At 55.1% G+C, this 53,050-nt stretch overlaps 2 protein-coding genes and 1 long non-coding RNA gene across 6 annotated transcripts; 2 read left to right on the plus strand and 1 right to left on the minus strand.

Moving 5' to 3' along the window:
* Positions 1-5,081: 5,081 nt before the first annotated feature.
* Positions 5,082-15,354, minus strand: LOC129634818 (uncharacterized). The gene is made up of 2 exons (XR_008705921.1): positions 14,692-15,354; positions 5,082-6,412 (listed from the first exon to the last, which is right to left on the minus strand). It is a non-coding gene; the product is annotated as an uncharacterized LOC129634818 (long non-coding RNA).
* On the plus strand, positions 15,304-32,999 carry COPG1 (COPI coat complex subunit gamma 1). 2 transcript variants are annotated; one of them, XM_055557135.1, is made up of 24 exons: positions 15,304-15,550; positions 16,457-16,509; positions 17,077-17,157; positions 17,397-17,468; positions 17,594-17,673; positions 18,572-18,647; positions 18,749-18,841; positions 19,201-19,287; positions 20,121-20,278; positions 20,369-20,502; positions 20,804-20,871; positions 21,088-21,276; positions 21,862-21,957; positions 22,912-23,155; positions 23,783-23,858; positions 24,912-25,015; positions 25,377-25,502; positions 25,801-25,869; positions 27,518-27,660; positions 27,945-28,116; positions 28,695-28,792; positions 30,207-30,345; positions 30,803-30,901; positions 32,521-32,999. In XM_055557135.1, the coding sequence occupies exons 1-24, from the start codon at positions 15,514-15,516 to the stop codon at positions 32,649-32,651; spliced, it is 2,625 nt and encodes an 874-aa protein (XP_055413110.1). In that variant the 5' UTR covers positions 15,304-15,513; the 3' UTR covers positions 32,652-32,999. The 2 variants fall into 2 exon arrangements, with proteins under 2 accessions (XP_055413110.1, XP_055413111.1); XM_055557136.1 differs by lacking the exon at positions 32,521-32,999 and adding an exon at positions 31,280-31,592.
* An 897-nt stretch (positions 33,000-33,896) lies between these two features.
* HMCES (5-hydroxymethylcytosine binding, ES cell specific) lies at positions 33,897-49,024 on the plus strand. 3 transcript variants are annotated; one of them, XM_055557872.1, is made up of 7 exons: positions 33,897-33,920; positions 34,194-34,399; positions 39,703-39,846; positions 40,515-40,640; positions 42,312-42,493; positions 46,402-46,594; positions 47,782-49,024. In XM_055557872.1, the coding sequence occupies exons 2-7, from the start codon at positions 34,217-34,219 to the stop codon at positions 48,016-48,018; spliced, it is 1,065 nt and encodes a 354-aa protein (XP_055413847.1). In that variant the 5' UTR covers positions 33,897-33,920; positions 34,194-34,216; the 3' UTR covers positions 48,019-49,024. The 3 variants fall into 3 exon arrangements, with proteins under 3 accessions (XP_055413847.1, XP_055413846.1, XP_055413844.1); XM_055557871.1 differs by having other exon boundaries at positions 33,899-33,931; XM_055557869.1 differs by having other exon boundaries at positions 33,902-33,975.
* Positions 49,025-53,050: the final 4,026 nt, after the last annotated feature.

Raw genomic sequence — 53,050 nt, forward strand, 5'->3', positions numbered from 1 at the left:
CCACAGCACTGTCACACCTAAAAAACCAACCATCCTGAGACAGTCCTTGCACATGAGGCTTGGGTGAAAGAGAGCCCACCTTTCTCTGCACTTCTTATCTGGGAGCACAGGCTAGCTGGCCAGGGTGCAAGGCCAAGTGTGGGAGGAGGTAATGGGAGGGCTTTCTGATCCCCGAGGCCAGGCAAAGGCGTGGAGCTCCTGGGCTTCAGCACCGGGTTTAAAACCATTTATGGGAGCACCCTGGTTCCCGGATTCTGAGCACCAGTGTGGAACTGCCTGTGCGTGAGCAAGTCCCAGGCTAACGCGCCCCTCAGCAGCGTGGAAATGGCATGAAAAACCGAATTGAGCAGGTCTTTGCGAGACAAAACAAACTGTAGCCACGAGTCAAGCATGAGGGGGAAACAAAAGATTCATTGCAAACAATTTCTGCTGTGAAGGAACCCAGGCCTTCCCAGGGGGCAATGTGGGTGGGGACAGCTGGACTGAGACAGGAAGTGGGGCTCAGGCAGGGAATTCCTGGCTGGATCAAGTGTGCTGCAGGAGCGCCTTGCAGTCCCCACCTCTGCTGGCTGTGGGCGCTTCCTGGCCAGGAAGGCTTCTGCATAATCTCTCTGCCATCCCTGCAGTCCTGCCTCCTTTCCTCCACCCCCTAGCTCCATCTCCCCTGACAGACTGTTTTTATCTGCCCTTCATTGCCGTCATCCCTATGAAGCAGAGGCAGTATCTGCTTGCAGGGCAGCTCTCGGGCAGGACCACACAGGGTGGGGTGGGTGACCCTGGCTGGCGCACTGTCAGGCACCTTGAAACAGGCCCTGAGTAAACGGAGTCTGAGTCATTTCCTGGGGAGCCCCCGCCCTGGGAGGTGCCAGTGGGAGCGGGGGCAGGCGGGAGCGGGGAGAACCCGGGTTTTTTCCCCCTGCTCCCTCTGCTGGGGGGGGTGGCGGTGCGAGCCGACAGCTCTCCCTGCGTGCCCCAGGGCCCACCAGGCAGCCCCAGGCCTGGGTCAGTCTGGAGAGGCCTGTGGTTGCCGCTGCTGGTTCCTGGGCTCCCTGCCTCCTGTGTCACTTCCCAGCTCTTCAATCACCTGTGAGACAATCTCCTTGTATTAAATTCTGTCTGTTCTAAATACCTACAGTGGTTTCAGCTTTCCTGGCTGGACCCTGACTGGTACACGTGTTAAAGGTTCAGATCAAGTGGGCAGTAAAGGGAGAGCTCAGCACGCTTGGGAGGTCCAAACCCTGCACATCCCACAGCAAGGACTGGCCCTTGCCTGGCTCCTGGGAGGCAACATGCAGGCCCTTGCGATGTCCACATGGGAAGAGTGCCTTTGTGTGCCTGGGGCCCAGGGCCACCCCAGACAGCTGGTGCCAACCATGTGATGTATGGTAAATGCCTGTTTTTACTTGCCTGGGGCCATGGTTGGGGGATGGTAATGAAGACCGTGGTGGCTCAGTGGCAAAGAATCCGCCTGCAATGCAGGAGATGCAGAAGACCTGGGTTCAATCCCTGGTTCGAGAAGATCCCCTGGAGGAGGCACTCCAGTATTCTTGCCGGGAGAATTCCATGGACAAAGGAGCCTGACAGGCCACAGTCCATAGGTCGCAAAGAGTTGTACACGACCGAAGTGATTTAGCACGCATGCACGCAATCGAGACCGTATATCTGTGGTGAGCCATGGGGGTGCTCTCTGCTTAGGAGACTGCCCTTCCACACAAACCCTGAACACTGGGGACTGGATGAGAGTCCCGGTTGGCCACACCTGTGCACGCTGTCACACGGTCGCCGGGAGAACTAAGCGCTGTCTGCGGGTCTCCTGTGATCAGGACAGCCGGACGGGCACACCTGGGAGCTCCTGCGCTCTGCTCTGTATACGCTTTCCTTTCCTGATTTTAATCTCTATTCTTCTACTAGAACGAACTGTAACCATGAGCTGAACAGCTTTCCTGAATTATGAGTCCTTCTACCAAGTCACGGAGGCTGGGGTTAGTCCTGGAGACCTCCAACACACCAATTAAACAGGAAACGTTTCTTCCACAGGCAAAATGTACAGGGTCCCAGAGCTTAAGTAATATATCTGAACTGGATGCAGGTTCCACTTGACTCCAAAGGCCTGCCCCCATCACCACGCACCATGGACTGCCTCTTATAAGGATGGAGCAGGGTGAGAGGTGTGGACACAGGAAGACTGCTTGACGAGCCGGAGTAGGGCCTGCTGGGGCCCCTCCTGGCTCCCTGCGTCAACAGGCATCTACTGATCTCTGATCTCTGACTAGGCAACCACATGCATGCCAGAGAGGGACTGGAGAAGGTTGCTGTGGGTGAGACCACTCTCCTGCAGAGAGAGGGAGACCAGGAGCAAGGGACAGGGCTGATTTACCAACCACACGGCAAGGAGCTGGCAGCATCTTCACTGGGCATCTCGCCCAAATCGGGGGTGTCCTGGCTTCCACATGGCAGTGGTGAAAAGTGAAAGTGAAAGTCACTCAGTTGTGTCTGACTCTTTGCGACCCCATGGACTATACAGTCCATAGAATTCTCCAGGCCAGAATACTGGAGTGGGTAGCCTTTCTCTCTCCAGGGAATCTTCCCAACCCAGGGACTGAACCTCCCACATTGTAGGCAGATTCTTTACCAGCTGAGCTTCAGGGAAGCCCAAGAATTCTGGAGCGGGTAGCCTATCCCTTCTCCAGCGGATCTTCCCAACCCAGGCATCAAACCGGGGTCTCCCGCATTGCAGGCGGATTCTTTACCAACTGAGCTAATTAGAGGCAGAAACACAGCATCCACTGGTCCCTTTCTTCTCCTTCCTTCACCTGCCACGCCCGTGTGTGTGCCCAGTTGCTCAGCCACGTCCGGCTCTGTGTGACACCATGGTCTGCAGCCCGCCAGGCTCCTCTGTCCATGGGATTCTCCAGGCAGCAATACTGGAGTGGGCTGCCATTTCCTCCTCCAGGGGATCTTCCCTCCCCAGCGGTTGAACCCGAGTCTCTTGTGCCTCCTGCGCCGGCAGGTGGATTCTTTACCCTAGTCTGCTTCCGAAATCTATGTGCGAAGGCCCTCTGTCCTCTGTCCACCCGGCCCGCCCAAGCCCTCCCCAGCGCCACCTTTGCCCCTGCACCGCTCGTGCTCGCCCGCCGGTCGCCTCTGCTCCCTCCAGTTTCATGTAAGACGTGCTCCTCTGAGAAGCCTTCCCCGCCCGCCGAGGGAGAGGCGGCCACCACCCTCGTTGGCCCTTCCAAGGCATCCTCCTCTGTTCTCATTTATAGGTTTCCCCACTTTCTCCGACAGTCACAGCTAAGACTTATTGGGCATTTGCTGTGTGCTAAGACGCTGCTCAAAGCGTGTGACTTCATATTAGCTCACTTGGTGATCATGTACACAATTCTGACTTTACAGCTAAGAAAACAAGTTTAAAACCACTGTCTTGACAAGCCTGGGGCATGAGGAGGGCAGGGAGCCTGTCTGGGTTACTGAGCCAGAAGCCAGGCACACAGTCCGGCCCATAACAGGAGCTCTGTGTGTATTTGCTGGAGAGAACACGAAGCCTGCAGAGGGCCTGGATGTGGAGAAGGGGAAGGAAGGAATCAAGGCTGGATCTCAGGCTCTAGGTGATGCAACTGGGTGGTACCATGGACAGAGGTAGGGCTCCCAGGGAGGCGCCAGTGGTAAAGAACCCGCCAGGCAGTGCAGGTGACATAGGACACGCAGGTAGGATCCCTGGGTCGGGAAGATCCCCTGGGGAAGGGCATGGCAAGGCAACCCACTCCAGTATTCTTGCCTGGAGAATCCCATGGACAGAGGAGCCTGGTGGGCTACAAGTCCACAGGGTCACAGAGTCCAACAGGACTGAAGCGACTTAGCATGAACACACGAATGATGAACAGAGGAGCGGAGGTCAGCCGGGTCGGCCGCTGTGCAGATCCTCTGAATGTGGGCTGGACCTGATCACTTGATCCTCCCTAGTAGGATGTGACAAAGGCGAGGTCACATCACACCTGCAGTCGGGTTACGAACATCCTGACTTCCACCTCACGAGCCGTCTTGTTATACTGCCCTCCTGGTGCGCACACTCTGAAGAAGTGTGCCGACGCATGGAGAGGCCCGTGTGGCAAGGGCCTGAGAGCAGCCTCTGGCCAAAGCCTACAAATGAAGGACACCCTCGAGCCAACGGCCGACAACGGACTGAATCCTGGCAATAAAGACCTTTCCTCAGCCTTCAGATGAGACTCCTGCCCCTGTGCAGCCTTGTCAGAGACCCTGAGGCAGAGGACCCGGCTGAACTAGGTCCAGATTCCTAGCCACAGAAACCGTGAAATAAGAAAGGGATTTAAAAAAAAAATTATTGCGGTAAAAAGTACGCAGCATAAATGGACCATTCTAGCTATTTGAAGTGTCCTGCCCAGCACTGGTAACTACTGGCATAATGCTATATGACAGTTGCCTGGGACATCTTCTTTTTGCAACTGGAATCCTATGAACGCTGAACAGTAACTCCCCCCTGCCTCTCCCCAGACCCTGAAACCACCGTCCCACTTTGTGTCTCAGTGACTGGGATGGACATGGAATCAGACAGTAGCCATCCTTTGCCACTGCTTCATTTCAGCGAGTGTCAGATCCTCTGGCTCATCCAAGTGGCAGGGTGTATCAGAATTTCCTCTGTTTTAAGGCTGAGTAATATTGCCTGACGCTGGGAGAGACTGAGGGCAGGAGAAGGGGGTGACAGAGGATGAGATGGCTGGATGGCATCACCCACGCAATGGACAAGAATTTGACTGATCTCCAAACATCTCTTTGAGACCCTGCTTTCCATTTTTCTGGGTGTACACTAGAGATGGAATTGCTGGATCATATGGTGATTCTATGTTGAATTTTGGGGGAAACCTGTCTGTCTTTCTTCTCGTATTTCCACCAAAGGAGCACAAGGGTTCCAGTTTCTCCACATCTTCACCAATGCTAGCTGTTCTGTTCTTTCGATACTGGTCATCCTAAGGGCATGAGCTGGTATCTCATTAAATTGTGTTACTTTAGGCAGCTAAGTGTGGGGGTGACTTTTGTGTGGTGGTAAGTAATACACCATCTCATTTTGTGATTTCCAAGAACAGACTGGTTATTGGTTTCTAATGGTGTTGAAAGACTGAGCCAGAGGAGAACTGAAACACAAGGGTCCTAGGGTCATCAGAGAGTCAGAGCTGGGGGCCTTGGGCAGAACAAGACCCCGTGGAAGGGGAGCAGCAGCCAGGCTGGCGGCAAAGAGGTGGAGACTGGAACAAGGGCACGTCTGTGGGGAGTCACCCGTGCACTTTCTGTAGGCTGTCTATAATCTTCCCTGGAGCAGAGAGACACGTAGGGAAGGGTGGTCCAGGGAGGGCTCACTCTCTTTGCGTGGTTCACGTGGGAAAGCATTGGTCATGTGGAAATCACAGCGGCTCAGCAGCAGGCCTGGGCCGGTCGGCTGTGTCTCCGGCAGTCCAGCCCACGCCCCTCCTCCTCGCCCACCAGCCTTTGGTCACGTCTTTTCCGAGTAAAGCACAATGTCTAGCAGGTCCCTGACGACGGTTAGGAAGACACAGCAGCCCCAGTGGCTGAACTTCCTGGGCTTTCCAAGTTCCAGGCCCTTCACAAGCCCCAGCAGGGTCACCCTCCAAAGAGGTGCCTGCACTGAATCCCTGTGCATGAATGTGACTCGTGTACACTCCATGATACCACGCATGAGCGTTTCGGCAGTTCACGCAAAGGCAGACTTGTTCCGGGGCCTTTCTGACTGCAGAATCTACGAAGTCAGGCACAGCCAGAGGTCAGCGGGCCCCGTGAGGTGGGCACGGGCCTCGGAGAGCGCACGACAGACGCTCGCTGTCAGTTTACTGAACTGTCACTCCTCTATCGCTGTCCTCCAGTCTGCGGGCAGGTGGAGCTGTTCCCAGCCCTTTCTGCTCCGTCGCGAGCTTCCGGTGAGTCGCGTAACGACCAGCCCTGCTGCCCCTCCAGGAGGTGAGCCTGCAGAGGGCTGCCTCTCCTCCTGCCTTGCAGTGACAGGAACACTGTCTCTCGGGAAGCCCGAAGCCGTGTTGTAGGCCTCTCAGGCTCGCCGCCGCGCGTCCAGAGACGAGCAGGGTGGGTGTTAATTCTGTTTTCCTGGGCACCAAGCAGGTCCAGGAGAAGCTGAACTCCTGGGTGCTTTCATCACACAAAACGAATACCAAGCTTTTGCACATGGACATTCATTTGACTTCAGATGCTATATTTTTTCCTTTTCAGTCAACCAAGCGATCGATGTGGAGGAGAGTCTCACTGCAGAGAATCAACGCGGAGTTGCTGAGAGCAGGGCTGGATCTGGGCTCCGTCATTCACTCGTTTCACTGCTGTCCACCGAGCCCCTGCTGTGCGCAGGAACATGTCAGGCTTGCCTTGGCAGCTGAAGGTAGAGAGATACAGTCAGCAAGTGTGATGGTTAACTTTATATGTCAACTTGACTGGCCATGGGGCACCTGGATATCTGCTCACTCAATATCCTTGGTGTGTCTGTGATGGTGCTTTGGACGAGATTACATTTAAAACACTAGACTGGGTAAAGAAGATTGCTCCCCTCAATGCGGGTGGGCCTCGCCCAATCAGTTGAAGGCTTGTGTTTAAAAAAAAATTCACTGAATAAGAGGGAGCTACACCTGCCTGACAGCCTTTCCAACTAAGATATCGGCTTTTTTTCTGCCTTTGTCCTCAAACTGAAATGTCAGCTCTTCCTGAGTCTTGAGGCTGCCAGTGTTCAGACAGAAACCACACCATCAGCTCCCCTGCTCCTCAGACCTTTGGACTTGGGCTGGAACTAAGTCACCAGCTCCCCTGGGGCTCCAGACTGCTGAGCACCTCGCAGGTCTTGGGACCCGCCCACTCCCATAACCACAGGAGCCAATTCCTTACAATCAACCTCAGCATCCCTATCTGTCTACACACACACCAACACACTCTATTATTTTCACCTTTTTGGTAACTTTTACTACAAATGGTCAACCCAGACAGGGATAAAGTGCCATGAAGAAAGCGGAACAAGACCATGGAAAAGAGAGGAGGTGGGACTTCAGCTACAGAGGTTCGGAATGCCTCTCTGAGGAGGTGGCCTTTCAGCTGACTGCACAGGAGAGCACAGCCCCTTACGCACTGTGGGAGTGAGCTGGGCCGAGGCCTTGCCCGCAGGGCAGGGCCACAGAGAGTGGGGGAAACAGGAAGAATCCCAGGGAGGCAGGCGCGGGGCGTGTTAGGGCCTCACAGACTGCAGGGAGGAGTCCGTGTTTTACTCCCAGGTGAGGGGCAGCCTCTGGAAGCTCTTAAGAAGATGTTAACCCTCTGCCTCCTTTGTGTCCCGAGTCTGCCGTGTGATCTTCAGAATGAATGTGCCTCTCTGAGCGTCAGTTTCCTGGTGGTGTTGTGAGGATCAAATGAGATAACACAAGAGAACGACTTAGCACTGTGCCTGGCGTTAAGCAGCAGCTCAGGAAGTGTCGGTTTCTCTGGCTTGCTATTCGCCGTGGGTTCCGACTGTAAATGTTGATGCTGGAACAAGCTGGGGAAGTAAAAGTGACGTGAACTTTCTGGGAACGGGGGCAAAATGTATACCAGAGACACTCATCATGTGCCGTGTACACGTGGAGAGACTGGAGCCGGTTAAATCCTGAGCAGTAAAGCCAGAGCTGTGGGTCAGACAGACTTGGGCTCAAACTCTGGCTCTTTCACCTCCCCCAGGCGAGTTTTGGCAAATCATCAAATCCTGCAAGGCTTGGTGAACTCGGGAAATGGGGACTGTGAGAATTAAAGTAGACAGCTTGTGCAGATCATAACTACCTGGCCCCCCGTCAGAGCCATCGGGGGGCACGCACAAGTGCCAAGGGTAACTTTAAAAAAGTAGAAAGTTATATACATGTGCATATAGCGATGGTTATGCTAAGGACTGTTTAAGCTGATCTACAGATTTACTTCAACTCTAATTAAAATCTCACAGGTTTGTCTATGAAACAAGCTTTATTTGGAGGATTTCTATGGAGAAATAAAGGCAAAAAAAAAAAAAAAAAAAAGGCAAGCCATGTTTCAAAAATAAGATGGAAGGACTCACCCTCCGAGATACTAATGTGAACACTTACCCTAAGACTGTGATGATTAAGAAAGTGAGAAACCGACAGAGGGACAGACAGACTGACAATGATACAGCGTAGGAGCTCAGAAACAGACCCGTGGGCCGCACAGGCGATAGACGGGGTCTGACGTGCGGTAGAAGTGGCATTGCAGGTCAGTGTGGGAGGAAAGGATCATTCAATGAACTGTGCTGGTCAACCGATTATCCAAGTGGAAGAAAAATGAAATCAACTCCTTACCTCACACCATAAAAAACTGATGATGAAGTCAGAATGTACATGTGAACGGCAAATTTTAAATCTTTGGAAGAAAACATAAAACTGTGTTGTTCAATGTAGCGTAACAACAAAACCCCAAACAACCCAATCAAAATATGGGCAGAAGGTCTAAATAGACATTTCTCCAAAGAAAATACCGGGATGGCCAACAGGCACCTGAAAAGATGCTCAAAATCACTAATCATTCAGTTCAGTTCAGTCGCTCAGTCATGTCCAACTCTCTGTGACCCCATGAATCGCAGCACGCCAGGCCTCCCTGTCCATCACCAACTCCCGGAATTCACCGAAACTCACGAGCATCAAGTCGGTGATGCCATCCAGCCATCTCATCCTCTGTCGTCCCCTTCTCCTCCTGCCCCCAATCCCTCCCAGCATCAGGGTCTTTTCCAATGAGTCAACTCTTCGCATGAGGTGGCCAAAGTACTGGAGTTTCAGCTTTAGCATCAGTCCTTCCAAAGAAATCCCAGGATCGATCTCCTTTAGGATGGACTGGTTGGACCTCCTTGCAGTCCAAGGGACTCTCAAGAGTCTTCTCCAACACTACAGTTCAAAAGCATAAATTCTTCTGCACTCAGCTTTCTTCACAGTCCAACTCTCACATCCATACATGACCACTGGAAAAACCACAGTCTTGACTAGACAGACCTCTGTTGGCAAAGTAATATCTCTGCTTTTTAATATGCTGTCTAAGTTGGTCATAACTTTCCTTCCAAGGAGTAAGCATCTTTTAATTTCATGGCTGCAATTACCATCTGCAGTGATTATGGAGCCCCCAAAAAGTAAGTCTGACACTGTTTCCATTAGAGAAATGCAAATTAAAACTACAGTGAGGTATCACTTTACACCAGTCAGAATGTCAATCATCAAAAAGTTTACAAATAATGAATGCTGGAGAGGGTGTGGAGCAAAAGGAATCCCCCTATGCAGTTGGGGGGGATGTAGATTGATACAGCCATTATAGAGAACAGTATGCAGGTTCCTGAGAAAAAAGGAAACTAAAAATAGAACTACTATATGATCCAGCAACCCCACTCCTGAGTATATATCAGGAAAAGATGAAAACTCTTCTTCAAAAAGATACATACACCAATGTTCACAGCAGCACTGTTTACAGCAGCCAAGACACGGGAGCAACCTAAGTGTCCATCAACAGGTGAGTGGGTAGAAAAGGTGTGGCCCATATATGCAATGGAATATCACTCAGTCATTAAAAGAACAAAAGCATGCCATTTGCAGCAACATGACTGACCTAGAGATTATCATTCTAAGGGAACTAAGTCAAATAAAGACAAATATCATATGGAATCGTTGATATAGAATAGAAATTAAAATTACACAAATGAATTTATTTATAAAACAGAAACAGACTCACAGACTTTAAAAACAGACTGCTGCTGCTGCTGTGCTGCTAAGTCGCTTCAGTCGTGTCCGACTAATGGTTACCAAAGGGGAAAGGTGGGGGAGAGGGGTAAATAGGGAGTTTGGGACTGACATATACACACACACTATATACAATAATCAAGAAGAACCTACTGCCAAGCACAGGGAACTCTACTGAATATTCTGTAACAACCTAAATTGGAAAAGAATTCATAACAGAATAGATACATGTCCGTGGATAACTGAATCACTGTGCTGATACCTGAAATTAACATTGGTCATCAACTACACGCCATTCAAATTAAAAAATAAAAAGACACACTATACACTTTCCACAAAAGAAAACATCGCTCATTTAAAAATATTAAATTCTTAAGCTTACCTTGATCAAAATTCACCATAAAGAAAATGAAAACACAAGTCACAAACTGGGAGAAGAGAACTGCAATAAACACCATCGACAAAGAGCAGCACCCACACCATACAGAGAACTCTTACATTCTGGTTACCATAAGAAATGAATGGGCACTTCAGAGAAGATCGTGGCTGCTCAACAAGCAAGAAAAAAGTTTGGACCTTCAGGGAAAAGCAGATTAGATCTCAGTGAGATTCCATCTATACCCGCTGGGTTGGCAGAAAGTGGATTTAATAACACTGAGCTGGAGAAGGTGTGGCCCACGGTGGGAAGTGTCAGTCGGTACAGGGACTCTGGGCAGCAACTGGAGCTATGTCGTAAGCTTGACTGTCCCTACACGGCTATTCCGCTCCTGGATGTGTCTGTCCGAGAGGCATTCCTGTAAACACATGCATCAGAAGACAGGCACACGATATTCACAGTAGCATTTATTTTTGGTGATTAAAAAAAAAAAGCTGGAAACAATGTAAATGCCCAGCAGTAAGAAAATAGATAGGTGTGCTGTGGTTTATTCACAACCGGATATTATATGGCTGTGGAAGCAGGGAACTGCAGCCACATGGCCTCCACGTGTCCTATATGCTAGTCGCTCAGTTGCCCAGCTCTCTGCGACTCCATGGACTGTAGCCCGCCAGGGTCCTCTGTCCATGGGGATTCTCCAGGCAAGAATACTGGAGTGGGTTGCCATGCCCTCCTCCAGGGGATCTTCCCGACCCAGGGATCAAACCAGGGTCTCCTGCGTTACAGGCAGATTCTTTACCGTGTACTTCAGGCCTGTACACAAGCCTCTCTGAAGTTCGCTTTTATGACTATAAAGGCACAATGGTATTTACTTTGAACTTTCTTTGGGATCTCCTAGCTCCAGCAATGATCATAGCTTATTAAAGAGTAGTCCTTTATAGTTTGCAAAGGTGTGTGGGGTGGTTTTATCTTTATCACATCCTTTAACAGTCCAATGTTTTAAAGTTATTTTGGCTTTTTTTCCCACCCCCCACACTGTGAAGCTTGTGGGACCTCAGTTTCCTGACCAGGAATTGAACCTGGGCCCTCAGCAGTGATTTTGCCAAGTCTTAACCACTGGACTGTCAGGAAGTTCCCCGAAGGTCTAATTTTTATTACTAACAATGACTTACCTGGATAGAGTACCAGCTGTGTTTATAAGCATTATGTAATCGTGGGTGGATGTGAGTTTGAGAAAAATCTGGGACACGGTCAAGGACAGGGAAGCCTGGCGTGCTGCACCACAGGGCTGCAAAGAGCTGGACACGAGTGACCGACTGAACAACCAATGAGTGAGCGAAGGAATGCTTTCGAAGCCTGAGCAGAGAAGACGTGGGGAGAGCTCATCTTACAAGGCAGCAAGCAGCCCCTAAAGCAAAGGCAGCCTGAGTCTCCCTGTTACCTTGGCACAGTCAGGGCGGCCAGGACTCTGCCCTGAATCATGATGGTGGCAGCCAGGGCCTGGCAAGGGGCCCTGCTCTTGGCAAGAAGTCCTGGCACAGCCTCTTCCTGCGGTAGCTTCTGAAAAAAGAGAGAGTTGGTGCCACCTAGCAGTAAAGAACAGGGACCACAGAGGACAGCTGGGGAAATTCTTAACACAAAACAGTTATTTTATTTGGGGTGGGGTGTGGTGTCAGGGTGGTGGTGGTAGTGAGAACGTATCATTAAAATAACATCTGCCTTTTTTAAAGTAAATTTTTATTAAGATAATTGTATGCTCACTAGCAATTGTAAGAAATAATACAGAAAGATCTTTCATACCCTTTGCCCAATTTCCCCCAATGGTAAGATCTTGCAAAACTAAGATCAATGGAATAGAAACCAGAGTCCAGAAATAAATCCATACATTTGTGGTCAATTGTTTTGTAATAAAAGTGCCAACACAAGTCAGTGGGAGAAAGAACGATTTTCAACAAATGGTGTTGGGACGACTGGATGCACGCAAAAGAATGAGGGTGGACCCCAACCTCATACCTTATACACAAACTAACCCAAAATGGGCCAAAGACCTAATCGTAAGAGGGAAAACTATAAAATTCTCGACAACATATGGGTAAATCTTCATGACCTTGGATCAAGCAATGATTTCTTATATGTAAGAAAGACAATAAAAACGTAAGCAACGCCAACAAATGAATAAATTGCATCTCATCACAGTAAAAAATGTTTGTGCTTCCAAGTACACTGTAAAGACAGTGAAAAGACAACCACGGAATGAAAGAAAGTATCTGTAAATCATATACCTGATAAGGGTCCAGCTAGGGTTATAAAGAACTCATAAGTCTATGATAAAAAGATAAATAACTCAACTTAAAAATGGACATGGTATGTGAATAGACATTTTTTCAAAGAAGATGTACAAAAAGCCAAAAGTACCTGACATGATGCTCAACATCATTAACCGTCAGGGAAATGCAGATGAAAACCACAATGAAATACCATTTCATATTCACTAAGGTGACTATAAATAAAAAAGATAGTAAGTGTAAGTGAGGACCTGGAGAAACTGAGACCTTTAACACACTGCTGGTGGGAAAATACAGGGGGAGCAGACGCTTTGGAAATCAGGGAAAATGTTACAGTTACCACTCCACAGCATTGTACTCAAGAGAAATGGAAACATATGTCACACAAAGACTTGTACAGAAACCTTCAGGGCAGCCTTACTGAGGAGCCAAAAAGTGCCAACAACCCAAGTTGCGCTAACTGGTAAAAGTTAAGTAAACAAAATGTGTGTGTGTGTGTATATCCCTAAATGGAATATTATTCAGCAATAAAAAAGAACGGAATATTAATTCATGCTATGACATGAACCTTGAAAACATTATGCTAAGAAGCCAGACACACAAAAGGCCACATGTTGTATGATTCTGTTTACATGAAATATCCAAACATGCAAATCCACAGAGACAGAAAGGAGGGTAATGGTTGCGGGGAAGGGAGTGAGAAATGGAGAATGACTGCTAACGGAGATCGATGTCTTTCAGGGATAATGAGAATGTTCTGGAATTAGTGGTAATGGAGGCACAATTTTTAAAATTGTATTACAAACCACCAAACTGTACACTTAGAGAAGAGTTAATTGTTTTTAAATGTTTATGTTTGTCTGGCTGCACGGCTCTCGGCTGCAGCGCCGGGACCTTCCAGCCTCACTGCAGTGCGCGGGGTCTTTCAGTTGCTGCCTGTGAATCCCCAGCTTCAGCACGTGGGATCCAGTTCCCTGATCAAGGGTCACACCTGGGCCCCCTGCATCGGGAACTGGCAGTCTTGGCCACTGGACCACCACGGAAGTCCCGAAAGAATGAATCTTAACGCGTGTGGATTATATCTCAATTTTTTTAAACTAGCAAAATCAATTTAAAAAAAAAGAGCGAGAATACCACAACCAGGATAACACTGATATTGGTTCAACCTACAAATCTTACTCAGATTTCCCTAATTTCCTCTGTACTTCCCCATACCCTGTGTTTCTACAAAGGATCTAGCAATTATCCAAAGAATGTACTGCTGCTGCTGTTGCTGCTAAGTCGCTTCAGTCGTGTCCGACTCTGTGCGACCCCATAGAAAGCAGCGCACAGGCTCCCCCGTCCCTGGGATTCTCCACGCAAGAACACTGGAGTGGGTTGCCATTTCCTTCTCCAATGCATGAAAGTGAAAAGTGAAAGTGAAGTCACTCAGTCATGTCCAACTCTTGGCGACCCCGTGGACTGCAGCCCACCAGGCTCCTCTCCCCATGGGATTTTCCAGGCAAGAGTACTGGAGTGGGGTGCCATTGCCTTCTCTGGAAGAATGTACATTACTGTTTAAAAGCACTAAAACCCCCACAATGATATATGACCTCATACTCAGGGTTGGAGTCACAATCCACGATTCTTATTGTAAAAATGAGGTGTTATAAACATTGCCCTTGGTATATAATTCTATAGAATTAACATCATAACATAAAAGGGTATTTTGTATTTATTTGTACTTTACTCAACATAACTTATCTGTATTTCATAGTCTTAACCGAACAACGCAAATCTCTGGGGTTCTTTCCTGGTTTTTAACCAAGAGGCGTACTTACTTCAACTGAATTAAGTAGACTTTTACAGTCTGTTTTTCCCTGTTAATGTCTCATTTTGTTTAAGAAGTTTGGATTGCTGCCTCCCAAGCCATCGGAAATATCCCTTTATACAGGGATGTGGAATCTTTCATCCAATGGATGCACCATAATTCCGTTAACCATCCCCTTATGGCTGGACGTTTAGGATGTTTCCAATTTTCTTGCGGCAAAGTGCCGCAGCGAGCAACTTAATTTTCTCTTTTGGATGATTTCCTCCGGACAAGGGGTGGAGTTACTGGTTAAAGACTTTGCGCATCTTTCCGACTTATTTCCCGACGGCGCAAGACCCACGTGGGCCCCGGTCCCCTGCGGCCCCCGACCGCGGGCTCGGCCTCCGCGGAGCCAGCCCCCGGGTCCCCGCGCCCCGCGGCCCTGCCGGCGCCCGGACTCACCTGCGCTCCCGCCCTCGGGCCAGCGCGCGTCCTCAGCTCGGCCTCGGGATGTCCTCCCGGCTCCGCGGGGGTGGCCCTGGGCGACGCCTGTCTCCCCTTCGCGTCCCTGCCCGCCCCCAGCGCCCGGCGGCGCACGCACTGGGCGCTCGACCAGTGCCCGCGGGTTTAAAGAGCGGGCCGCCGCAGCCACGCCGGCCTTCAGTCACTTCAGCCAGGTCCCCGCCGCTGAGCCGCGCCCCCGACATTGCTCGCGCGCCGGGAGCGGCCGGGCGCGGCCGGGCTGAGGCGAGCTGCAGGAGTCCGGCACGCAGCCGCTTATAGAGCGCCTCTGTACGCCGACACTGTCCGGCGCGGGGCATGAGAGACGGTCACCGCGGCCATGAGAGTGTGTGGCAGGTGTCAGGGTCGCCTCCAGCGGGCGGGGAAGGCCGGCGGGCGAGCGGCTGCCGGGAGGCGAGGACGGCGCGCCTCCCGGGGGGCTGACCAGAACAGGGGGCACTGGGAAGCGCGCGGTTGCGCGGGCCAGCGTGCCACGTTCGGCCTCACCTCCGAAACGCCCGTTTAGACTCCAGCCGGGAGTCAGTGAGGCGGGGACGACGGCACTGACAGGAGGGCGTGGGGCGTGGAGGCTGACCCGCGGCCGCGACGGGGTTAACGCCTCCCGCGGCGGCGCGGCCCGGATGTGCGCCTGCGCCGAGCGCGGAGTGCGCCTGCGCACAGCGCCGGGCGACGTGGCCGGCCGGAAGAAGCCAGTGCGGAACCGCCGCCGCCGGCCGCAGCGTCCATCCTTGGCTGCCGCTGGGCTCCCGAAGCGACATCGCCATGCTGAAGAAATTCGACAAGAAGGACGAGGAATCGGGTGAGAGGGCCGAGGCCCTAGGGGAGCCCGGACTCCCGCGCAAGCCCTCCGCGGCCTCCCCGGGAGGCCTCCTACCGGACCTCCGTCTGGACGCGAGGCCCCGGGAGGTCCCGGGGACTTGAGCGAAGGTGCAGCGCCCATCCGCGGCCGGCCCCGGAGAGCCCGAGCGGGCTCCGCTGCCCCTCACCCGGCAGCTCGGGCCGCGATTCGCTGGATGACCTTGGGCGGGTCTGCGCCTCTGGGCCTCTGCTTCCGCGCCTGTTAGGGGAGGGCGCCAGACCCGGTGGTCCTCTAGGGATTTTCTGGGGCTGCGCCCGTGCTGGGGCGCCCTAGTCGGTAGTGCCCGGATCGGTGGTTGAGAACCCTGACTCCGATTCATTTATCCAGCAAACGTATCGAGCGCCTGGTGCATGCCAGGTTGCACTGCGCCCTGACTCTGCAGCAGAGCTGGTGAGAGCTAGTGAGCAAACTAGGAATATAAGAATGGTCGCAGCGGAGTGGAGGGAACAGACGTCAGTCAGATCCTCAAGCGTGTCATTAATTACAAGTGTGACTTCTGCTATGTGCAGAAGCCCTAGACACTGGAGATGGTGGTCCCTCACGCAGTAGGGGCTCAGCTAAGTACCAGCTGCGTAAATGAATGAAAGGCATGACACTCTGAGAGGCACACGAGGACTGTACCAGGGCTGCTGGGCGACTGCGAGTTAGTGGTCTGGGGGAGTGGAGCTCCCTGGAGGAGGCTGGCTGGATCTATTGGCAGCCTGTAGGGCTTTGACTGCTGTTCAGAGGACTTGGAGCTTGAATCTCCGAGCCATCAGGAAGCCTTTCTCCATTGTCTACATCTGGGAGAGTTTTGAAATTTAGGGTCGCAACCTGTGCTCAGTCCCGTCTCTTCTCTCGTGGAAGGTGGAGGCTCCAACCCGTTCCAGCACCTGGAGAAGAGTGCGGTCCTGCAGGAGGCAAGTGTCATGTGCTCCCCTGGGTCTTCCATTGAGAATGTTCAGTCAGTGTGATCAAAACGCTAGCATATTCAGAGTGCTGGTTTGTGGGACATTAGGGGAGAAATCTGTTCGTGGAAAGATGGGGAGTTCATTATGCCGATCCTTTTCTTCGTCTTTGTCTCTCCTTCCAGTTAATTAACAAGCTCTGAGGGTTTCTCTGGAGGTCCAGTGGGTAGGGCTCTGTGCTGGCACTGCAGGGGACACTGGCTCCAGCCCTGTTTGCGGAACTAAGCTCCTGTGTGCAGGCCACGCAGTATGCCCACCCCCCAAAAAAGCCTTTACTAAGTATTCATTAGTCTCCAAGTCAGCACATCTCCAGGTAATATCTAGCGAGGATTTCAGGAGTTGTTAATAGATGAATTAAAAAAAAAAAGGGAAAACAAAGCTCCTTCCATGTGAAAATACAGTAGAACAAGTGTATTTCTTTACCCTGGGCCTTCTCAGATCTCTGATGTGCTTGAGAACAGTCATGGAAGGGAAATAAACTCAGCCAGAAGGTAAATATCCTTGGTCGCTTCTTCTCAGGCCCGTGTGTTTAACGAAACGCCCATCAATCCTCGGAAATGTGCCCACATCCTCACCAAGATCCTTTACCTCATAAACCAGGTAACAGGGTGAGGCTTGGGGGTGGGGAAAACGGTCCTGGGCTGTGTTGGGGGCAGGGGCACAGCCCCTGTGTGGTTGCAGCCAGCGGCCCATCTCTGGGTGCCCTCAGGGTCTCACTCTGAGGTGTTGCCCCTGATGCAGCCTCTGCCGGGTCTGAGGCTCCGACCTGGGCTGTCTTAGCTGGAAGAGCCTTCCGGCCTTTCTGTCCCAAGCTGAAGCTTCTTTCTGAACTGAAACAGGGGGAGCACCTGGGGACTACGGAAGCGACCGAGGCCTTCTTCGCCATGACCAAACTCTTTCAGTCCAATGACGTAAGTGCTGCCAGCCCTGCCCTCCTCCGGGGGGACAGCTCTCGGTGGTGGGAGGGCCCCCGTCAGCGGCTGCCCCTGGTCAGGCTGAGCCAGGGGTCACAGGTCTTTTCGCCTCTCCTGCCTAGCCCACCCTCCGTCGGATGTGCTACTTGACCATCAAGGAGATGTCGTGCATCGCAGAGGATGTCATCATCGTGACCAGCAGGCGAGTCCCGGGTCCCTGATGGCCGCCCCCACGTCTTCTCCCCTCTCCTCCGAGCTCCCGCCGCTCAGTCCTCGGCCACGTGTTGCCAGTGCCGTTGCCTCCTTTCCTCTCCTCTCGCCCTCTCCTTCAGTTACTCTGCCCAGCCATGGCGCCTCCAGGGTGGGCGGTTCCGCTTGTAATTCTCTGGCCTGGACTTAGGCACAAACTGTCCCTTCCCTGCTTTCTCTTGGCCCGCTGAGGCAGCCCGGAGCTTCCATGGCAACTCCAGCTCTTCCCAGGAGAGCCTGGGAAGAAGCGACAGGGATGGGGCCGGTGGGGTGCACAAAGCCCACAGGCAGACTTTCCCATGAAGGACTGCTGTGCTCAGGAAGCGTTCGGCTCAGGGGTCACGCCGTTTGGGGGGTATGCTACACACACACGTGTAGAGAACGTGGCAGACATGGCTTCCACAGCCCCAGAGCTTCCAGGGAGGTAACCCCACAGACCGGCATTAGGGGGGTGACGGCTGTGAAAGCAGGCCAGAGGACCACCAGCTTGAATCTGGGTCAGGAAAGGCCTCCTGGAACTGGGGGAGTGGAGTCCTGCAGGGCAAGGCAGGCAGAGCAGGACGAAGGTGGGGCGGGTGGAGCGCAGCTGCCAGGACCTGCGGGTAGTCTGGGGACTTCTCTGCAACCACCCAGCGGGGACGGCAGCAGGAAACCCCGCAAGGGTAGATTGCCGTCGGAGCAGAGCAGTGCCCCGGGCAGTGTGGAGTTTCATGGAGACACCTTGATGAAGGGTTAAGAGCCCAGAGCAGACACCCATTAATAATGGAGACCGGCCTGCTGACCCAGCTGGGGTGGGTGGGGCGTGGGAGCAGGCCCGGCCCCCGTGTGAGGCCCGCACCATGTCCCTGCAGCCTGACCAAGGACATGACCGGCAAGGAGGACAGCTACCGGGGCCCGGCCGTGCGTGCCCTCTGCCAGATCACCGACGTGAGTGCCGCGCTCGGGGAGGGGCGCGGGGCCCCGGGGTGCATGCCCGCTCCCCACTCCGGGCCTCACTGCCCCACACCCTGTCGCCTGCGACCCCTCAGAGCACCATGCTGCAGGCCATCGAGCGCTACATGAAGCAGGCCATCGTGGATAAGGTGCCCAGCGTCTCCAGCTCCGCTCTCGTGTCTTCACTGGTGTGTAGCCTCGGCTGGGGCCGGGGCTGGGGCTGGGGCCAGGGCTGGGGCTGCTCGGGGGACTGAGGAAACATCAAAGATCGCTTTCCCAAGGAAAACCAAAGCTGTGTGGCCCCAGTTGTGAGAGTCCCACCCCTTGCTCGGTGAAAAGTGCCCAGGGGACTCTGGGTGGATCGAGGGCCCAGTTGGCGGCCTTGACCCATGCCCTGGGGTGACAGGTTTTGGGGATTTGAGCCTGGCAGGAATTCTTCCGGGGCAGGGGAAGTGAGGGTGGGAGCCGTGCTGAGTCTGCGCCCTCTCGGAGGACCGCAACAGCAGGCGTCCTGCCCGCCCCACTCAGTGTGCCCTGTGCCCCGCAGCACCTGCTCAAGTGCAGCTTCGACGTGGTCAAGCGCTGGGTGAATGAGGCCCAGGAGGCTGCGTCCAGTGACAACATCATGGTCCAGGTAAGCCGCGAATGGGGCAGGGATGCTGAAAATACTCAGGCGCTGGCCAGCAGGATGGACTTTCACCACGGAGGTCCTGGTGGCCCCTGGCCGGAGCAGGTTTCAATCCGTTTCTCTTGGTGGGGAGACTTGGGGGTTTGAGAAAAAGAATCTAGGGCATCTCTTGCAGGGGGAGTTGGGTTACAGACTTGATGGGCTCGTGCTTAAATATGCATGTGGTTTAATAACCAGCGAGTATTGTTTTGGGTGTGCAATGCCATCTGCCTGGTGCCTGGTGAGGGTTCAGTGGGAGCTTCTGCCCTCCTGCCCAGACCTGCAGGCCCCCGTGTGGGCATCTGTTCCCTCTCCCCATGTCTTGGTGCTGGGTCTCGTTTCCAGGGCCCACCCTGGCCCCTCAAACCCTCCAGGATCACAGAAGCTTCTTCCCACATAGAAGGCCCTGAGCGCAGCCCTAGTAAGGACTCCAGAGGGCAGAGGGGTAGTCTGTGTGCCTCCCCTCCCCCTGCTGGCTTCGCAGCAGCAGCCACGCATCCTGGGGCAGGGCCAGGGGGCCGAGGGCCTGCTGTGAGGGCGCCCGTCTGTATGGCCCCTGACGACACATGTCCTCAGCCCAGGCCAGCTCCCGCTTCCTCTTTCTGGTCGGAGACACCTGGTCTCCAGTACCTCCATCTGTATGGTGCCTGGCGGGGTTGGGGGACAGAGGCCTGCAGAGTCCCAGGTGGCTAGGTGGCTTGGTGGGCGTGGCCCACACCTGGGCTCCATGCCCACTCCAGAGGTGAGGAGCAGGCAGCATGGCCTCAGGCCTCACTCGCCCTGCTCTGCAACACCCCCAGTACCACGCGCTGGGGCTCCTGTACCACGTGCGGAAAAACGACCGCCTGGCCGTCAGCAAGATGATCAGCAAGTTCACGCGGCACGGCCTCAAGTCGCCCTTCGCCTACTGCATGATGATCCGCGTGGCCAGCCGGCAGCTGGAGGACGAGGACGGCAGGTAGAGGCACCACGCCCCGCCGCTCGCCCCCCGAGCCCTCGCCGACCCCCGGGCGGCCCCCCAGCGTCCTCCTGCCGCCTGTCGTTGCAGCCGTGACAGCCCGCTGTTCGACTTCATCGAGAGCTGCCTGCGCAATAAGCACGAGATGGTGGTGTACGAGGCCGCCTCGGCCATTGTCAACCTGCCCGGGTGCAGCGCCAAGGAGCTGGCCCCAGCTGTCTCAGGTGCCCAGGCCCCGCCCCCCTGCCATCTCAGGTGCCCAGGTGCCCAAGCACCCCCCGCCCGCCCTGTGCAGCTGGGTTTCCCAGGGGCGAGGCCCTGCCTGGGGGTGGGCAGGTGTGCTCTCCTCGATTGGGGTGGCCGTGCCAGTTGGGGAATAGCTGAGTGGGGGATTTGGGTCTGAACAGTCTCTGAGCCCTGATCCCCGAACTGTGCCCCGTGCCCTGTCCCTGCCCCTCCCGGGGCCCCTGGGTTTCCTGGCTGCCACGCAGGGGGCAGCCCTTCACCAGCGTCTGTCCCCCACAGTGCTCCAGCTCTTCTGCAGCTCCCCCAAGGCCGCCCTCCGTTATGCCGCCGTCCGCACCCTCAACAAGGTGAGTTCGCAGTGGACAGAGGGGCCGGCCTTCCGACAGGGCTGGGGGAGGGGGCCTGGGCCCAGGAGACCTGTCTCCTGGTCCCTCACAGCAGGAGGTGCAGCCCTGGCTGGTCTCTGTGCCCCAGGTGCTGGCGTGAGCCCACCTGAAGGCCCGCAGAATGGCAGGAGGCCTTCTGTGGCCCGTCCGTGTCCTCATCTCTTTGCTCCCGGACAGGTGGCCATGAAGCACCCATCCGCAGTGACGGCCTGTAACCTGGACCTGGAGAACCTGGTGACGGACGCGAACCGCAGCATCGCCACTCTGGCCATCACCACCCTGCTCAAGACGGGCAGCGAGGGCAGCATTGACCGCCTCATGAAGCAGATCTCCTCCTTCATGTCCGAGATCACAGACGAATTCAAGGTCCACAGTCTGCACCTGGGGCGGGGCGGGCCAGGGGCTGCCGTGGGGCCTCGCTATGGCGCTGTGCGAGGTGCTGCTCCCGGCCTTTGTCAGCGAGGCTGGGAGCTTCCAGACCGGCCCGTCAAGCCCTTTGTTGTCTCCCGTGAGCACTGTGTCCTGTGCTGGGCAGAGCCAGAGAGGGGAGCAGAGCAGTGCGCATGCCGGCCTGCCCTCGGAGCTCGCTTTCTGGGACGGGACTGTGGGAGCTGACTCCAGTGTGGACGGGATCGTTCCACACGCTGTTGCAGCGAGGAAACCCTCAGGGCAGCAGTTCCCGGGGGAGCCGCCCGGGAGGACCTGGGAAGGGCCAGCGAGTGCGTGTGCACTTGCCCTGAGCTCTGAGTAGACGAGCAGACGGGGGGGACCCACAGTGTGGATCGGGGCCTTGGACCGCGGTGCTCGCCACCCTGCTCGGGGGCTCGGAGGTCCCCTTGGCCCGGCCCCGCCTGAGGAGGGGCTCTCCTCCTGAGGAGGGGCTCTCCTGGCCCCGGGGACTGAAGGACCGCCCGCGGGGCTGGGCCGCGCTCACGCCGGTCTCTGGCACAGGTCGTGGTGGTGCAGGCCATCAGCGCGCTGTGTCAGAAGTACCCCCGCAAGCACGCCGTGCTCATGAGCTTCCTGTTCTCCATGCTGCGGGAAGAGGTAAGAGCGGGCGGCTTGGCCGCGGGCTCCGGCAGGCGGGCCTGGATCCGCCCGTCAGCTGGCTGGCTTCTGGCGCCCGCAGCCCTTTCGGCCCCTCGAGCGCAGGCAGCGCAGACACAGCCCAGCCGCTGTGGTTACAGTCGTAAACGACGACGTGCCACCCTGGCCATACAGACTCAGCGGACGCCCTGAGGCGATGCTTGAGCAGAAGGTGGCTGACGGTCTGTCTCGTGTCATCTGGTATAGAAATATTCTAGCCATTGCAATTTTTCATAGAAAAAATTTTCCCACAAAAATCGGTCCTTGGTGCCGAAAAGGTTGGAGACCGCTGTCATAAAATACACACGACACAGAATTCATCGAGGGCTTCCCATGTAACTCAGCTGGTAAAGAATCCACCTGCTATGCAGGAGACCCTGGTTTGATTCCTGGGTCGGGAAGATCCACTGGAGAAGGGAAAGGATGCCCACTCCAGTATTCTGGCCTGGAGAATTCCATGGACTCTATAGTCCATGGGGTCACAAAGACCTAGCGACTTTCAGACTAGAATTTATCACCTTAACTGTACATGTATATCGTTTAGTATTGTTAAATACCTTCACACAGGAGTGCACTTAATTTCCAGAACTTTCTCGTCCTGCAAAACTGAACTCTGTTCCCATTTAACAATAACCCCCTACTCTCTACTCCTCCAGCCTCTACACCGTCCATTCTTCCTTTATCTCAAAGGTGGTAAGAAAATCAAATCCCAGAGGTTTCTATTAAAGCATCTGCAGTTAGTCCGGAACAGCCCCGGCGAGCATTCGGCCTGAGCCTTTAGTTTTTACACAAAACGGAGGTAGCGGCAGGGGAGCCAGGCCCTGGCCTGCGGGCTCCGGCTGGGCCGCTGGGCCAGGCTGCAGCTGGGCTCTGCAGAGCCCCTGGTGCTCAGCCTCCTGTCGCCCTGGCCCGCAGGGCGGCTTCGAGTACAAGCGGGCCATCGTGGACTGCATCATCAGCATTATCGAGGAGAACGCAGAGAGCAAGGAGACGGGGCTGTCCCACCTATGCGAGTTCATCGAGGACTGCGAGTTCACCGTGCTGGCCACGCGCATCCTGCACCTGCTGGGCCAGGAGGGGCCCAGGACCAGCAACCCCTCCAAATACATCCGATTCATCTACAACCGCGTGGTGCTGGAGCACGCCGAGGTCCGCGCAGGTGCGTCGGAGCAGGCTGCGCCGGGGGCGCGGGCACCGGGCCTGAGGGCGGCCAGGGGCGCGGGCGGCACCCGGCGACCGTTCCGACCGCAGGCTCACCTCAGCTGCCTCTCTGTTTCACTGTGTGTGGTCGTTTACCTTTCTCCTTTTCCACCTTTCTCCTTCCTTTCTTCTTGGTATCTAGGTTTTTCTTTTTAATGATAGCTTTCTTGATTTATAATTCACACAGCATACTCTGTTCAATGAGTGTGCACTTGCATGCGCAGCCATCCGATCCTTCGTTTTACTTACTGCTGTTTCCCTCTCATGCCTGCTCTGAATAGACGGTCCCCAAGCAGTTCTTGGTTATCAGTTGTAGCTCATTCTCTCTCTCATTTGCGGTCAGGTGAGGCTTCGCTGCCCCTGAGGCCGTTAGGATACAGAGATTGAGGGCATCCCTCGTGGCCCCTTGGTGGTCAGAGCTGAGAAGGGCTGCTGGGCCCAAGGACAGGGCCGCCTCCCCGGGAGAAGCCAGGCCTGGAGGCTGCTTGTCGTGGGGTGTGGGGTTGGGCCTGCGGCTCGGGGCCGCTCGGCTCCGGCCGGCCCGCTCCGAGCCCTGGCCTGAGCCGAGTTTGCCTTGTGCACGCAGGCGCTGTGAGTGCTCTGGCCAAGTTTGGGGCGCAGAACGAAGAGATGCTGCCCAGTATCCTGGTGCTGCTGAAGAGGTGTGTGTGGCGTCCCCTCGGCCGGCGGCTGCTCCCCGTCTCTGTAGCTGGAAAGGGGGAGACAAGATGCACGACTATTGATGGTAGAAAACAATGGGAACAGAAAACTGTGAAACACGGTGCTGTGCAGAAGCCCCTTCCCTAGGTGTTAACTTGAGGTGTTTTCTGTTTTAAAAAACAGCTTTATTGAGATATAACTTACAATCCACACAGTGTCCCCATCTTAAATGCATAATACAGTGGATTTGTTACATTCCGAGTTGTTTAACCATTACCGCCATCTAAGTTAAGAACTTTTCTCTTGACCGCACTGTACGGCTTCTGGAATCTTAGCTCCCTGACCAGGGATCGAACCTGGGCCCTCTGCAGTGGAAACGCAGAGTCCCAGCCACTCGACCACCTGGGAATTCTCAAAAAGACTTCTACCACCCCAGAGAAACCGTGTACCAGCGAGTAGTCGAGCCCTGCCCCAGCCCTGCCCGCCCCTTGCTCGCCATCTGGCTCTGGATTTGCCTGTCCTGACTTGCGTGCAGCCGCAGGCCTTCAGCGTGTCGCCTCTCACGAGCCTGGCTCCTTCACGGGGTTTCCAGGGTTCACTTGTGTTGTCACACGTGCCAGCAGTTCATGCCACTCTTGCATGGCATGAAGAGCCCTCGTTTGTTTATCTGGTCATCAGTCGGTAGGCATTTGGGCCATTTCCGGTTCGCGGCTGGCGTGGCTCGAGCTGCTGTGAACATTTGTGCACAAGTCTTTATGTGACTTGCTTTCAGTTCTCTGGGGTGTGCACCCAGGAGTGGAATTGCGGACTCATGTTCAAGTCCTTTTTGACGAGTGCTGCCGGATACAGGCTCGTGGCTCCCTCCCTGGGTGGGCTCTGGGAGAGGGTCCCAGGAGAGTGAATACCAGCCCCCCTGTGCCTCTGATATCCGGGCACCGCGTCTGGTGATTGGGGTGGAAGCGCCCTGCCACCTCTGCCCGCCCCCTGCTGGGGCCCTGTAGCGCCCCCGGCCCCCTACGGGCCCCCGTCAGGAGCTCCCTGTGTTCTGGCCACAGGTGTGTGATGGATGACGACAACGAGGTCAGGGACCGGGCCACCTTCTACCTCAACGTGCTGGAGCAGAAGCAGAAGGCCCTCAATGCAGGCTACATCCTGAACGGTGAGTCCTCCCCACCCGACAACTCCCCTAGCCCCTTCCCTGAGCTGCGGCCTTCCCGGGCGGCGTGCCCTCCGCTGGACTCCCCTGGCAACTGCAGGGCATCACTGTCATCTCAGGAGGCCTGGGGCCCCAAGGGTAGGAATAGCCCAGAGAGCTGAATCGCTCGCCAGTCATACGAACCTCCTCGAGCTGAGCAGCGCGCCCCCCCCCCCCCGTGCCCAAGCCCCTGTCCTGTGTCCATTCGCTCCTCGCAGCAGTCCTGCCAAGGAGGGTGTCCTGAGAAGCGGGGGCTCGGCGCCTTGCTGGTTTCCTCGGGGTCCTGCAGCCTTGACCCCCGGCCCCGTCTCGCTCCCGCCCCCAGGTCTGGCCGTGTCCATCCCGGGTCTGGAGCGGGCACTGCAGCAGTACACTCTGGAGCCGTCGGAGAAGCCCTTCGACCTCAAGTCCGTGCCCCTGGCCACCGCGCCCGTGGCGGAGCAGAGGACAGGTGAGCCGTGCCTGTGTCCTCCAGAGGCCCTCGGGCCCAGGCCCCCTCTGGAGGCTCTGCCTGGCCCACAAGGCCCCCGCAGCTGCCCAGGGTGGACGGGGCCGTGCTGGGCGCAGGGAGTTCCCCGCCCGCCTCTGCCCCGGGAGAGGAGGCCGCCTGCACACAGACACTCGCGCGGCCGCCCGTGTCCACACTCCACACGGGGAGGTGGAGAGCACACTTGTGAGCGACAGCGCTGCGGTCGACGCGCCCTGGCCGTCTCTGAGCTGTGGCTCACCACGTGTGCTTGTTCCTGCAGAAAGCACCCCGGTCACCGCCGCCAAGCAGCCCGAGAAGGTGGCCGCCACCCGGCAGGAGATCTTCCAGGGTGAGTGAGGGGGCTCGCAGGGCTCACAGGCCGCAGCTGGGGCGGCGGCTCTTCCCCCAGGAACCGAGATCGGGTCTCCCCTGCGAGCTGGCTCTGAGAGTGTTTAGACAGCGTACTTGACCCTCAGGTGGAGGTTGTTGCATCCATTTGGTATCTGAGAATTTGGATGTTCAGAGAGACACGGTGATTTGCCCCAGTTTGCACAACACCAAGGGGAGGGCGGCAAGAATTACAGTCCAGCTCCAGCTGGCTCAGAGCCGCCTGGGCCTTGTTCTGAGTGCTGCAGGCCCTGGGCCCAGTCGGTTCGGGACGTCTGGCGCTGCTCAGTGGAGTTGAGCGCACGACACAGTCCTGTGTCTCGGGCTCCAAATGTGCTCCGCCCACCTTGTCTGGCAGGGTTTGGTGAGGATTCTGTCTGTCCCTCTGCTCCTACGTTTCTCAGGGGAGAGGCTGTGTGTCTAGTTGGCAGACCACGTTGTCCACTAGATTCCTGCCTTCAAGGCCCAGCAACGGCCTCCCGTCTTGGGTGACGCCAGCCGACTCCCTGACTCGTCTCCTCTCCTGTCGTTCCGCATACTGTCCGCGGCTTCTGTCTTCTCTGTTTTCTGTCCGTCACTGCACTGGTGCCTGCCTTCCTTATAGTGGGATTCATTTTAAGTCCACCTTTTCCTTTCCACTCCCGAACCTGTCTTCCACCAACACGCCGTCTCAGATGTGGCTGAACCGGGACCCTGAGCTGGCTGGCGTCGCTCTCCCCGCAGGCTTTCCCTGTGTGTCCCTTCCCTCTTGCTGCCGGCAGAGATAAGCATGAACTTAGTGGTTTCACTCAACGCTGCTCCACCCCTTGTCCTGAGGTCTGAGTTCAGCCTCTTTATGGGGGGAAAGAGCAGAAGAATGATCCCGCCTGCCTTCTCCATCTGTCCCCGAAATCCTACTAAGTCTAGGGCAGAGGATCACACTGCCTTGGGTAGAGTTCTTTTCCACGTGGAGGTCAGTGTAACCAGGAAGACGAGTGACGGGTCTTGACTAGTGGTCCTCAGACATCCGTGTGCGTCAGAGTCACGAGGGAAAGCTTATTCAGGATGCAGGACGGGGGAGTCTCTGACGGGCAGGTCTGGGGAGGCCTGAGGGTCTGCACTGTCGCCGTGCCCGCACCCCCAGGTGCTTCCAGCGCGATGACTCCGGAGCACAGCTCGGGGAGCAGGGCCAGCTGCCCGGTTCTCCCAGGCGCCCCAGGGCCGGAAGCTGGCCTGCACCAGACGCCTGCTGGCCACTCTGAGCTGGGCGTTCTGTAACACTCTGAATCTGCCCACTCTCCTTTGGGGCCACTTGTCCCAACAGCCACGTGTCTGAGAGCAGTCTGTCCTCCTGCCTGGTTCCGTGGCCAGCAGAGTTCGCTTCCTCTTTGTCTTTCCCCGTCTCCCTCTCTGAGCACCCTTGCTGAGCTTCTAAGCTTGAGGGAGTCTCTGGATGGGATGAGGCCAGGCCATGGGCCTGATGTCCATCGGTTGGTCTGGCGTCCTGTGTGGGACAGCGGGGAGGGCGTACTTGGGTGTGTTGGGGAACCGGGAGTGAAGGGCCTGCGGCCTGAAAACTGATCAGAGGCCCCGCTGAGCCGCTGGGTGAATGCGCAGCCTGTGGGTTTCAGAGCAGCTGGCGGCTGTGCCCGAGTTCCAGGGGCTGGGGCCCCTCTTCAAGTCCTCGCCTGAGCCCGTGGCCCTCACTGAGTCGGAGACGGAGTACGTCATCCGCTGCACGAAGCACACCTTCACTGACCACATGGTCTTCCAGGTGAGCGGGGAGGGCCTCCTGTGGGGTCCTGGCACCCCCACGCCGAGTGGCTGGAGCCTGGTACGATGCCGGGTCTGCCTCCAACTGCTGTGTGTAGACTCCTTGATTCAGGGCCTCTGTGGCTCCCGCGTGCCCACATGGAGACGGGGGATCTGGGCAGGGGGCCTGAGTCAGGACTCAGGGTGGCCCTGGGGTGAGAGGCAGGGCTCCCGACGCCCCCTCTGCCGCTCGGGGGGGCTCCACCCCCCGGCTCAGCATCTCAGCCCCTCTGCTCCCGGGTCCAGTTTGACTGCACGAACACACTCAACGACCAGACCCTGGAGAACGTCACGGTGCAGATGGAGCCCACGGAGGCCTATGAGGTGCTGTGTTACGTGCCTGCCCGGAGCCTGCCCTACAACCAGCCTGGGACCTGCTACACGCTGGTGGCCCTGCCCAAGGAAGACCCCACGGCGGGTGAGGCCCCCGGCCTCCTGGGAGCCCCTGGGTCGGGGTGGGGAGGGCAGCCTGTGCGCCAGCTGTTCGTCTCCGGTTAGAGCTTCAGCTCCTTGAGGTCGGTCCAGAGAGGAAGGCCAGCCCGCCCTGGGGCTTTGCACACAGCAGCTCATTTCCTCCTCACACACCCTTCGGGGCAGCACTGCTCTCTGTCTTAGAGGGTGACCGAGATGGGGTAAACAGCTTGCCTGAATTCACCAGGCTGAGAGGCTGAGCCCAGGTCCTCAGGCAGGACTCTGTCTTGGCTGTGAAGGAGCCAGAGAGAGGCACACACATGACCGTCCAAGTCCACTCCTCCCAGAGAGGCAGGGGCTTTCCCAGGCCTGGGTGGCACGTGGACGTGGCCAGCCTGAAGTGTCTGTGCCCCCCGGCTCCTCTTTCCTCATGAGGGCAGCTCCTCAGGCTGCGACCGGGCGCTCCTGCCTCCCCACGCCAGGCTGGCACGGGCCGCTGGTGCAGCCGAGGCCTGGAGGGCAGGCCGTGGCCGCCCGCCCGCCCACCCGCAGAGGCCCCCTGACGGCGCGCCTTCCCTCCCGCAGTGGCCTGCACGTTCAGCTGCGTGATGAAGTTCACCGTCAAAGACTGCGACCCCACCACCGGGGAGGCGGACGACGAGGGCTACGAGGACGAGTATGTGGTAAGCGCCGGTGGGGCCCGCTCACGGCCAGTCTGCACGCGTGTGCGCTGGCTTCAGTTTAGACGTCACAAAAGAGCTCTTGTTTTTAACTTAAAAAATACATGTTCAAGTGTCAGAAGAAAACCTGGGAAATACAAAAACAAGTACACACGACAGGGAAGCGTTAACCGTAGTCTTGGGAATGGCTGGGGGGAGGGAAGTTGTATCTTTGAGGTCATTACATACATTACAGATCTCGTTGGGTTCACTTAGAACCAGGGTGTAATTTCCCGTCAGTACAAATACTTCATAAACACAAGTCTTAATGACTTTAAAATACTCCCTTCTATTGACATATCCTAATTCACCTGACTTTGTATTCGTTAACATTGGGCATTTGTGATTCCAGATTCTCACGGTTTTTCAGTGCTACATTAAACACCCCTTTCAGTATAAATTCATACCTGTGTTTCAGATCTGACTTCTTTAGAAGTAGAATAATTAAAAAAAAATTTTTTTTAACAATTTTTTTCTACGAGTAGGATAATTGGGTCAAAGACTCAGGACGATTTTCAGGCTTTTTGGTTCATGGTGTCAGTTGCTTTCTGGAGAAGCGGGTGCCCTCAGTCCAGTTTGTATCTGCTGGCGACCTTCTGGTGCAACGAGATGCTCCTTCCGGCTCCAGCTCACGGGGCTAGCATGGAGCCGAGGGTAGGCTCATTCTCGATTTGCCCAGGGCGCTGTGGCTCCATGCCATCTGAGTGCAGACCCTGAAAGGCAGCCTGGGATGGAGACTGCCAGAGCCCTCGTGGCCAGAGGGGCAGTCACTGGAGCACACCCAATGGGCACTTGTGTCCTCCCGGGTCCAGGCCTGAGCCAGCAGTGAGCTAAGCCAAGGCCAGGAGGGCTGGGTATGAGGCCCGGCTTCTGCCGTAGGGGCTGCATCCTACCTGTGAACGCCCTCCCTGTGCGCGGGAGCAGGGGCTCAGCGGAGAGCTGCTGGCGAATGAGCGGGAGCCTTTCCTCACAGTCGGTCCAGGGTGTGCGTCCAGAGCGGGCCCGGCTGACTCTTGGGGGGCAGCCTCTGAGCACTCCTCGCCCCTGCCCCATCCAGTCAGGCACTGGCGGCTTCAGAGGGTGCGCTCTCACAGCCGACACCCCAAGAGGAGGACGGTGGGCCCTCCACACCTGTGGGTTCTGCCTCCATGGATCCAACCAACAGATGGAAAATAGAGTGGGTTCCAGAAAATCCGCAAAAGCAAAACTTGAGCTTATCACACAAGGCGACAATTTACATAGCGTTTGCACTGTATTTACAGCTGTTTCCGTAACATTTACATCATATCAGTTATTATAAATAATCGAGAGGTGACGCAGAGTATAAGGAAAACGTGTAGCTTAAATGCAAATACGGCACCCCCCTATCGTCCCCCAGCTGGAGGATCTGGAAGTCACGATAGCGGATCACATCCAGAAGGTCATGAAGCTGAACTTCGAGGCAGCCTGGGACGAGGTGGGGGATGAGTTCCAGAAGGAGGAGACGTTCACCTTGTCCACCATCAAGACACTCGAGGGTAAATGCTGGGGGTGCCGGTTCTGGTTTGCCTGCCTTTCAAGACCCTGGGCCACTGTTGAAGTGTTCCTCCCCCCCGCATCCCCACCCCCATCCCCCGAAGATCCAGGGCCAAGTCTGGAGCACACAGTTCAGATACATAAAATAATAAAAACGTCAGACACTCAGTCGCATCTGATGCTTTGCAACCCCATGAACGATACAGTCCACGGGATTCTCCAGACCAGAATACTGGAGTGGGGAGCCTTTCCCTTCTCCAGGGGATCTTCCCAACCCAGGGATCGAACCCAGGTCTCCCACCCTGCAGGCGGATTCTTTACCAGCTGAGCCACAAGGGAAAGTTCAGATGCTGCTTCATTAAAAGCTGCGCACGGTGGGATTTGGGGCTGGGGGAGTGGTGACGGCGCAAAGTGGAGATGAGGTAAGTGGGTTAATAACTCTAGAACCTCTCCCTGCAGAGGCTGTGGGCAATATCGTCAAGTTCTTAGGAATGCACCCTTGTGAGCGGTCTGACAAAGTGCCGGACAACAAGAACATGCACACGCTGCTCCTGGCCGGTAAGTGGCATTTGTCGGGGGAAGGGCCTGGGTGCCACTGGGGAACCCAGGGATCCAGAGCTCGCGGCGCTGAACGTCACAAGGTATAAGAAGGCCAGCTAGAGCCGCCTTCCCCCAGCGCCTGCTGCCTGTCAGTGTCCCTGCCCACGGGCAGCCAGCGAGCTACTGCACAGCACTCCAGGCACCTGCCTGTGATCCTAAGGGCGTGAGAGCGAGAGTGCACGCTGCCCCGTGCAGAGTCAGACGGCCATATGCAGGTGGCGGACACGCTGCTCTGCGCCTGGGTATTCACTTCACAGTGCATCTTGGAGAGTGTCCTCTTTTTCTTTTTTTAATAACATGAAATTTACCAGTGTAATGATTTTTACATCACTTCAGCGGCATTAAGCACATTCCCGGTGTTTTGCATCTATCACCATCATCCACCTCCAGAACTTCCCGTCATCCCAGACGTCTTCCCAGACTGAGCTCCACTGTTTCTTGTAGCTGACTGTTTCACAGAACCGGTACATGTACTGCTGAACGCCAAGACTGTTCTAGTGTTCTGCTGTTACAAACTGTGCTGTAGGGAATAATCCCATACATACGTGTCTACTTAGGCACTTTATTTTGGATGTGTGCACTCTGGGTATTTGTAGGGTGAGTCTCTCAAGGCTTTACCAGGTCAAAGTGCATTTTTCATCTCGGTAAATATTTCCAGTTGCCTTCCATAGGAATCGTATGCCTTCTCTCCCACACTTCCAACCAAGCAGTGTGTTCCCAACCTGTGTGGTCTCTGCAGGCGTGTTAATGGTGTCTCGCGTGGCTTCACTCTGTGTATCTCGTGTACTGAACAGCGCTCAGCATCTCCTCAAATGCAAAGCGCCATATGAAACAGCGTATGGATTTTATTTATATCATGTATATTTTTCCACTGAGTTGGTTATTCGTTTCTAATAGGAATGGGATTTTTAAGCACTTCTGGAAATTTTCAAACTTACACACACACAACCCCCAGGCACTCCTCCTCCAGCTGTAGCAACAAGCATCTCTACCCAGACGCGTTCTCCACCCCCAGATTATTTTAGAGCAAACTCCATACGTAGACATTTCGTATGTAAATGTTTCTGATCGTTGGTTCTCCAAAAGCTAATGAGCCAATGCGCTTACTGCGCCTGAAACAGTGAACGAAGGGAAGTGCTTTTTTCTGAGTGTTTATAAACAGGGTTAGGAGGTGGCTCTGCCCCAGTGCCCTGCTCACAGCTGGCTGCCCCCAAGCTCACAGTGAGGCAGCCCGTCCCCTGGGTTTTGCAGACACCTGCACCGCGATTTTGCCACGGTGGGGCTGTCCCTCGGGCTGTGAGCTTCGATGCGGTTGGGATGTGTGAGAGCCTCGGTGATGTCGCACAGAACCATACACATCCAGTAGTTTTGGGCTTGGCAGCAGCGAGACGTGCAGACTGATCTCCGCGAGGTCGCTGATGACGCTGCAGCTCAGAGAGGTGCAGTGACGTGCCCAGCGCCTCGCACAGCTCCCGTCTCACCCCAGAGTTGCCTCTGCCAGCTGTGGCAGGCCGCCCTCAGCCCAGCCCTGCGGCCCCCTTCAGCCTTGCGCGCCTGCCTTCTCTCCTCCCTTGCAGGCGTGTTCCGGGGCGGCCATGACATCCTGGTGCGCTCCCGGCTGCTGCTTTTGGACACAGTCACTATGCAGGTGACAGCCAGAAGTTCGGAGGAGCTGCCGGTGGACATCGTCTTGGCGTCTGTGGGCTAGGAGGCCAGCTTGCGTCGGACCACGTCCTCCCCTTTCCCCGAACACTATGCAGGAGTCGCGCCTTCCTCCTGAACCCAGTGGAAGCTCCTTTCCAAGCCTGTGTATTGAAAAGCAATTAGGAATCACTGAGGGTTTTTTGTTTTCTTAAATTGACCCCCTGCCCCAAACCCCCCTGCTGACAGTGACTCTTTAAACAGGGCTTGATTGTAGCGCATCCTAGAACTTGCTGCCTTGCCTGCCAGGGAAGGGGCATTGCAAATAAAGTGCTTGCACCACCTGAGTTTCTCCCCTTTGGAACCATCATCTTATCCCTACAAATAAATCAGCACGTATTTATTGAATGACTGCTACTTCTGCAGACTCGTGCTTAGGTGTCCGGCTTCCCTGCCACCCGGAGCCCTTTGCCACTGTACCTACAAGGAGGCAGGACCCTCTCACTGGCCTCCGCCCGTGCCCCACACCCAGGAGCGGGAGCAGCACAGATTTGCTGAGGGGATGACAGCAGTGGGTGGGCAAAACCACCCTCCTTCTGTAGGAGATCAGTGAGGTCTGGGGGTCTGGGTGGGCCTAGTGCAAGGTCTGAGGTGGGGGTGCACTCCTGCTGCTGGAGGAACAGCCCCACAGAGCGGAAGGCCCTGGTTTCCGCAGCTGGGCTTTTAAACCCAGGCGTGGTGGTTTTGCCAATACATCTGTTTCGCCTATTTTTAACAACATTGGCGTCAACCGTTAGAGATTCGTATTTGGGGGTAAAGGTGGAGGCCTTGCAAAGTGTTCTGGTGCCCACTGAAGTTTGAGTGACCTGTGATTCGTGGAATTTTCCTGATGGTCTTTCAAGTTTTGCCCCAAACCATGGGCAGTTGGTATGACTGCCAGGTACAGACAATGTTTTCTGATTTCACCCCCACAACGACCTGGAGCCCTGGTTCCCGCTGCGCGGAGCAGGGCCCGCAGGCCGCGGGGTCGCATCGCGGGCCTCTCAGGACAGCCTGGACCTTCGGGCCCTTCCCGGCCCCCGCCCGAGGTTAGCCATGGGGCCAGTTCACCCTGTAGGGGCACGGCCAACACGGAGGACGTGGACCCCGAGACTATCCGTCTCCTCGTCGGGCGCTTTCAGGAGAGCCACGTTCCCGGGTAGTCCCTGGGCACCGTGCGGGAGTGGGTGCAGCGCGGGGCCGGAAGGAACCGCCGGCGCGTGGGGGGCGGAGCCTGTCGCGGGGCGGGGCCAGGCGGCCGCTGGGGGCGGGGCCCGCGGGCGCGCCAGAGCGACGGGTGAGCTGCGGGTGAGACGCGGCGGTTGCGGGCAGCGGCGGGCTCGTCCCTCAGGGTCAGCGGTCCTGGAGCGGGCGGAGCGGGGCTGGGGGCGGCGGCGCGGCTGGGCGGGAGGCGGCCCAGACTGGGGGCTCCCTTCTGTCGCCGGGCAGCGCCGGGCCGCGAGGCGGGCGGCGTCCCCGGGAGCCGGGCTCGCGGGCGGGGGTTGGGGCTGGGGAGAGGCGGGCCGCGTGGGGCGAGGCCCGAGTCCGACTCCCCCGTCTCCGCGCGCAGGGCCCGCGGTGTGGGCGCCGAGGATGTGCGGCCGGATGTCCTGCCACCTGCCCACGGAGGTCCTGGCCCGAGCCTGCGCCTACCGGGACCGACAGGGCCACCAGCGGCTCCCGGAGTGGAGGGACCCCGACCGGTACTGCCCCTCGTACAACAAGAGCCCGCGCTCCAGCAGCCCGGTGCTCCTGTCCCGGCTGCACCTGGAGAAGGTGAGCGCCGACCTGATCTGGGTCATTTAGATATCTTAAAGAAAAGAGCGGGGGGATCGCTATGCTCCTTAGGAGTCCAGCTTATCAGACTCTCTAGACTTAGGGCAGCGTTAAAACTAGTCTACAACACCTCTGATGTTTCTTGAACGCTGAAGCTTCTACCCTTTCTGCTCGTTTTATCTTTAACTGAAGCTAGGAACAGAGGTATTTGGTCTGGTATTGCAAAGTTTAATTGCTTTCTTTGTGTTTATAAAATCTACCTCTAGTGTTGTAGTGGTCAATAATTTATAATGTTTTGCTTCCTTGCTTTATCTCCTGAAAGAGAGAGAGGGGAAATGTATGTATACATGCAGTGTAGTAAAAGTGCTTCATTCTGGAGAGTAATAGTTTCTCCATGTCTTAGATATTTTGAATATCTTTGATGTGTTTTTAAATTCTGATTGTTTCCATCTTGGATTTTTCTTCGATTTGGTCCGTAATGCACAAGTCACTTCATGAAGTTGCTTGAACCCCTGTTGCATGCTTTTCTCTTTTTCAAGTTTTAGGCCCCACCAGGCAACATGCAGGGATCGTGTTTGGTTACCAGGGACTGAACCTGCCCCCCGGGTAGTGGACACACAGAGTCTTACCCACTGGACCCCCAGGGAAGTCCCTGTTGCGTACTCTTCAGAAGTGTTGTGTTTATATGGTAGTCAAAAGATTCATCTTTACATTAGGAAGACCATATTTTGAAATCAACATACGAGATAACTGATTTTTTTGGTTGAGTGAAGCCATTTACATGAAATAGTGTACTCGAGCCGTTTTTAGTCGGTGCATACTTCCCCACTGAAACTAAAAAAACCTTTAATGAGCAGAAAATCAAAATAAAATAAATACTATGGGAAACCTTGACTGGGAAAGGAAAAAAATAAAACATTTCAGAAGAAAGCATAATCTGGAGACAAGGATTGACTGTATGCGGTTTATTAGTGTTTAGCCATGGTTCTCTTTGTACCACCTCATTATAGAATGAATGTTAGCTGGAAGAAAACTTAACAGGTGTGAAGACAGAAGTGCAGAAAGACTGTGAGTGGTCCCAGGTTACCCAGTCAGTGAGGGGCAGCTGGTACGAAGGTCCTGTCCACCCTTCCGCTCCGGTGATGCTTCCTGTAACTAGGAATGGGACGGTGGGCTCCTGAACACACAGAGCCCCCCTCTCCTGGCAGTGCTGCGCATTTACTGATGTAATGTTTTGACTCCACATCTCTCATAAATTTTATAAAGATCGCTAGGATTTCCTGATTTTGATAGTTGAGTTTTCGTTTATCTGAAAATGAAAAACTGTGGAATCGTAAAGCCAAAATAGAACCATGTCAGCTTGTTAATCCACGTCATCAAAGACCGCGCCCGTGTGCGGATTGGAATGTTTGCATCTGAAACCGCCAATTTGCACCCTGCTTCCCCTTCTGCTTACCCAAGCCCAGTGCTACCAGCTGTACGCTCGCAAGCCCGAGAGGGCGGGGGGGGGTGAGTAATACTGAGCGGCACTCGCAGCATTCTGGTTTAGAAGAACTTTCTATTCATCATGTCCCCTGTGGGGCAGCCCCTGACCTGGGCTGGGTTTCCAGTTGTTGAGTGAATGCACTCAAGTTAAAAGGCGACGCGTGGAACTTGGAAGAGGACGATTTCCCAGCCTCGGCGCTGCTGACACTTTGAGATGTTTGTTGTGGGAAGCTGGCCTGTCTGCACTGTAGAATGTTTAGCAGCATCACTGGCCTACTTTGGAACCCCCCAAAATAATACTCATGTTGCTTTCGAGTCCCTTATGGACATAGAGTGGTGAAATATGAGTCCCAAATACACATTCCCAGCTGAGATCAAAGCTCCACCTTCTTGTTTCGGCTTTTATACTATAAACAAGTGTCTTTCTTGAGGTCTGTTTGTTGCTGGTTTTTTTGCATTTCTGTGCTTTTTGCCGGCAATCTCACTGTTTAAAATGGTCTCCAGGCGTAGTGGTAAAGCGCAGGCTAGGATTCCTGAAAGCAAGAAGGATGGTAACATGCCTTACAGAGAACATGCATGTGTCAGAGACGCTTCACTCACGCATGAGTTTCTGTGACTGTTGGTCATGAATTCAAAATTAATGAACCAACAGTATATGTTACATTAAGTCTAACATATAATAGTAAACATGCTGCACAGAAATACAGAGAAGGCACGGTTGTATACGGACCAGCTAATGAAAACATCACTACAGGCTCTTGGCCACCTAACTGTGTATTTCCCCCAGAGCAGCTCTTGGGTTTCCCTGACTGGCTGTTTGCGGTGACTTTGCGAAACCTGACTGCATGTGGGACAAGCATGGACTCTGTGGTGTGTCGGGGAGGGGTTGACTCATTAACAGGCAAGGTTTTGAAAGAAATGAGACAGGATCTTGTGAAGAGCACAGTTGGGGCATCAGTTCAGTTCAATCGCTCAGTCGTGTCCGACTGTTGGCGACCCCATGGACCACAGCACGCCAGGCCTCCCTGTCCATCACCAACTCCTGGAGTCTGCTCAAACTCATGTCCGTGGAGTCAGTGATGCATTAGCCTGGAACAAAAAGGGAAAGCCTCCTAAGGGCCTATTAGACGGTGTCCCGCGCTCTCGGAGCCCCTTGCTCTCCGCTTTTTCCGTCCTGCCATCCTCTCTAGATACTCCTTCTTGGACTGCACTCTCCCCTCATTTCTCCATTTTCCTTTTTTCTCCACCCCCTCCTACTTCCCGCAGGTTTCATCCTGTGGTTGATTTACTCTCTAAGAAATTTTATCCTCATGGCTTCACCACTCACCTTTATGTAGATTTTGCGGCTTCGTTTTAGTCATAACCTTAAAAATATTAAACTATCGCGTGTGTGCCTACTCCGTGCCACACATCTAACCAGGGTCTTCTTACGAAGACCTTATTCTTGCCTTTATTCCAGAGATTGGCAAACCATGGGATCAAGTCCTGTGCACTGTGTTTATAAAACAGTTTTATTAGAATACAGCCATGCTCGCTCTTCGGCTGCCCTGACATGCCAAGGGTGCCAGAGTTGAGTTGAGTGGCAGCAGAGACTGTAGGGCTCAGAAAGCCACAAATACCCGCTGTCTGGTCCATTGCAGGAAATCTCTGCTTTTCCCTTCTCTGCCAGGCCGCCTGTCTCCTCAGTTTTAACTCCACGTGCTTGTTGGACATAGGAAGCATCTCTCTGTGGATTTTATTCTGGTGACTCAGAAAACCTTTTTGTCTTGTTCACCAGTGAGGAATTAGGGCAAGGCCTTGCAGGTACGGTTTGCCTCTTCCCTGGAGTCTGGGGTCTCAGGAGGCAGAAAGCCAGGGTCCTCTGATCATTTCCCTACATGCAATTTTCTGGGACAGAGCAGCATCCATTTACCTGTTGCCTTTGGCTGCTCTGCCCCTGTAATAGTTTTATTAACATACCAGAGACTGTAGGGGCTGCCAAGTCCGCAGCACTTACTAGCCTTCCAGAGAAAAGTCTGTGCGCATCTGGCGTAGAGGCCTCCTCCTCTCTCAGCAGACCCGCCGTGCCACCGCAGCAGAACCCAGCATGCACTCTCTGCTCGGTCTGTGCCAGCCCAGTGTCTGTACCGAGAGAACAGTGTGTGCGTTTCAATCTGTCGGTCTCATCAAATTCTCAGGGGGCCAGGTACCCCAAAAAAGTTTAGCACCGTACGTTCAGGGCAGGGGCCCCAAGACTACCCTCGCATTTGGAGGTTGCTTAAAAGGCAGCATGTGACGCGGCTACGGTTTACTGCGGTGAAGGCATACACAGCAGAATCAGCATGGACAGAAGCAAGTAGAGATCTGGAGAAATTCGTGCCCGGCTTCCGTACAACCTTTCCTGCCTCCCAGGGAGGGGACACACCGAGCGAGTTTTCTCCAGCAGTGAAAGAGGTGGTAACTCGTGTGTAGCGTTTCTGCCCAGAGAGACCCATTAGACACAGGCCCAAGGTTTGCTGGGGGCTGGTCTCGTGGGCGCTCTGCCTAGCAAGCAGCAGACGCCCATAAGGAAAGCCGGTGCTCAGCAAGAACCTCGTTTCCTGCCTGAAGCGGGCATAGGATACCATCCCAATCAGTTAGGGAAAGTGGGGCGCTCTCAAGAGCCAAGTTCTCACATGCTGCTTGAGGGCCAGCCCTGTGAACGGGCCTCCTAAAAATAGCACCCTAGGCTTGCTGTACGCTTGCTGCGCAAAACCACTTCCTGCCCAGTCTAGGCGTAGCCTCTGATTTCCCCTCTGGTCCCTCCTCCCATCTCTTCTCTGTCCCAGTCCTGTTCCTCTTGTGGGGTCCAGTCTGAGAACCCCCTCACCCTCTCCCCCCTTCTGCACCTCCCAAGGAGCTGATCGCTTGGCGCCCTCTCACAGATCACTGTCCGCTGAACTTTTCCAGCACACCTGTGTGCACCACTTAACAGGGCCGTAGCCCGTAGCATCGTATCACGTGTCGCTCAGCGTCTGTGTGGCCTCACAAGGCATGGCGCACGTCCTTCCGTGTCCCCGTCTTAGCACGGACCTTCCGTGGGATGACTGTCGTGTGTGCCTTGTCAGAGCTGGGCCACGTGTGGTGCAGGGCCTCAGAGCCCGTCTCTCCTGTGGCCGGCACTGATTCACAGCTTACAGGAGCTGAACCTCTTAGTACCCCCCAACCCCCAGGCAGAATGTCACCATCCTGATAAGCACGGTTGCCTGAGAACGCCGGAGAAGGCAATGGCACCCCACTCCAGTACTCTTGCCTGGAAAATCCCATGGACAGAGGAGCCTGGTATGCTGCAGTCCATGGGGTCGCAAAGAGTCGGACACGACTGCACGACTTCACTTTTACTTTTCACTTTCATGCATTGGAGAAGGAAATGGCAACCCACTCCAGTGTTCTTGCGTGGAGAATCCCAGGGACGGGGGAGCCTGGTGGGCTGCCGTCTATGGGGTCGCACAGAGTCGGACACGACTGAAGCGACTTAGCAGCAGCAGCAGCAGCAGCCTGAGAACGCCAGCCACGCACATCATAAGTCATTAGGACTGCTGGCAGGAGCTCTCCCTATCCACAGTCATCTACTCTCTGCGTTTTGACCCTGGCGGTGGTGGTGGTTTAGCCGCTCAGGCGTGTCCGACTCTTGAGACCCCTGGGATTGTGGCCCGCCCTGCCCCTCGCCGGGATTCTCCAGGCGAGAACACTGGAGGGGCTTGCCATCCCCTCCTCCAAGTGCTGTGCTGCGTGCCCTCCAGGAGGTTTTGCAGGGTCCTCCCCGTCTCCTCACTGCACCGCACCCTTTCTCGTGGCAGGACGCAGACTCGTCCGAGCGGATCATTGCACCCATGCGGTGGGGCCTGGTCCCCTACTGGTTCAGAGAAGCGGATCCTTCCAAGCTGCAGATCAACACCAGCAACTGCCGCAGCGACACCATAATGGAGAAGCGGTCCTTCAAGGTAGGAGGAGGCACGCAGGCCGGCGGTTCTCGGTCAGAACTGCCGGCGCCTTGGACGCCTGCGAAACAGCTCCAGGCTGTGTCCCACTCGTCGCTGTAGAGTGCTGTTCTCTGTACCCCGGTGAGACCGAGCGGGGCTTTTTCTCCCACTCAATCGTGGGCTGCTGGGCCCAGCTGGACACATGGTATCCAACCAGAGGTTCTCATGTAGCGCTCGTGTCGCAGGACAGCTGGACGTCCAGGTGGCTTCTAACCCACGTGTCCTGCCCTCAGCCAGGATGCAGGGACAGTGGGAGGCCCACCCACGTGTCTCGTGAGGGTGGGCAGTCAGGCATCTCACGTGGCACCCTGCTCACCCTCCAGGGAGCGGGCACAGCCGCGGGGCTGTATGGCCCTGCCTCAGAAGTCCCAAGCATCGCTTCTGCTGTGTTCCTTGGTTTATACCGAGCCAGCCCGAGGTCACCAAGGGAGGGGACCTCATCGCTGTGAATCCTGCTGGGTGGGGCTCGCTGCGGGGGTGGCCAGCTTTGGAGAGCGGCTCCACAGCGCCTATTTCCTCTTAGGCACGTTATTTAATCTTTCCGACACCCATGTACGTGTGACTTCATACCTATGAAACGTGACATGCAGAGGAATTCCCGCTCTGAGGTCGCCTGTGCTTTCCCCCAGGTGCCTCTGGTCAAGGGGAGACGCTGTGTCGTCTTGGCGGACGGATTCTACGAGTGGCAGCGACGTCAGGCCACGAACCACCGGCAGCCCTACTTCATCTACTTCCCCCAGGTCAAGCCCGAGAAGGTAGCAGCAGCAGCGTGTCCTCTCTGGCTCTCGGGCTTCTTGGATGTTCGGTTGGGTGTCTTTCCTATTTTTTTTTTTTTAATTCTCAGCCATAAATTATCTATTCAGATGTTCCTTCTGTCCCATTATTTCTTCTTTCTGGGATTCTCGTTATACATGTGTTAGACAGTGTGATGTTGTCCCGTAGCTTCCAGACATTTTATATACTCCATTCTTTTTCTCTGTGTTTCAGGCTGGGCCGTTTTTACTCATCTGTTCTTAAGTTCACTCTTTCTTATTTACTCTTGAGTCCAGCCCTGTTGATTTCTATGTATCTTAGCAGTTCCTTGGTTATCTGGCTGTTTTGTGTATCTTAGATTTTTTTTTTTTACTGGTTGCCAGACATAGGAGGTAGGAGAGAGACTGAGACCAACCATATTTGTCTCTGGACGTGCACATGTGTGTCTGCCCTTAGGCTGAGGTGGTCTTGTCAGGAGCTGGGCTGGACTTGGGTTTTGTCGTGCACCGGACACTTCAACTGTTTGTCTGGTGTCGCCCCGTGTTCAGGGTGAGGGTTGGTTTTCCTCAAGACCCCTGCTCCCCGCGCTTTGAAGCCCTCGGGACGCTCTCCCCAGGCACGCCCTGCTGCCCATCACCCGGGGCCTGCTCATCCACAGAGGCTGCAGCGCGCTCTCTGCTGTCCTGGTTCAGCCTCGTCTTAAGCAGAACCGTGGCCCCAGCTCTCGGGCTTTCTCGGTGAGCCTGCTCCTCCCCAGGGAAGCAGAGAGCTGTTCCTGTTGCCCTTTTGCAGCCTCAGCGGGGCTTCCCTTGACTCGTAGGAGTGACAGGCTTTATCCCTTCTCCCCTGGCTCCTTAAGCTTCATGCTCTTTGGAGGAAAAGGGCGTGGTGAGGCTTCTTGCCATCCCTGAGCACCTGGACACGCCGGGCAGGGAGTCTTCCTCCATCCCCGGCCCTGTCTGTCTCGTGAGCACCTGCGGAGGCTGGTCCGGACACCTGCAGCCCTCTTGGGCGAGCCTGCACTCTGCAGAGAGCAGTTGGATGGTCATTTTATCTGAATGCTTAGCTGCTGTATAAAGGAGGCCTTGTTTGCCTCCTGTCACCACTGGGAAGCCCGTAGTCGGGTCTCCTCTCCCTTTGGATGACCCTGTCTTCGCTTTACAGTTCAGGCTAAGTGGCTGCCCTATGACCTGAGTTCTCTGATGAGTTTAGGGAAAGTTACGCTTATGGAGAGTCTCTATCTCTTCTTGTAGAGAGGGAGGGTGGAGGCGACTCCCCAGCCTTTGGAAGCTGGGAGCTGAATCTTGAAGGCAAGTGGGAGTGGGCATGTTGAGCTTGGGCAGAAAAGACCTTTCGGGTAGGAAGAGGAAAGTTACTTCCGCGAGACCCGTGGGCTTTGTTTATAGACAGCTGGGCGGGACGCAAGTTCCCCTTGTGCATGAAAGCTGGAGTGAGGCTCCAGATCACGGAAGGCCTGAATGCCACGGGAGGTGTTAGACTGTATCGTGAAAGCGTTCCAGGGCCATAAATCTACTGCCTCAGGCAGGGTCTGCCACCAAGCCTCTGTCCTCTGACGATGGGTCCAGGGCCTCTGTGCTGAGATGATGGCCGTGCTGTTGCCTGCAGGGGAGGGTGGCCGCGGAGTGCCTGATCTGCTGTGGGTTTGCTTCCAGTCCGAGCAGGTGGGTGCTGTGGCCAGCCCCGAGGACTGGGAGAAGGTCTGGGACAACTGGAGGCCGCTGACGATGGCCGGGATCTTTGACTGCTGGGAGCCCCCGGAGGGAGGAGACTGCCTCTATTCCTACAGCATCATCACAGTGGACTCCTGCAAAGTCATGAACGACATCCACAACAGGCAAGCCATGCCCCCTGCGCCTGCGTTCAGAGGGTTCAGGGCAGGGCTTGTCGTCTTTGGGTTTAAACAAGCAGCTTCCGGAATTCAGAGTTTCTGCATGCACAGATTTAGAGAGTCGGAAACAAAGCCTGATTCACAAGATACAGGTACAGTCTGCGTGGCTGTAATATGACACATGTTCCTGGAAGTTACCACGCTATGCAAAACTGCACAGTGAAATCCAGAGAACTTACAAAAAAGTGGGAATAAGGGGACAACACTTAAACATTTTGTCAGTGACCCAGTTAAAAAAATAACAGGAATCTAATAAAGCCCACACTGCAGTAGCATGCGTTCTGTGGTTGAGAAGTACAAAGCAGTTACAGTGAAAATGGCACCACACCTTGAAAAGGCCTGAAGTCAGCTTGTGCTGGAGGAGCCGCAGCTTGTGACTTACTGTGACCTAGCGGGAGAAAGGTGATGCGAAATGATTGTCTTTTCCAGTCTTAAATCCTGGGATGTGTTCTTCTGCCTTTGAAATGTTGTTCCTCCAAGGCTGGCCTTCATCAGATCAGATCAGTCGCTCAGTCGTGTCCGACTCTTTGTGACTCCATGAATCGCAGCACGCCAGGCCTCCCTGTCCATCACCAACTCCTGGAGTTCACTCAGACTCACATCCATTGAGTCAGTGATGCCATCCAGCCATCTCATCCTCTGTCATCCCCTTCTCCTCCTGCCCCCAATCCCTCCCAGCATCAGAGTCTTTTCCAATGAGTCAACTCTTCGCATGAGGTGGCCAAAGTACTGGAGTTTCAGCTTTAGCATCATTCCTTCCAAAGAAATCCCAGGGCTGATCTCCTTCAGAATGGACTGGTTGGATCTCCTTGCAGTCCAAGGGACTCTCAAGAGTCTCCTCCAACACCACAGTTCAAAAGCATCAATTCTTTGGCGCTCAGCCTTCTGCACAGTCCAACTCTCACATCCATACATGACCACAGGAAAAACCATAGCCTTGACTAGACGAACCTTTGTTGGCAAAGTAATGTCTCTGCTTTTGAATATGCTATCTAGGTTGGTCGTAACTTTCCTTCCAAGGGGTAAGCGTCTTTTAATTTCATGGCTGCAGTCACCATCTGTAGTGATTTTGGAGCCCAGAAAAATAAAGTCTGACACTGTTTCCCCATCTATTTCCCATGAAGTGGTGAGACCGGATGCCATGATCTTCGTTTTCTGAATGTTGAGCTTTAAGCCAACTTTTTCACTCTCCACTTTCACTTTCATCAAGAGGCTTTTTAGTTCCTCTTCACTTTCTGCCATAAGGGTGGTGTCATCTGCATATCTGAGGTTATTGATATTTCTCCTGGCAATCTTGATTCCAGCTTGTGCTTCCTCCAGTCCAGTGTTTCTCATGATGTACTCTGCATATAAGTTAAATAAACAGGGTGACAATATACAGCCTTGACGAACTCCTTTTCCTATTTGGAACCAGTCTGTTGTTCCATGTCCAGTTCTAACTGTTGCTTCCTGACCTGCATACAGATTTCTCAAGAGGCAGATCAGGTGGTCTGGTATTCCCATCTCTTTCAGAATTTTCCACAGTTTATTGTGATCCACACAGTCAAAGGCTTTGGCATAGTCAATAAAGCAGAAATAGATGTTTTTCTGGAAATCACTTGCTTTTCCTATGATCCAGCGGATGTTGGCAATTTGATCTCTGGTTCCTCTGCCTTTTCTAAAACCAGCTTGAACATCAGGAAGTTCACGGTTCACATATTGCTGAAGCCTGGCTTGGAGAATTTTGAGCATTACTTTACTAGCATGTGAGATGAGTGCAATTGTGCAGTAGTTTGAGCATTCTTTGGCCTTCATAGTAGATACATATTTAATCAGAACCGAACGTTCTGATGCAATGGGCCGCCTCCCCCAGTTAACTTCAGCATCATGCCTGGAGCTGCGCAGACCGCCATCAGAGCCCTGAGAGGAGCCCCCGTGCTCTCCTGTGGTCTTTGTGTACAGACAGCGCGTTCTCTTTGTGAGAAAGCCCCCCCTTTTTTTTCACTGCTTGGCTTTCTCGGCATGCTGAGCAATCTTCCCGCTGCGTCTGCTCCTTCAAGCCTGGTTGCTGCGCTTCTTCGGCTGCTTGCGCCCATCTGGCCGTGGATGTCCCTTTTCCAGCCCCTCACTGTTGTGGATCCTTTGTGTTGTTGCCCAGGAGACACCACGTGTTCTGTTCCTGCTTTCAAGGCTGTCATTCAGTCGCTCAGTCGTGTCTGGCTCTTTGCAACTCCATGGACTGTAACCCGCCAGGCTCCTCTGTCCATGGGATTTCCTAGGCAAGAATACCGGAGTGGGCTGCCATTTCCCTCCCCAGGGGATCGTCCCACCCCAGGGATTGAACCTACGTTTCTTGCGTTGGCAGGTGGATTCTTTACTACTGAGACACCTGGGGAGTCTGGCTTTCGAGATGGTTTATTATTATTTCACCCTTCTCCCCAAGACTTAAAAGTTTTCCGTTTTCGTGCACTGGTTAGAATGTCTGAACCTGGAAGCTCAGACATGTTTGAGGTGTTGAATGAGCAGTTTTTTTAAGAGAAGCGTTTACAAGCGCACAGTAAGAGCAGACCGCCACTTTGGAGAGTATGCGCTGGGCCGAGCCACCAGTGTCTGAGGTGCGCGTCTCACAAGGTGCAGCCCAGCGGGGTGACGTTTTCTGTGTTCACAGTGGGTTTCCTCACAGATAAAACTGTGTATAAGCAAATGCAAAGTTTGCATTATGCTTAAATTGCTGTCTAATAGTCCATCACACTGGAATAAATTTTCATTTTAAAAACAAGCATTGGCAGAACCGACATACTTGTGTAATGCTTTCACAACTTTTGCCAGGTCTCAGTGCCCTCAGGGGTCATTTTATGATGTTTTACTGAAAAAAATCCAGTACGGCACATATTGGATTATCTATTTTAACCCCTGTGCCCTAAGCATTCTGTCTGAAATGATGCTTTCCTAGGGTATGATAGTTCTAGTTTTGCTAATTCACCTTAAAATAAAGTCCTATTTCATCAAATCTAAGATTTTGTTCCATGATTTTATACAGTTAAGTAAACTGCTGCCAATTACTGCCAGTGAAGTTGTGATACAGTGCAAAGATACCATTCATTGTAAATCTAGATGTCAGAGATTGTAAAACACTGTTTAAAAGCGTATCTTGGGAGATTCCCTGGCAGTGCAGTGGTCAGGCCTCCGCGCCTCCCTGCTGGGGCCTCGATTGCTCCCTGGGATCAGAGGTCCCACAGACTGTGTGGTGCAGCCAAAAAGGAAAACAGTGAAGCGAGCAAGTGGTTAATTCGCTGAAGTGACAAGAATTATTAAAAGTAACGTTCATGCATTTCTCTCCTAAATTCAACCGTGCCATCCCCCAGTGAAGGGTGTGCATGCTTTGTACTGGCCCAGAACATAAAATTGGAAGCTCAACAAGCGCTGTTTTCCTAACGTCTCCTGGGTACCAGGAGTCGTCTGGGGCGGCCTCTTCGCTTTTCTGAGCCATTTCGGCCACAGTTGCCTTTGGGTTGCCTTTCGGTCACAGTTTTAGAAATAGCTCTTCCTTACATAAACCTGCGTGGGTGGGAAGGCTGGGGTCTTAATGATAGACAGGTTCCCCAGGCTTTGTTTCCCCTTGAAGTCTAAGCCGGGGCACCGTAAAGGTCACCAGTCTGCTAGCGTTTGCGCAGGAGGGCACCCACTTGCAGCACCGGGCACGGTCTTCGCCACCACACTCTGAGCTGGCTCTCCCGTGCTGAGCTCCGTGCCCTGTTGTTCCCGGGGGCACGGGACAGTGTGCAGGTGTAGACCAGGAGGGGGCGGCCTGAGCATCAGCTGACTAGACCCCCCCGCCCGGCGCCCCCGACCCCTGTCTTGCACTTACCCCCTAGGATGCCTGCCATACTGGATGGCGAAGAGGCGGTCTCCAAGTGGCTGGACTTTGGTGAGGTCCCAGCTCAGGAAGCTCTGAAGTTGATCCGCCCCACAGAGAACATCGCCTTCCACCGGGTGTCGTCCGTGGTGAACAGCTCCTGGAACAACGCTCCCGAGTGTCTGTTCCCGCTCCACCTGCTGGCCGGAAAGGTAGGGCCCGGACACCCGCCCGTCCCTGCCAAGCTCCACCTGCTCCGAGGGGCCTCTCAGCGCACGCTGGGACCTTTACTGCCAGAGGCTGAATCCAAAGCACCCACAGTTCGTCTTCCTCATGCAGCAAGGCAGCCCTGGGCTGTGACTCTCAGAGGGGCTGCGGGTGGGCCCGGCGCGTGCCTGTCAGTGTTCAGGCTGGGCCGGGCCTTCTGTGACTGTACGAAGCTGCTCGGGTGGGTCTGATAAGAAGCCAGCTTTGAGCACTCCTCATCTGAAGGGTGACTGAAAAGGACAGAGGGGCCCTGACCAGAACCGTCTCTCTTGCCAACTGAATGGGAGACATGTTTCCGTCTGTTTTCTCTGCTTTCCCAGCTACAAGATGGGGGGATTTCAGTCCTCATTCTCCTTCAGGAGACTGGAGAATGTTCCTGCGAGGAGCACAAGCTTTAGAGTTGGCGGGGATCACGGGGCTGTATTTTGAAAGGAAGGTGGACAGACAAGAGGCCTGAGTGATAAGAAGCCCCAGAGCAGAAGTTGGCCCCGCTGATACCCAGAGATGAGGCATGGGGGCAGCAGCTGCTCCTCCATGGCCGGAGGATGGGGACAGCCAGAGAACCACGGCCCCCGCCCCGTCTCCCTCAAAGCCTCTTACGTTTTCACACTCACAGTCAGTGTCAGCCTTTTTCTCTTGGTTCTTTCAAAGCCTTGTATCCCTGGTAGCGCTTTTCATTACCTGTCTCTCAAAAAATGCAACTGTAGATATTCATTTTGCACCAGACAAGGCCCCATGTCTGCCATGGTCATCTCTGCAGAATAACTCACGCTCTGGAGAGCTGGCATCCTGTGCTGGGCTCGGGCGCAGGGAGCAGCAGGCCCCTCTCACCCAGCCTCTGAGGGCTGCATCTCCAGCTGGCTCCCCGCACGGCCTGCTCAGGCTAAGCTCTTTCTCCTGAGCTTGCTTCATTCTCTGCCCGGGTTTGGAGAGCCTGCCCGCTGTCTTCTGTGGCCGGTCTCGCCCACCACGAGCTGCCCCCTCTCCCTTCCGGCCCTGGGAACCCGCCCTGCTCCCCTCCTCGTGCCCCTGGTCACATCTCCGTGCCCAGGCCGGTGCCTCGCGCAGCGCCTCTTCCCCGGTTTCCCTGGAGCTTGAGCTGGGGGTCTGAGCTGCCGCTGCTTTCTCCTAGGAGCTCAGGGTGAGTGCCAGCAGCCAGAAGATGCTGCAGTGGCTGGCCACGAAGTCACCCAAAAAGGAAGAGCCCAGAACACCCGAAAAGGCAGAGCCAGATGTGCCCCAGTGGTCCAGCCAGTTCCTGCAAAAGAGCCCAGTAACCCCCAAGAGAGGCAGCGCCGGCCTCCTGGAGCGATGGCTGAAGCGGGGGCAGGAGGAAGAGCCTGTGGCCAAGCGGCCTCACACGCAGTAGCGCAGGTCTTCCGGAGACCGCAGCCGAGGGGCACAGCGCTGAATACCACGCGATCACAGGTCGTGCGTGCGTGCGTGCGTGCGTGCGTGTGTGTGTGTTGGGGGAGTTCCAAGCCGAGAGGTGCTGTGCTGAATCCTACTGTTGATCACAGGTTGCTAAATACCACGCGATCACAGGTCGTGTGTGTGTGTGTGTGTGTGTGTGTGTGTGTGTGTGTGTTGGGGGAGTTCCAAGCCGAGAGGTGCTGTGCTGAATCCTACTGTTGATCACAGGTTGCTGAATACCACGCGATCACAGGTCGTGTGTGTGTGTGTGTGTGTGTGTTGGGGGAGTTCCAAGCCGAGAGGTGCTGTGCTGAATCCTACTGTTGATCACAGGTTGCTGAATACCACGCGATCACAGGTCGTGTGTGTGTGTGTGTGTGTGTGTGTGTTGGGGGAGTTCCAAGCCGAGAGGTGCTGTGCTGAATCCTACTGTTGATCACAGGTTGCATTTGCAGGGGCTGGGGAGTGGTGGAGTGGCTCCCCTCATAGCTCAGTTGTTAGTTCAGGGTTTCGGCCTCCCCTGGCAGTGCGTGCTGGCTGTGACCAGGACTGCCCGGCGGGGTGGGCGGGCAACCTGGGGAGAGGCGCGGGCCACCCCATCAGCTCCGAGGGAAGGGAGGGACCGCTGGCCCACAGCCCTCTCCCGGTGGCCGGGTGGGCCCTCCCTCAGAGCCTGTCCCTACTGGCGGATCTCAGCAGAGGCCGTATTCTGCTCAGCTTATGGGCTTTTTCAGTGTTTGGGAGTTAGGTTCTTAAAACATTGTCTTTTTTTCTGAATAAACTGTATTTGATAACCTGTCTAGAAAATGCTGCCGGTGAGAGGAACTGTTTCCTCCTGGCCGTGGTCCAAAGGAATGATTTTGTCACAAGCAGGGGGGCAACTGGGGTTTTTGCTGTCAAAACTGCTTTTTTGTAAACAATAAAAAGACTTGGCAGGGGGCTCTTTCTTGAGTCTTTAACTCAATACCTGGAAGTTGTCTGAATCCACTGGCTTAAAGCAACCAGACAGAGCGCCTGCCGGGCAGGAGGGGCTGCGGGGGCGGGCGCGCAGGCCGGACACGAGCCCTGCCCCGGCTCAGGTGCGCAGCGCCCGGGGGCAGGAGCGCACGGACGGAGACACGCGTCGGAGGCTGCCACCCGCCCAGCCCGCGTTTGCTCTGCAGGCAGATGTCCGTCTGTGTGGCTGTGGCCGTCCGTTCCCCCGCCCAGATGCCTGAGTCCGGGAAGGCAGGATGCGCGCAGCTCTGCAGGCTCACCCGGGCGCCACGTCTGGATGGGGGGCGCCGAGGTGGATGGACCAGTCGGCTCCAGGGCGAGCCTCCAGGACGTCCGCCCCGCCCCGACCCGCGGGCGTCCCGGCAGCTGCTGCAAACCGGCGCCTCTGCGTCCGAATCCCGGACCGCCAGCCCGACCGGGGTCTATGCAAATCAGGGATCGCAACGCCGCCAATCAGAGTGGGGCCCGGCGCCGGTCCGGCCAATGGCGGGGCCGGGGGGCGGGGCCCGCGCGGCCCGGGCTCCCCAGTTCCTCTTCCGGGGCCGCGGAGGCTGGGCTGGAGCCGGCCCGCGGAGGGGCGGGCGCTTTCCTCTAGTTTCCGTCTCCTCTGGGCTCTTCTGCTTGCAGTAAGCGATTTTACAAATACACTGAACATACAGGAATGTCGACTGTTAAGACTTTTTTTGTCATGTTTAAGTCGTTTAGTAGAGCAGCAAAAGGGAAATTTCCTTGGTTTTCCGCACTCTTTTTTCCCAGAGTTGTCAGTTTGATGGGTGCTTTTACCAGAGAGCATGTAACGTTCCCAGAGTGTGTGTGCTTTTCATTCCGGTTCTTATAACCTCAACATAAATGTGATGTTTAAAGGCGCATTCTCATATCAAAACATGGTTTTGTGATTTTCAGGTCTACGTAAACGGCGTCATGGGCATTTTCTTCTGCGGTTTTCCCCTTGTCTGAATCCTCAGCGTTTCTAGGCATTGCCAGGTCGCTCTCAGATTTTCGCTGGATTGCCATTTTCTCCCCTCTGCCAGTAAGTCTCAGGAGAAGGGCAGCCAGCTCCTGCCTGTCTCCAGTGGCCACGGAGACCAGGCCCCAGCCATTCTCCCGGCAGGAGGGACAGTCCCTGCGTGAGGCTCTCTGACCCCTCAGTGGGCTCCCAGCTGGCAGGCTTCCTCAGCCCACCCTCCCTGCGCGCACAAGGCTTGGCTCCAGGCCTCAGAGGAAGCAGAGGGTCCCCTAGACTCCAGATTCTGTTGCAATGGACAGATGTCTCCCCGATTCCTGTCTGCAGTCCACCTGGCTTCATCTCTTCCTGTAAAGCTGTGTACCTGAAAAGCTCTGTGCACCCAAGGGAAACAGACCCAGGCAGGGGAGAGACTCAGCCCACAGGAGCAGATCGGAGAGGCTCCTGGCCTGGGTCTCAGCTTGCAGGGTGAGGACAGGACCCTGCTTTCCACCGTGAAAGCCCAGAGGGTAGGTTAGTGATGGGAACCAGAGAGGGTGATGGCTGACCTCAGCCATAAGGAGAGTAGAGCCTCAGTCCTTGGGGAAGGAGCTCTGGCTTGGGCTGCATGGGAGGTCCCCGGTACATACAAAGCTGCCCTGAGATGTGGTTTGTTCATCTCTGAATCAGGACAGTGGGTGCTCGTGGTTGAACTCCCAGGAGCCCACAGCAACAGGTGCTGGTTGTTGGAGAGCCAACACCTGCCGCTGTCACGGTGCTGCTCACGTGGAGAAGGGTCCTGGGCTCCAGGGAAGATGTGCTGCAGACTCCGTGGGCAACACTCCCAGTGGAGGTGCGGGAGCGGGGGCTGGGACAGGGCCTCACTACCCCGCTTTTAGCCCCCGATGGAGGTGGCCAGGAGAAGGAGAACACTTGGGAGAGGCAAGAGGAGTTGGGTGAAGACAGGGAAGCACATACCCGGAGGTGCACAGTGCCGGGCTCTGCGGGGAAATGGTCCCCCGGGGCGCGGGCCCTCAGCAGCGGCAGGCTGAGCTCGTCACCACCTCGGGGCTTTCCTCTGTCTCCTGCTCTATCAGGAGACCACCATCCAAAACAGTTTGTCTCGTGAAACAGCCAAAACAACCCACAAAGAAGATTAAACTGAGTGATCACACAGGTGGGGACCACAGGCCACACCACGTTACATGTGCTTTTGTTTGGCTTAGGAATTTATTTTGCTATGGATTTTGTTACGGAATTTATTTTGTTCTGGTAAAATCCACATGCTCTAAGGGTGCCGTCGCCCTGTTTTCCAGCGCACAGTCCAGGGGCAGGAAACAGGCTCGCACTCTTGTGCGGCCACCACCAGCAGCCATTCCCAGAGGCTTTCCAGCTTGCAAACCTGAGATCCTGAACCCATCCCTGTCCCAGCCTCTGACACCCACCATCCTACTTCCTGTCTTTGTGAACTTGAGTCCCGTAGGCCCTCATATAAGTGGGCTCATGCAATACTTGTCCCTTTGTGACTGGCTTGTTTCACTGAGCGCAGTGTTTTTCAGGTTAATCCATGTTGTCGCAAGTGTCAGGACTTCCTTTTAAGACTGAATAATACTGCGTGGTGTGTCGAGACCACACTGTTCATCCATCAGCCACTGATGGACCCCTGGGTTGCTTCCACCAGTTGGCTGTTGTGGTTAGTGCTGCTCTGAGCACAGCTGCTCGAATCTCTGCGTCACTATTTTCAATTCTTTTGGGTGTGTCCCCAGAAGTAAAATTGACGGCTCAACTCTATGTTTGAATTTTTGAGGAACCTCCATACTGTTTTCCAATAGCTGCATCACTTTATATTCCTGCCATCAATGCACAAAGTTCCAGTTTCAAGTCTGCATTTTAAAAGTGGGAGGTTTCACACGCACACACACAAAATGTGTAATCTCCACATAAAAACTTCTCAGGAGGTGCCTCTGATGACCGAGTGCCTTGTGGGACTAAAGGCCGCTGAGGGACCCTCCTGCCAGGCTCCCTGGATAACCCACTCCCCTCCCTGCTTCTAGAGGGCAGCTCAGAAACATGCAGGTGCTTCTGCCGTGTCTAAGAAAGCTCTGGCTACATTCTGCCCCTCTGTTGCCTGGAGACCATCAGAAGGGCTCTGGGGTCTGTGCACCTCTGTTGAGACTGGTCCCGGCTGGCATGCACCCACCTGATGATGGGGAATCTCGATCTCTTTGCACAGCTGTGGCCGGGCCGTACGGGGCCGCCCTCACTTGTATATTTCCCTGCGGGGCAGCCACGGGCAGATTCTTGCCGAATTCAGGTGGAAGCCGCCGCTGTGGTTGCCAGGCTGCCCACTTACCTCCTCAGTGGGAAGTGGCACCGGAGCTGGCAGTCTACTTTCCCTGGATTCTCAGGGTTCCTGATTCCCGGGCCACATGTGGACATGTCCACCTCTGGACGAAGAGTCTCAGCTTCTGCAGGACGAGGATACCCCCGTCGGCAAGGTCAGATGCAACATGGACTTGGGTTTCAGTCCTGTGCTCAGCACCAGGCCCTGTCCTGGTGGAGAACAGCTTGAGCCAGAGTTGACTGGGTCAAGACCCCATTCTACGGGTTGCTCGGGCAGTTTGGCCTCGGAAGGGGCCTTTGCAGTGTCTGTGGAGCCATCTGGGGCCCAGGGAGAAGCAGGATCCAGAACACAGAGGCAGACCTGAGATCTGAGGAGGTTCCCAGAGAGGCAGGTCGCAGGCCAGGGAGAGGAAGGAGCCAGCCTCGCAGGAGAGAGGGCTGTACACCCAGAGGTGGTGGAAAACCTGAGACCCTGGCCAGAGGGTCAGACAGCCCTGCTCAGCAGATGAGTGAGCAAAACAAATCTCTTTCGGCTCTGTTTATAGACGAGGACACTGAGGCTTGGAGAGAGCAGTCTTGCCCCAGACAGACCATGGTGGAGCCAGGTCCAGAGCCCTGCCCTGCCACTGTGGGCCCCCACCCCCACCCCCACCCCCACCCAGCCCCTCCTGTCCAGCGGATGCAGGCCTGGACCATGGCTGTGCCC

The sequence above is a fragment of the Bubalus kerabau genome, chromosome 20, assembly GCF_029407905.1.
Source record: "Bubalus kerabau isolate K-KA32 ecotype Philippines breed swamp buffalo chromosome 20, PCC_UOA_SB_1v2, whole genome shotgun sequence".
Classification (NCBI taxonomy): domain Eukaryota; kingdom Metazoa; phylum Chordata; class Mammalia; order Artiodactyla; family Bovidae; genus Bubalus; species Bubalus kerabau.

Bases quoted from the DNA above. Each gene is read 5' to 3' on its own strand.
- COPG1 (XM_055557135.1), top strand. From the start codon at position 15,514: ATGCTGAAGAAATTCGACAAGAAGGACGAGGAATCGG. The intron at 17,469-17,593 runs GTAAGTGCTGCC...TCTCCTGCCTAG, and splicing joins AACTCTTTCAGTCCAATGAC to CCCACCCTCCGTCGGATGTG. The intron at 25,016-25,376 runs GTGAGTCCTCCC...TCCCGCCCCCAG, and splicing joins TGCAGGCTACATCCTGAACG to GTCTGGCCGTGTCCATCCCG.
- HMCES (XM_055557872.1), top strand. From the start codon at position 34,217: ATGTGCGGCCGGATGTCCTGCCACCTGCCCACGGAGGTCCTGGCCCGA. The intron at 34,400-39,702 runs GTGAGCGCCGAC...TTCTCGTGGCAG, and splicing joins CCCGGCTGCACCTGGAGAAG to GACGCAGACTCGTCCGAGCG. The intron at 42,494-46,401 runs GCAAGCCATGCC...CTTACCCCCTAG, and splicing joins ATGAACGACATCCACAACAG to GATGCCTGCCATACTGGATG.